Source organism: Gossypium arboreum, chromosome 11 (genome assembly GCF_025698485.1).
Source record: "Gossypium arboreum isolate Shixiya-1 chromosome 11, ASM2569848v2, whole genome shotgun sequence".
NCBI classification, from domain to species: Eukaryota; Viridiplantae; Streptophyta; class Magnoliopsida; order Malvales; family Malvaceae; genus Gossypium; species Gossypium arboreum.
Window position 1 is genome coordinate 122,107,618 of NC_069080.1, and position 60,948 is coordinate 122,168,565.

Below are 60,948 nucleotides of genomic sequence, written 5' to 3' on the forward strand. Positions count from 1 at the left end.
AAACTCAACTTAGCCAAATAATCAACTATTAAATTGTTCTTTCTAGGAACGTAATTTGTCATTGTCTTTCAATCCTCATAACTCTTTGAATCCTTTTGAATATTGTGATTCCTAAGTCGATTATCGCCTCATCCTTCAAATTATCTGACTGATTGTTACCCTTCTGAATTCTTTATTGAGCAGGACTAAAAGACCATTTAAAATGTCTCAAGATCCAATTCTCATGATGCTCACGCAACATGCCACCAAAAGAGACATGCCTATTATCATTTGCAACTGCTTCATCATTGTAATAATATAATAATAATTAAAATTTATAATTATAATAATAATAATTATGAATCGTTGAAAATTTAAATTCAATAATTAATTCAATAATTTCTTCGCATTTTAAAATCCTAAAACTTCAAAATATTATTTGCATCTTTAAATAATTCCATATTTTGGGAATTTTTGTTTAATTTTTAATTTTATTTTAAATTAAAATGAAATAAAGGATGTTATGTCAAAATTTAATATGAACCACAACTATATTTGAATAAAAAAATTGTAATGAGAGAACGGTTGACATTTTTTTTTGTTTTTAGCTTGTTAATGTTGTCCCATAATTTGAGTGTGTTAGGTTGCCTTTTGCTAATATTAATGTTACTTTAGCATTATATTTTAAATAATGTTTTTTGGGTACAAAATTAATAATATTTTAGATGGAAATAATGTTGAATGACGCCACCTATGATGATGTTCCATTGTAATGCTCACTCTGCCCCTTTAATGTCTTCTACATTAAATTAAACCTTAATAAACGAGTTGACACTATTACCATTATTATTCTTTTATTGTCTGTAAGAAAAACATTAAAAACAAATATTCCATGCCTTTGAAATCTGGTTATTCCTGTTATTGTCTTACAATCGCTTTGAAATCTGGTTATTCCTGTTATTGTCCTACAATCGTATTTTTATTAATTAATTAATTCACGCTTCACCTTAAATTAATTATTTATTTATCTTCAATTTGTTGTAGGCTAATTTTGGGCCTGTGTATATCAAGATTACATGAGCCCATTTATAACTCAATCCCTAAACCCACAAACCCAATACAAAATTAAATCCATTCCAACCTAAACCTTAAAACCCAATACAAATTAAACCCAATTAACCCATCAGCTCACCACCCCAAATTACCCAGGCCCAAATACAAATAACCCAAAACTCCTACATAAAACCCAAGCCTGTTTACAACATTTTAAACCCAAAAATTCAGCCCAACTATCCTAAAGCCCAATACCAAACCCAAAAACAACCGAAACCCTAGCTCCCCACTTGCCTTCCTTTAACCACTCCATTTGGACACCAGCCACCTACCCTTCGGCCACTTACCTCGCCACCTTGAGTGGTTACCTCCACTGCCCTCTGCACCTGCAAGAAATCAAAGGAAGAGACAGAAACTAATAGAAAATAACAATACAATAGCTATAAAAGCCTATTGAAAAAGCTTTGTAAAAGGGGACAGTTCAAACAAAAAGAAATAAGAAAAACACTCAATTCCAGAGTAAAAATAGCAATCCAATCAGCATTTAAGTTCAATAATAACATCCAAAGCAAACCAAATATCAAAGATTGAGGAATCAAAAGGGCAAAAAAAAAAAAAAACCTAAGGTAATTTTTTCAATTTAATTACTGTTTTGGGCTCGTTTTTTTTAACACATAAATACTAACAAACATTACAAATATATAGAAAAATATAAAACAAATAAATAAATAAAAAGAGGAAAAATTACCTTTTTACGCCATCAGGCAGCACTGGCCGGCGGCCGGCAGCGACGGTCCGGCGATCGACCGTTAATCGCCCATGGCCGGTTCCTCCCCTCTCCCTTTTCTCTCCTTTTTTTTCTCCCCTTTCAAATGAAATTTTTAAAATTTTTTATCTTTTATAGGGACCAAAGCGGTGCGTTTGGTCCCCACCGCTTTAATGAAAACGACGTCGTTTTGGCCCCGGGTCGGGTCAACCCGACCCGCTCCAGCTAGGATCCGCATGTTTTTGCTCTTAGGGGATATTTGCGTAGTCGGTCATTCCGCATTTTTGGTATTTTAAATCAGGTTTATATTTATTTATAAATTGGCCCTGAAGTTTGTTATGATTCTCAAATTGATCCTCCGTGATGCGCATCGTTTTAAAGGTTTTGGAAAATTGCTCCTTTGGCCCCTCACAGTTTTATGCGCGTTCTAATAAGTCCCTTCCTCTTTACTTTCTTTTCGAATTCGCCCCAAAATTTTGTTTTATGTTCGATCTAGTCCTTTTTGTGTTAATTTACTGTTTTATTTTTCAAATTATTTGTTATTTTCTGTTAATTACTATTATTAATTTTAATCTATGTACTTATTTTATTTATTTATTACATGTAGTAGTGTATATTTACTATGTACGTATATGTATAGGCATATTTATTGATGGTATTACTTTATTATTTATTTTAATATTTCTATTACATTTGTTTTTTTATTTCAATATTATTATTATTATCATTATGTATTAGTGTATGATCTTTTATATATGTATGTGTAATTAGTGTATGATCTTTTATATATGTATGTGTATTTAATATACTTATGTATTATATTATATATATATATATATATATTTTCTTTATATACGTTATATATGCTTTTAATATTATATTTTATATATTATTACTTATATTTTAGTATATATATATTTGTGAAGTATTATCAATAGTTTTTTATTATTTTTAATATGTATATATTGTGTATATATTTTAATACTACATTATATATATATATATATTTATATTATGCATATATTTCAAATATTATATGTTAAGTATTTTAATATCCTTATTATTTATACCCATATACGTGCATTATCTGTGTAGCTTATTAATAAATTCATTTATATTGTTATCATTTCTAATGTATATGTATATATCATATATGTGTTATATATATCATGTATATATATTTTCAATATTATTAGTTATATTTTTTATATACTATTCTATGTACATATTTCCATATCATCTTATGTATATATTCTTAAATACTATTATATGTATATGTATATTTTTTATACCATATTGTGTATATATTATTATTACATTTATTTTATTCCTACTATATTTATTATTAATATTAGTACATATATTTTATTATTCTTGCATACATATTTTATATATAGTATTATTTTCGTACATCATTTTATTTATTATTATACCTATTATTTTCATTATTATCACTTATTGTTTTATTTTAATATTATGTATACATTTTTCATATATGTCACGTACATACATTTTTTAATATTTATTTTATATATATATGTATATATTGTATATATTTTAACATTACTAGTTATATTTTACTATCTTAGGCATATATTTCAAACACTGTATATAGTATATTTCTAACATTATTACTATTCACATACATATATATATATATATATATATATATTTTACGTACATACTCTTAATATCATTATTGTGTATATATATTTGTTGTTTCCATTTCATATTTAATTCTAGTATTACGTTTAATATCGCATATATCTTTATTGTTTTTAATATATTTGTCACACTTATATTTGCTTCAATATATTTCTAGCTCCGTCATTATTTATTTTTATCAATTTGTTTTGCTTTATTTTGAAAATCTTATTCTTGTTTTCTAATTAATTTCAATAAGTAAGGCAACGTACCAATTTAACATTAACACATCGATTTCATCGCTATGTTGGGTGAACATCAATCGACTCGTGTTAAAACGATATATCCTTCTCAAAAAATCGAAAACTAAAAATTCTTATTTTTCAATCGGATCACTATTAAACGTTAAATTGAACTCGTATTTTTGAGAATCAAGACAACGCGTGTTTTACAAGGTACCAATTTTGGGCGTCGCGAGGGTACTAATACCTTCCTCGCACGTAACCGACTCTCGAACTCTAATTTTTCTTTGGCTTTTGACGTAGACCTAAACTCGGCCTTCTTTTTGTTTTTAAAAAAAAAAGAAATCTAATAGGTGTCCGATCACACCTAGGAAAAAGGATCGGTGGCGACTCCCTCTTTATTTCAAAATCAAACTTCAGTTTTCAAATTTTCAATCAAACACCCCAATTAGCGACCAAGCTAAAATTTATACGTCGCTACAGCTGGCGACTCCGCTGGGGATCCATTTTTGAGAGTCGAGTCAAATTAAACACGTGTTATCAAAATTTTCAAAATTCCTTGTTCAAATTAATATTTAGTCGTGGTCCTAAAATTATGTATTTGAAAAGTCATGCATTTGCATCGTGTCGTATATATTCTTCTAACTTGTTTTATCTGGTTGTTTTTCAGCTTTAATTTTTTATGGTTTTAGTTTTGGTTTAGTTTTTAAATAAAACGTAAAGGTTTGTGAGTTTCTCCCCACACACCGTGCACTTGCATTTTGCATAACATGAGCTCTCTACCCGAGCTCCGTCTGTTTAAGTGAAAGTAAACGCTATGCCTTCGTGAGTTAACTCGTCCCTCCGCACAGGCTAGTGAATACTTTCGGGTTACATATGACTTATGCTTTCGTGAGTTAACTTGTCCCTCCACATAGGCATAAGTAAATGTGACCCCTCGAATTGAACTCGTGAGCCTGTGATGGGCTACGACCGAGGCTTCGTACTAGTCTTAGTAGATGATAGTACGAACAATTCGAGTACCTGTCTAGAACCAAAACTGTATATAGTAAACCATACGAACCACCTAACTAGAGTCATGCCGAACCTCTGTCCGTTAATAGTCACCAAAATAAGTACATGGGAGACGCGCTTCTTACCTTTTATTTCTTTGACATTTGTACTTTTTATCTGGGTTTTTCGTAATTTATATTTGTTGTGATTACTAACTAAGGTTGTTTGTCTTTATTTTTATTTTTCATCATGCATTATAGGCATCATATTAGGAAGGTGTTGACTAGAGATCGGTTGCCAAAAAATGGGTTTCTAATGGAAGAGTCAATTATACAAACAACCGAGAAGAATGCCGTGGTTCGAGACTGGTCTCTAAAAACTCAGAAAGAAAAAGGGAATAGTCTAGTCGAGGGATGTATTGCCAATCTGCCCAAGCACGTAACTGTGAATGTTTACCAGAATAACCTTGAAGATTTGGTTCGGGTTTGGAATTAGTGGGACTCGGACACTAGGGGTATCTTCACTAAGAGGTACGGAGATATAGCCCACCTGATCACTATCAACATAGGCAAGCGTTTGATTCAAGCCATGATTAGATTTTGGGATCCGGCTTACCAATGTTTTACTTTCAATCAGGAAGCATGACCTCGACTATAGAAGAGTACGCTACCTTGCTTCGTATTGATAATGTGTAATTCTACAAGATTTATGTGAAGGAGCCCAAGCCGATGACTTTCAAGAAAAAGCTGGTAAAGTTGACTGGCTTGACCGACACGTGGGACGAGAAACAAATAAAGAAAAAGAATGAAATCAACTGTATTCCGTGGTTTTCCCTGCGGGATTTACTCCTAAATCATCCTGATATTTTGAAAAGAGTGAATCTATTCGCTTTGGCCATTTACAGATTGGTCGTCTTCCCAAAAGTTCTGGGACATATAGAGGTTGCAGTAGTGGACTTCTTTGAAAAGTTAAAACAAGGAATTAACCCTATCCCAACTATTTTGGCCGAGACCTTCAGATCTCTAAACAGTTGTAGAAAAATGGGGAAAGGACGCTTTATCGGATGTGCACAGTTATTCAATGTCTGGATTTTGAGCCATTTTTGGAAAGTAGAGCGCACACTGTACCACATGTTTTCAAAAACCTTCGCTCCGTTGGAAGCCTATCTTGAGAGAGAATGGCCAAAGGATGTCACCGAAGAGCATTGGGTTTCAGTTTTTCAGAACCTTCAATCTGAAGATGTAACCTGGAGAGCACCGTGGATCCGCCCTTCGGTTCTGTTATACAAGGTTGGAAATCAAGATTAGGTGCCACTACTCGGGTTATGGGGAGGAATTAGATACTCTCTGTTAATGGTCCAAAGGCAATTTTCTTCACGACAATTCATACCCGCCACCGGAGGATTAGCACAGTCTGAGTTTGTTTTTGCGGGTGAGGGATATATGAAGAGGGTCCTAGATACTGCGAAGTCTTGGAAGAGTATTCATATCATGGAGTTAGCTCTATACGCTGACACTCTCACCCAAGATTATGTCATGTGGAGAAAGCAACGGGTGAATAATCAGCACGTCTCGTCGACAAATTACACTGTCCAGAATCATTTCTCGGAAAAAGTGACATCTGAGCTAGAAATAGCAAGATAAGAATTTGAACGAGAAAAGGCCAAAATGTCTCGGGACCTTAGTACTCTTCAAGAGGAAAATTACAAATTGAAGATTGACGTTCAGATTGAAAGATCCAGAACCGAGAAAGTGCACAAAGAAGCTGAAGTTATAAAAAATGACTTAAAGGACCTCTATCTGGAAAATAAAAAGTTAAGAGGCACAATAAAAAACAGTGGGTTGGGCAAATCGTCAGCAGAATGGAAGGAGGAAATTAGTAACATCAAAGGAGGGATGGAATTCTGGAAAGGGAAAGCGAAGAAAGAGGAGGAAAAGGCTGCGCGGGCTATGATAGAGCTAAGGAGGAAGAACACTGAATATGAAACTGTGTCTGCCGAACTTACGACTAGTCGGTCCGAACGTCAAGAACTAAAAGAAAGGATACAGGATTTAGAAGACATGCTGCAAGATCGTTAACAACAGGTAGATACTCTCTTGGAGGCTTTGGAAGAGAAGAATAGTCAATATGATAGAGACATTCGTGCCTACGAAGAGGGTCTTCAAGAAAAAGAAATGCAACTTAGCTATTTGATCAATAAAATTCGGGGGGTAGCCATGCACGTGGTACAACTATCGGAAGAAGCTGAAATTCTCATGTGCTAATTCCCTCCAAGTTGAAGATCAAACATATCAGAATTCTTAGCACGAGTAAAAAAATATGGCGATATAGCTAGGAAGTTTGTGTAATGGCTGAATCGAAAATGGCAAAATGTTTTGTAATGGACTCTTTTGATAAATAAAATGCCTAAATAGGGGCTATCTTGAAATCAACACCAAATTTTCGCATACACATTCATGACTAACATTCCTTTGACATTTATGCATTCATTCATTAATTACATACCCCATAATCATTCGTTGAGGTTAAAACATACAATTCGCAGTTGTAATACCACAAGACTGGAACCACGTCATTTGTATAGGACACGCTGACAAGCTAGAGTAATGAAGGCTGAATTCAATGAAAGGATTGAAAGGATGGAAAGAATTCAAAGGGAATTACAAGAGCAGTTGGCCAAGTCGCAGCAAGAGACAAGAGACTTAATGGTGAGATCTCGAGAAGAATCGCTTGAACAGAAGGATCAAATGGCCAGGATGATGGAAATGATGTCGCCTCTGGTAAAAGAAAAATGACCTATGAATCGTGACATTGTGGAACCACAGTCAAGGGTTAACCTCGACCAAGATCCGCCCCATCCTCCACGATTTACTCCACCACATGCCCCTGCAACACAAAGAGGGTACGCTCAATGGGAACCTACAGGCTTGGAGCAACGACCTGCGCTACCTGCTAATCTGGGGCAAAGACTATTCGTATCAAACCCGGGGGCTAGTCCTGCTGATCCACTCGTTCCAGATTTGGACGATCCAGCAGAAATAGCCAAGTTGAAAACCGGTGATCACGAGGCTCAAGAGAAGTATAGGAGCTTAGAGGAAAGACTCAAAGCAATAGAAGGCATTGAAGTCTTCTCCGCACTAGGTGCTAAAGAACTCAGTTTGGTACCCGATCTAATTCTGTCTCCAAAGTTCAAGGTGCCTGATTTTGAAAAGTACGATGGGACAAGATGCCCAAAAGCGCATCTCATCATGTTTTGCCAGAAGATGACCGGTTATGTGAATAAATATAAGCTACTCATACATTGTTTTCAGGATAGTCTAGTAGGATTGGCTCTTCGGTGGTACAACCAGCTTAGTAGGGAAAAGATTTGATCCTGGAAGGACTTAGCATCAGCTTTCTGTGAGCAGTACAAGCATGTATCGGATATGGTGCCTGATCGAATGACTCTACAAATGATGGAAAAGAAACCAGCAGAAACCTTTAGACAATATGCGTAAAGGTGGAGAGATATCTCGGCCCAAGTGGAGCCTCCACTGACTAAGACTGAGATAACGGTCCTTTTCATCAACACGTTGAAAGCGCCATTCTATGACAAGTTGGTAAGAAGTGCCACAAAGGACTTTGCAAATATTGTGATATCCGGGGAACTTATTGAAAATGCCATAAAGAGTGGAAGGATGAAAGGTTCTAACAGTTCAAGAAGGGCAGCACCCATAAAGAAAAGAGAGCCAGAAACCCATATGGTGGGAGCTGGAAGCCATTACCCTCTAAACTCATATCCAAACCAACCCCGACCTTGAATTATCCACCTCCAAATTTCTATTATCCTCCTTAAAACCCTTACTACTAAGCACCACCTCCTTCCTACCCCGTATATGCTACGAACAACCAAATACCCATCGCCACATTTCCACAAAGCAATGTACCCACTCAAAGCCAACCCAGAAACGAACAAAGGCCAGCAAGACCCAATCTTGAGAAACCGCAATTTACTCCTATTCCTGTGTCGTATAGGGAACTGTACCCAAAACTCTTGGAGAATCAATTAATATCTCCCCATTACATGGCACCCCTTAAGCCTCCATACCCGAAATGGTACGATCCAAACGCTAGTTGTGCATACCATGCTGAGAACCAGGGGCACTCTACGGAAAACTGCCTTGCTTTCAAAAGGAAAGTTCAAGGACTCATTGATGCGGGCATTCTGCGATTTGATGGTACTAGCGGTACGGGCGGGAACTCATTCCCAAACCACACCGAAGGGAATGTGAGCGCAGTGGGAGAAGAGGACAAACGGAAAAGTAGAAGATGGGTTTCTGAAATAAGAACACCTCTGCAGAAAATCTGGGAGGTACTAGTTGAAAAGGGGTTACTCTGTCATCTTAACAGAGTATTCGAAAGAAAAAATGCAAAAGGTCAAAGTTTTTTCGAATTCCATGGTATTGAAGGGCACGACATTCAGTCCTGCGAGGAGTTCAGGAGATTACTACAAAATATGATGGATAATAAGGAGATTGAGATTTTTTATAAAGGCGCAGAGGCCGATAAAGGAGAAATATGCGCCTCTGACAATCAATCGTCAGGTTTCCCATATAGCGCCGACCGACTGTTAATAATTTATTACGATGCAAAGAAGGAGCCAGTAAAACCAAAGATGATCATTGAAATATTATCTACTTTCCCTTACAAGGATGACAAGGCGGTACCGTAGAAATACGATATCAACATCGTCACACTTGAAGGTGAAAAATCTGAAACCATAACTGAAGATGTTGGGGAGGTAGGCCATTTTACCCGTAATGGGCGGTGTTATTCTAAAGAGATTGAGCCTATAAAGAAGAACAGTGGCTGTAAGCAAAAAGGAAAGGCAGTGATGTATGAGGCCGAAGTCGAGCAGGAAATTCCACCCTTGTAAGAAACTAAAAAGCCTGTGGATGAGGAGGAAGCACAGGAGTTCTTGAAATTTATCAAGCACAGTGAATATAATATGGTGGAACAATTGAATAAGCAACCAGCACGAATCTCGGTTTTATCTCTACTATTAAATTCAGAGCCACACCAGAATGCTTTGTTGAAGGTGTTAAATCAAGCTTACGTAGCAAACAACATATCTGTTGAGAAGCTTGATAGGTGGGTGAATAATCTGAATGCGGACAATTTCATCTCTTTTAGTGATGATGAAGTACCACCAAACGGTAAAGGTTCAGTGAAAGTACTGCATATTACGACTCAGTGCAAGGGCTACATAATACCGAACGTGCTCATCAACAATGGGTCGGCACTCAACGTCATGCCTTTGGCCACGCTTTCCAGAATTCCGATGGATCTGTCCTATTTAAGGCCCTGTCATTCCACGGTAAGGGCATTCGATGGAACAAGGCGTAAAGTCATAGAAAAGATTGAGATCCCTCTAGAAGTGAGCCCTTATATATACGATGTTGAATTTTAAGTCATAGACATTACACCATCATACAATTGCCTTTTGGGAAGACCTTGGATCCATTCTGCTGGAGCGGTCCCATCATCTCTCTATCAAAAGGTGAAATTTATCATGAATAGCTGTTTGGTCACTGTCGAGGGAGAAGAAGACATTGTAGCATCTATTTCTACCGACGCACCATACATTGAAGTGAGTAAAGATGCTATAGAGTGTTCCTTCCGATCCCTTAAATTTGTCAATGCCACATTCGTCGCTGAGGGAAACAGAATTCCCGTGCCAAAACTATCGAGAAATACCAGGATGGGTATCAAGCTGACTGTGGGGAGAGGATCCTGAGAGAGGAAAGGTTTGGGAAAATTTCAGCAAGGAATAGTCAGGGCTCTAAAGCCAGTGCACGACAAGGCCCGATACTGTTTGGGGTTCCAGCCGGACATGCGTCAAAGAAGAAAATAATGGAAGAAAGATCAAGAAAGAAGGATCGCAAGAACCTTAGGCCGAGAATTAGAATGGGAGCCCATAACATACCCTCATTTGTCAAAAACATTTACATCTGCAGGAATGATATACCCCGAGCAAGATAATCTACAAAACACGATGTTATTAATTGAAAGGGGTCTTCAGAATGTCAGTATAAATGTTATTGACAAATAAAGTGATGCAATTAAAGATGTTTCAACGATACGCCCTTGTCCTCCTGGATTTGTTTTGAATAATTGGACTGCTGTGGAGCTCCTTGTAGTTTCTAAGTCTTCTCCAGAGTAATGCTCAATGTTAACACTCTTCTTTTTGTGTGCCCCTAAGTAATAGTAGGGATTCTTTTGTAAGAGCTTATGATTTGCTCTTTATCATTTAAATGAACATTAATGGAGATGCATTTTGTCATGGTCTTTTCATTCTCATTAACTTCATAATTTTTCCCTCTTTTCACAGCCTATCATTACATATATCTCACATCATGCCTGTTGGTCCCAATACTTTGATGCTCTTTTATAGTTTCCTTTTCCAATCAACTTTCAGGTGCTCAGATATCAACGGCATGAACAAACCCGTTACGAGTCTTGAAATTGATTTTGAGAAGGCTGTTTGTTTAGGAGAATTCAAAGCCGAAGAAAATGCTGAAGACTATGTCTCGTCTCCTGACTTGCTAAGAATGGTGGAACAAGAGGATAAACAGATTTTGCCTCATCAAAAATCTATTGAAACAATAAATTTGGGAACTGAAGAAAGGAAACAAGAGGTGAAGATTGGGACTTCTATTTCAAGGGGCACCAGGCACAATTTGATTGCTTTGCTCCGCGAGTAAAAAGATGTATTCGCATGGTAATATTAGGATATGCCAGGATTGGATGAAGATGTAGTGGTCCATAAGCTCCCATTAAAGCTAGAATACAAACCCATTCAACAAAAGCTAAGACGAATGAGACCTGTAATGCTGTTAAAGATAAAAGAGGAAGTCAAGAAGCAATTTGATGCTAGCTTCCTACAAGCCTCCAAATATCCAGAATGGGTGGCTAACATAGTTCCCGTGCCAAAGAAAGACGGCAAAGAATGAATGTGCGTAGATTATCGTGACCTAAATCGAGCAAGTCCTAAAGATAATTTTTCCTTACCACACATTGATACGTTGGTGGATAACACAGCAAAACATTCATTGTTTTCCTTCATGGATTGATTCTCGGGGTATAATCAGATCAAGATGGCCCCTGAGGATATGGAGAAAACTACCTTCGTAACAATGTGGGGAACATTCTGTTATAAGGTGATGCCATTTGGGTTAAAGAATGATGGGGCAACATATCAGAGGGCTATGGTGACGTTATTTCATGACATGATGCATAAAGAAATAGAGGTCTACATCGACGATATGATTGCTAAATCTCGAGGGGAAGAAGAGCATGTAGTGAACCTCAAGAAGTTGTTCGGAAGGCTGAGAAAGTTTCAGCTAAAGCTTAATCCAGCCAAATGTACGTTTAGGGTTACCTCGGGAAAGTTGCTAGGCTTCATTGTTAGTGAAAGAGGTAACGAGGTTGATCCAGATAAAATAAAAGCCATTCAAGAGTTACCACCTCCGCACACGTAAAAGGAAGTCAGAGGACTTTTAGGGAGGTTAAACTACATCGCTCGGCTCATTGCTCAACTGACCAACCAGTGCAACCCAATTTTTCGACTCCTTCGAAAACATAATCTGGGAGAATGGAACGAGGAGTGCCAAGAGAATTTTGACAAGATAAAACAGTATTTGTCTAGTCCCCCAGTGCTAGTATCGCCAACTCCAGGAAGGCCATTAATATTGTATCTAACTGTGTTCGAAAATTCAATGGGTTGCGTACTGGAGCAACATGATGAGTCAGGGAAAAAAGAAAAGGCGATTTACTATCTCAGCAAAAAGTTCACAGAGTATGAGGCAAAGTATTCGTCAATAGAAAAATACTGTTGCGCTTTGGTTTGGGTAGTTCGGAGGCTCAAGGAGTACATGTTGTATCATACAACATGGTTAATTTCAAAGCTGGACCCAATAAAGTACATGATTGAATCACCTGCACTCTCAGGAAGAATGGCACGATGGCAAATCTTATTATCAGAATACGACATTGTCTATGTGAGCCAAAAGTCGATAAAAGGAAGCGCAATAGCTGACTTCTTAGCGACTCGAACAATGGATGAATACGAGCCATTAAGATTTATTTTTTGGATGAAAACTTGATGTGTATTATAGAAAAAGAGTGCGAGTTACCAAAAGAGAAGTCATGGAGATGAGATTTGATGGTGCATCGAACGCATTGGGGCATGAGATTGGAGCAGTCTTGGTATTACCAGAAGGGAACCATTATCCGTTCACTGCCAGGCTGAATTTCTTCTGTACCAACAACATAGAGGAATATGAGGCCTGTATCATGGGACTTCGTGCAGCTATTGAACAAAACATCAAAATCTTAGAGGTGTATGGGGACTCAGCGTTGGTGATATACCAAATCCGTGAAGATTGAGAAATGAGAGATTCGAAATTAGTCAAATACAGCGATCTAGTGGCAGGGCTGATTAAAGAATTCAAAGAAATAACTTTTAATTACTTCCCACAAGAAGAAAACTAATTGGCTGATGCCTTGGCCACCTTGGCCTCAATGTTCAAAGCGAACAGAGAAACAGAAATAATGCCTCTTCAAATGAGTATATATGAAGTCCCTGCACATTGCTTCAGCATTGAGAAAGAGCCAGATGGACGACCATAGTTCCATGATATCCTAGAATATTTCAAGAATCAAAGGTATCCTGAACAAGCAAATGAGAACGACAAAAGAACAATCAGAAGAATGGCTTCATGATTTTTTCTTAATGGGGACATTCTGTACAAAAAAGGAAAAAATCAAGTGCTCTTGAGATACGTGGATGATGTTGAAGCTAGAAAAATACTTGAAGATGTCCATGAAGGAATTTGTGGGACACACGCCAATGGTTTCACTATGGCCGGGAAAATTATAAGACTCGGTTATTACTGGCTGACGATGGAAAGCGACTGCATTAGTTTTACACGAAAATGCCACAAATGTCAAATTTATGGTGATAAAATTCATGTAGCCCCTTCGCCCTTTCATGTCATGACTTCTCCGTGGCCTTTTTCTATGTGGGGCATGGATGTTATAGGGCCAATTTCCCCAAAAGCTTCTAATGGACACCGATTCATTTTTGTGGTTATTGATTACTTCACAAAATGGATAGAGGCCACTTCGTTTGCCAACGTGACGAAGACTGCAGTTTGCAAGTTTTTGAAAAGGAAAATCATTTTTCGATATGGTTTGCCTGAAAGAATCATTTCAGATAACGCCTTAAATCTGAACAACAAGATGATGAAAGAAGTATGTGAGCAATTTCAAATAAAATATCATAACTCATCGCCCTATCGCCCGAAAATGAACGGAGCTGTTGAAGCGGCCAACAAGAATATTAAGAAGATTATTGGGAAAATGACCGAGACATATAAAGACTGGCACGAGAAGTTACCATTTGCTTTGTACGCATATCACACATCGATACGGACATCTACGGGGGCAACTCCTTTCTCTCTGGTCTATAGAATGGAAGCTGTGCTACCTATCGAAGTTGAGATCCTTTCTCTACGAGCCTTAATGGAGTCAAAATTAGAGGAAGCAGAATGGGTTCGAGCTCGATATGGCCAGTTAAACCTCATCGGAGAAAAACGTCTAAAGGTAATTTGTCACGGACAGATGTACCAGAAGAGAATGATCGCAGCCCATGACAAGAAAGTACGGCTAAGAGAATTCCATGAAGGTGAACTCGTGCTAAGAAAGATTCTCCCAATACAAAAAGACCTGCGAGGAAAATGGGTACCAAATTGGGAAGGACCATACGTCGTAAAGAAGGCATTCTCGGGTGGAGCTTTGATTCTCACTGAGATGGGTGGGAAGGAGTTACCTAATCTAGTGAATTCAGATGCTGTGAAGAAATATTATGCCTGAAAAAAAAAAGGGATCAAGGTGAAAACCCGAAAATGGTATCTTGATTAACACAAAAGATTAGGATGAAAACCTGAGAGGGCATTCTAATGAAGCAAACCCGGACTTAAAGAGCAAGACGGTTGAATAGCGGGTCAAACAACAAGACTACAGTATTTGAAGCATTTTCAGCAGCTCGAAATCTTCTACGCAAGAAGTCATGCTCGAAAAGATTCTTGATTGAAGAACGGGGAAGAGTTCATGCTTTGAATATCTAAAGCATTTGTTCCCATTGAATGCGATCCCTTTTTCTATTTATGACATTTTTTACTATCATTGGTTAACCTTCTTTGTTTGCTACCTTTGAAATAAATAAATATAAGGTACCCCTTTTGTCCCTACTTGACCATTTTCATGCATCTCATTATGTGGTTTATTTACATGATAAATAGTGAAATGACATACTCTAAACAAAAGAAATGTTAAGCATTACCCGGATAAGAATATGATTAGTACAAGAGTCTCAAAGTAAGGACAAAGTTCAACCAGGGGCAAAAAGGTGATATTTGAGAAACGTTGATTCCTCGTGAAGCTTGAAGACGGGTACAGGGCCTAAAGAGAAAGTCAAGAGCCGAAGTAATGAATGCAGATCATCACGGAAATCATGACGAAAAAGAACATATGACAAACAAGCCCAAGGCGCATAGCATAATCATGTAGGCATAAAGGCATTTAAGACAAACATGTGCATATCATGATAACATCATGCATGACATATACAGGTATTTCAGTAGAGCAAGAAGATGTGATGATAGTTGTACTGAATCAAAAGAAAAGACATCTGAGTTCAACCAGGTGACAGGTTTTGGTATTTTGATGTTTTTATTTCTGTTTTCAAGAAAATCAACTCATATTGCGAGAGGTGAGTTGAGCCTCAGGAAACGCTGAGGTAATTTCATTTTTTGTTTGTCAAAAATCAACTCATATTACGAGAAGTGAGTTGAGCCTCAGGGCACGCTAAGGTATAATTTCAATTTCTGTTTTTCAATTTCTGCTTTTCAAAAAAATCAACTCATATTGCGAGAGGTCAGTTGAGCCTTAGGACACGCTGAGGTATTTTCAATTTCTATTTTTTAATTTATATTTTTCAAAAAAATCAACTCATATTACGAGAGGTGAGTTGAGCCTCAAGACACGCTGAGATATTTTCAATTTTTGTTTTTTTTTAATTTATATTTTTCAAAAAAAATCAACTCATATTGCGAGAAGTGAGTTGAGCCTCAGGGCACGCTGAGGAATTTTCAATTTCTGTTTTTCAAATTTCTGTTTTCAAAAAAAATCAATTCATACTGCGAGAGGTGAGTTGAGCCTCAAGACACACTGAGGAAATTCCAAATTTTGTTTGTCAAAAATCAACTCATATTGCGATAAGTGAGTTGAGCCTCAGGGCACGCTAAGGAATTTTCAATTTTTGTTTTTCAATTTCTACTTTTTAAAAGAAAAAATCAACTCATATTGCGAGAGGTGAGTTGAGCATCGGCTCACATGCTGAGGTATTTTCAGTTTCTGTTTTTTTCAATTTATATTTTTCAAAAATCAACTCATATTGCGAGAGGTGAGTTGAGCTTTGGCTCACATGCTGAGCTATTTTCAATTTATGTTTTAACGTCTGTTTTTAAAAAGTCAATTCATCTTATGAGAAATGAAGTGAGCTCAAGATTACATGCCGAGTAAAGAATAAAGATTGGAGTTGCTTGAAGACACCAGATTTTGTCCCCTTGAAGTTGCGATGGAGCTGATCGAGGATATTAGATCTTGTCTTTCCAAAGTTACAGAAGAGAAGACTACAAACCTTATCTCACTGAAGTGGTAGAAGAGCAGATTGGGGTTGTAGATCTTATCTTTTTGAAGTTACAGTGAAGCAGATCGAAGCCACAAATCTCATATGCTTAAAGTTACATGGGAGTAGATCAAAGTTACAAGGCGCACATCAGAAGATGCAATGGATTGAACCAAATCTACAAGATGCGATGGACTGGAAAGAGACTACCTAGATGAGAAGAGCACCAAAGAAGTCAAGACTCAACAAGACTGGGCAAAATTGGCCTTCCTTTGTATTTTTACTCTATTCCCGTTACACGAAAATGAGCAAAGAGGGGCAGCTGTTGTAGGCCAATTTTGGGCCTGTATATATCAAGATTACATGGGCCCATTTATAACCCAATCCCTAAACCCACAAACCCAATACAAAATTAAACCCATTCCAACCTAAACCCCAAAAACCAATACAAATTAAACCCAACTAACCCATCGGCTCACCACCCCAAATTACCCAGGCCCGAATACAAATAACCCAAAACCCCTACATAAAACCCAAGCCCGTTTACAACATTTTAAACCCAAAAATTTAGCCCAACTATCCTAAAGCCCAATACCAAACCCAAAAACAACCGAAACTCTAACTCCCCACTTGCCTTCTGCCCCCAACCACTCCACTGGACACCAGCCACCTACCCTTCGGCCACTTGCCTCTGCCACCTGCCCCAGGGTCACCTCCACAGCCCTCTGCACCTGCAAGAAATCAAAGGAAGAGACAGAAACTAATAGAAAATAACAATACAATAGCTATAAAAGCCGATTGAAAAAGCTTTGTAAAAGGGGACAGTTCAAACAAAAAGAAATAAGAAAAACACTCAATTCCAGAGTAAAAATAGCAATCCAATCAGCATTTAAGTTCAATAATAACATCCAAAGCAAACCAAATATCAAAGATTGAGGAATCAAAAGGGCAAAAAAAAAAAAACCTAAGGTAATTTTTTCATTTTAATTACTGTTTTGGGCTCGTTTTTTTTAACACATAAATACTAACAAACATTACAAATATATAGAAAAATATAAAACAAATAAATAAATAAAAAGAGGAAAATTACCTTTTTCGGCCACCGTGCACGGCGACGGCGCCGGCGACGGTCCGGCGATCGACCGGTGACCGGCCCATGGCCGGGTTCCCTCCCCCTCTCCCTTTTCTCTCCTTTTTTTTTCCCCTTTCAAATGAAATTTTTTAAAATTTTTTTATCTTTTATAGGGACCAAAACGGTGTGTTTTGGTCCCCCACCAATTTTAATGAAAAACGACGTCGTTTTGGCCCCGGGTCGGGTCAACCCGACCCTCTCCAGCTAGGATCCGCGTGTTTTTGCTCTTAGGGGATATTTGCGCAGTCGGTCATTACGCATTTTTGGTATTTTAAATCAGGTTTATATTTATTTATAAATTGGCCCTGAAGTTTGTTATGATTCTCAAATTGATCCTCCGTGATGCGCATCGTTTTAAAGGTTTTGAAAAATTGCTCCTTTGCCCCCCCACAGTTTTATGCGCATTCTAATAAGTCCCTTCCTTTTTACTTTCTTTTCAAATTCACCCCAAAATTTTGTTTTATGTTCGATTTAGTCCTTTTTGTGTTAGTTTACTGTTTTATTTTTCAAATTATTTTTATTTTCTGTTAATTACTATTATTAATTGTAATCTATGTACTTATTTTATTTATTTATTACATGTAGTAGTGTATAATTACTATGTACGTAGGCATATTTATTGATGGTATTACTTTATTATTTATTTTAATATTTCTATTACATTTGTTTTTTTATTTCAATATTATTATTATCATTATGTATTAGATTATTAAGATCTTTTATATATGTATGTGTATTTAATATACTTATGTATTATATTATATATATATTTTCTTTATATACGTTATATATGCTTTTAATATTATATTTTATATATTATTACGTGTATTTTTAGTATATATATATTTGTGAAGTATTATCAATAGTTTGTTTATTATTTTTAATAAGTATATATTGTGTATATATTTTAATACTACATTATATATATATATATATTTTATATTATGCATATATTTCAAATATTATATATTAATTATTTCTAATATCCTTATTATTTATACCCATATATATACGTATCTATGTAGCTTATTAATAAATTCATTTATATTGTTATCATTTCTAATGTATATGTATATATCATATATGTGTTATGTCGAAACCATTTTCAAATCGAGTTTTGGAAAATGGGAATCAATTTTAAAAACGCAAACGGGAGTCGCCACCAATCTTTTTAGGTGTGATTGGATCACCTTTAAAATATTTGGTTTTAAAATCATTAGTTTTGGTCCACGAAATAAAAGAACGGGTTCGGGAGTCTGTTACGTACGAGGAAGGATTAGCACCCTTGTAACGCCCAAAAATTGGTACCTAATTGATTATCAAATGTCTTTAATGTCGAAAGGAAAAAAAATTTAAGATGTAGTCCTCTTTAAAATATTTTAACTTTGAAAATTGGGATTCACTAGCGTCAAAGTATTGACATTAAGTTATCCCTTTTTTGAAATTCCTATCTCGAAACAGCAAAACGCTATATCCAATAAGTTAGGACATATTGCTTTGAAATTCCAAGATAGTGGCTTGCATTTAGAAAACCTCTAAAAAAAACTTAGAAGGGTACTTAATTATTTGAATTCAACGAGAAAAGTGGCAACCCAATAAGTTAGGGCACTGCTTTCTCGAAATTTCCAGACACCAAACATTGCCTTATTTGCAAAAAAACTTATTTCGAGGTAACAAATAAATGAATAAAACGAATAAAAAGATAATAACGAATAAGCTAGGAAATATTCGAGATTAAAAAAAACTAGTAATTAATAAACAATCATTATGTAAGACTAAAGAATGATAGTATAGTGAAGATAATAATAATATTAATAGTAATAATACAAGTAAAAATTTTGGAATGATGTGTGAAATTATATATATGTATGTGAATATATAGATAAGTAAACAATCTATATAGTGAGTGAAGAGTAAAAGGTAAAATAAGTGTATTTAAAGAGTAATGGGTAAAAATATAATAATAATATAATAGTAGTAATAACGTAATAGTATTAGAAATATACGATATATAATATTGAAGGTAAATACATAATATATACATATTAGAAATAATCATAATATTAGAAACAACTATTAATAATACTGCATGAATAGATATATAGTAGTAGCATATACATGATATAGTTAAAAAAATATAAAGTAAGATAATATGGGAAATAAAAAATATATAAACGATATAATATTAGGGCATATGCAAAACAATAAAAATACAATATTAAAAGATATATATATATAATGTATACATAATATAATATTAAAATATTTACGTGGTATATACATAATAATGTAAAAATAAACTATTAGTAATATTATAAATATATACATATAGTAGTAATAATAATATAAATGTATTTCATATAAACAGTATGCACGTGAAAAAAGAAAAGAGAAAAATAATAATTATAAAAGTATGAAATCAAAATAATATGTAGAAACATGTTTATTCTAAAAGAATAACTGAAACTTAATTGAGAGAAGAAACAAAATCCAAGAGATAACTTACAAGTAAAACAAATTATTGAAACAGAATTTTGGGCTAAAATTAATTGCGTATAAATGTCCGAGATCTAAAATTAAAAATGCCCCAAATTTTAAAATACCGCGCAAAGGGGGCAAATTGAAATAGCACACAGACTGCAGGGCCAATTTAAAATAATATAAAAAACTTAAATATGGCCTGATTGAAGGCTAGCACAAAGGAGGGGACCAATTGCGTAAATTACCCAATTAAAGGTAACATGCATGGTCCCAAGCAAAAAAGCTGATTCCACTCCCCCCATGCTACTTTGTTTTATTATTAATCAAAACCACTCCCCATGCTATTTTGTTTTATTGTTAATTAAAACTACTTCCCATACTATTTTGTTTTATTGTTAATTAAAACTACTTCCTCATACCATTTTGTTTTATTATTAATTAAAATCATACTTTATTTTCTTTTCTTTTTCTTTATCATAAAAAAAACTTTTTTTTAAAAAAAACAACAAAAAAAAGTTAAAACATCACCCTACCACCCTACATTCATTTTTCAAAATAGAGAAGGCTCTCAACTCTCTCAACCCTTCCCTCCTCCGGTCATCGGACCGGCCATCAACAAATCACGCCGTCATCGCCATTGACGGCATACACCGCCGTCCACGGTGGCCGAAAAATCTTCCGAGGCCTTTTTTCGCTTCTCTTCTCGAGTAGAGCCCGGATTTGGGGTTAAAACGACCCAAAAACCTTCAAAAATTAATGAGAAGCACCCTAGAACTCAAGAATCCATTCGGTTTCCGGCCACCGATCTTCGGCGGTGGCTTCCTCGGTCGTCCACGATGTTGGAAAACTGAACACCGGTAAGTTCCTTCCCTTTTTCCCTTTTTTATATTTTTTGCAAGTTTTTTTTTTTTGTTAAAAATATTTGTAAAATAGATAAAACGAACGAATAGAAAGAAGATAAAAAAAAACAAATAAATAAAAATAAGGACAAACACATTTTGAACTTGTTTTCTCCTTTTGATTTCTCCCAAAAATCTCTGTAATACAACCCCCTCTAATACAATCTCTTCTCTCCAAAATACAATCGATTCCCCCTCTGGCACAAGGAACATAGGGCTTTTATATAGCCCAAAATCCAAAGAAAAAATACAAAGAATTTTATTTTTTGGTGTTTTTCTTTGCTGTCCTTTTTTTTGTCTTCTTTTGCAGGTATAGAGTGGTGGAGGCAAGTGGGTGTGCTGGTGGTAGACAACTGGTAGTGGCGTAGGTGGCCAAGGTGGGGTGACGGCTAGGGTTCATCACCACTTTTCTTTGCTGAAAATTGCTTAGGTTTGGATAGTTCTAATTTAGGCTGGTTTTGGGTATTGGGTTTGGGTAGGTTTAGTTATTGTAATTGGGTAGTTTTGATTTTTGGGCTATTTAACATTGTAAATGGACTTGGAATTTGGTTATGTGGATTTTATTTTTTGCTTGTTTGCTTGGGCCAAAAATTGACCATTACATGTTATATATATCATGTATATATATTTTCAATATTATTAGTTATATTTTTTATATACTATTCTATGTACATATTTCCATATCATCTTATGTATATATTCTTAAATACTATTATATGTATATGTATATTTTTTATACCATATTGTGTATATATTATTATTACATTTATTTTATTCCTACTATATTTATTATTAATATTAGTACATATATTTTATTATTCTTGCATACATATTTTATATATAGTATTATTTTCAATACGTCATTTTATTTATTATTATACCTATTATTTTCATTATTATCACTTATTGTTTTATTTAAATATTATGTATAAATTTTTCATATATGTCACGTACATACATTTTTTAATATTTATTTTATATATATATGTATATATTGTATATATATTTTAACATTACTAGTTATATTTTACTATCTTAGGCATATATTTCAAACACTGTATATAGTATATTTCTAACATTATTACTATTCATATACATATATATATATATATATATTTTACGTACATACTCTTAATATCATTATTGTGTATATATATTCGTTGTTTCCATTTTATATTTAATTCTAGTATTACGTTTAATATCGCATATATCTTTATTGTTTTTAATATATTTGTCACACTTATATTTGCTTCAAAGATATTTCTAGCTCCGTCATTTATTTATTTTTATCAATTTGCTTTGCTTTATTTTGAAAATTTTATTCTTGTTTTCTAATTAATTTCAATAAGTAAGGCAACGTCTTGATTTAACATTAAGTCATCGATTTCATCGCTATGTTGGGTGAACATCAATCGACTCGTGTTAAAACGGTATATCCTTCTCAAAAAACCGAAAACTAAAAATTCTCATTTTTCAATCGGATCACGATTAAACGTTAAATTGAACTCGTATTTTTGAGAATCAAGACAACGCGTGTTTTACAAGATACCAATTTTGGGCGTTGTGAGGGTGCTAATACCTTCCTCGCGCGTAACCGACTCCCGAACTCTAATTTTTCTCTGGCTTTTGACTTAGACCTAAACTCGGCCTTCTTTTTGTTTTAAAAAAAAAGAAATCTAATAGGTGTCCGATCACACCTAGGAAAAAGGATCGGTGGCGACTCCCTCTTTATTTCAAAATCAAACTTCAGTTTTCAAATTTTCAATCAAACACCCCAATTAGCAACCAAGCTAAAATTTATACGTCGCTACACAATTATATAATAATTTCTTTAAAAATTAGATGTGCTCTAAATCTTTATACATTTTGTATATTTGGAATTTAGTCACTTATTTTATTTTCAAGAATTTAATTTCTTTTATTTTTCAATTTAAAAATTTAACTTCAGATGTTATCTTTATTTAAATTATTCTATTAAATTTATTGGAGTAGAAATTGAAAATTAAAAAATTTGCTTGGTATTCACGTAACAATAAAAATATTGTTGAACATTAAATATCAAATTATATAGAATATTAACGTATAAAATTAAATATCAAATTTCAATGTAATCTGAAAGCCAAAATTAAGATTTGAACATTGTCTTATAATATATATATATATATATATATATATATATATATATATATATATATAAGTAAGATAAACTTATAAGAAATGAAAAATCACGTGTTAGTATCTAAGACTCTTAAAGTATTCAAATTATATATAACAACGTAATATTTTAATAAAAATTTAACAATATTAATTATTTAGACTAATTAATTACGTTAAAAATTAAGGATAAAGATAAAATTATAAATTTAGACATAAATTTAACCATTTATATATAAAAAAATAGAAAAACCATAGCATAAGTTACCATGCTAAACAGAAGGAAGGTTGGAAGATGTTTTCCTTTTATACATAGTTTATAGACAGTTCATGTCAAAGTAATTAGGCTAGTAGGAATTAAACCACCTACAATTGTTGGAGTTTAAGTTGAGTATTCGAAATTTAGAGTTTGATATTCAAATTAAGTTCGTTCAAACTTCTATTTTAAGTTCGAGTTTGATTTGAGAAATAATCAAGTTACATGAGCTTGAGCTCAATTAAGTTCGTTTATCAATTTTTAAACTCGAGCTCAATTAAACTCTTACTTATTCAATCTCAAGCTTGACTCGATGATTAAACTTAGAGTCAATAATATATATTAAGGGAAGTAACATAATTTAATAATATAAAATATTTAAGATACATTAAAATGAAAAGTTTGGTAAAATTCGTAAGCCGAATATTATTAAGTTTGAATTCAACTCGATAGCTAAATTAAACTCAACTCAAATAAATTATGAGTTTAAATTTAAATATTTTTAATGGAAGTTGAATAATTTACGAGTATCGTTATCTCATGTATATGTAAATATATCTCTAATTAAATGTATTTTGGTTGAATTTAAAAACATTTCATACGGCTGGAGGATATAGTTTCATTATTTATATGAAAGAGTTTTGTTCAAAACTCTGACCGATGAGTTGGTGTAGTCCTCACTCAATTAATGTTGGGTCCTAACTTTTATTCATGTCATGCAATGCGATATCAGCCATAAGCTATAATTAAGTTAAACTAAGATTTGTATTATTAAAATGGGAAAGAAATACCCACTACTCACGGAAAGGGCAAATGGTCCCCTATCAAATCCTAAACATGGAAAGTGGGATCTTTGTGTTAGTGTGCCAATTTATTTATTTATTTATTCCTCAATGGACACTTGTGGATTTAAGGTTCAATCTTTTACCCACATATCAGAATCCACGTTTCAAGTATTATTTTTGGAATAATTTTATTTTTCGAATAAAATATTTGTTCAACTATTCTATTCCAATTTCACTTTGACTAATGGATTTTTCATCTACATGGATCTATATTTGTTATAAATTATTTATTTGAATTAGTGTCACAAGTTAATTTGGCATCAATTTAGTTATGTAGTTATTAAAATCTTTTACAGTTATAAAGTGGCAAATATTAATATATATGAGAGTATATTTGTCTTTTCATATATATATTTAATGAGAGGTATCAACAAGGGAAGAGACTAAGAGAAGATGGTGGTGGAGTAAAAGAGGCTAGTTCACCTAAACAAGTGGAGAGCCAAAGGAACACAAGAGGAGTAAGATAATTGTTGTGAAGGTAAAGGAGATTGAGTGTAGAGAGTAAGTGCTTAAGGTTGCTAATGGGGAGAAAATCTCTTTCTCTTCGTTATGGAAGGTATTTATAGGAGAAGTTCTCTTGTCTAGTAGTAGTGATGTGGCAAGGTTATTATGAAATGGGTTGTTATAATGGAATATGTGGGGGATATACATGGTGGGGTCCATTCTTTTATTTCTTTTGAGGCGGTACAAGGTTGTTATGCTTAGGTAGAGCTTAGTAGTCCTTAAAACGTTTATTAATTTGCAAACTATATTCTTTGGGTCTCCCGAATCAAAGTTTTCTAGTTGTACCGTATAAATTGTTTCTTCAATGTTGCCATTGAAAATCGCAGTCTTAACATCCATCTAATGCAATTCAAGATCAAGATGAGCAATAAGCACCATTATTGTCCTGAAAGAGTCTTTTAATGAAACTGGAGAGAGAGCCTTTGTAAAATCAATGTCTTCTTTTTGAGTATATACTTTAGCTACAAGATGCGTCTTATACCTTTCCACATTACCATTTGCAGCCCTCTTGGTTTTAAATATCCATTTACGACTAATTGGTTTTGCACCTTTAAGTAATAAGACAAGTTCCCAAACTTTATTGTCTTGCTTAGACTTATACTCTTCTTGCATAACATCAATCCACTATTGAGAATTAGAACTTTTCATACCTGATAAAAGTTGATTGGATCATCTTCTATCATTTCATTGTCATCCTCATATTCTTGGAGAAATACAACATAATCATCTGAAATAGTATTTCTCCTCTCTCTCATGGACCTCGTTAATGACATTTGTTCTTAAAGTTGTTGAGTTCGTACTTCTGGAACAATTACCTCATCTTGAATAGGGAGTTATTCAACAATGTCTTGTTGAGGTTCTAGATTCACTTCTTGATCAGTAATAGGTATGAGAACCTGAACATCATCAAAAGTGATAGCAAGAACTGAGTTAGAATCCAATTCATCTGCAAAAGTAATGTCTATAACCTTATTTCTCTCTCTAAAATCAACATCCTTAAAATGTTACAGCGTCTAAAAAATATTCCTAATTGTGAGATCATAAAACTTATAGCCCCTAAATTGCTCAGAATAACCAATAAAGTAGCTGCTCACTGTTTTGGAGTCCAATTTCTTTTCATGTGGCCTATAATTCATTGCCTCAACTGGACATCCCCAAATGCTATAGTGCTTTAGATTAAACTTTCAACTTGCCCAAAACTCATAAGGTGTTTTTGCAACTATTTTAGTGGATATTCTATTCAGAATGTAAGTTGCTATCTTTAGAGGCATTGGCCAAATGAGCACTTTAAGATTTATCATGTTTCAACATTTTTTCGTCTTAGACATAATGATGCTTATTTAGAGTCCATTTCTCCTTTCGACAGTTGTAACTAATTTTAAATTGGTAAAACTGTGTACAAAGCGATACCAAAATCATAAGAACAAGCAATTCCTTAGAAAACTCGATCTTGAATTCCTTAAATCTGAAGGCTCGATCTTAAGTTCCTTAAATCTTGAAGCAATATGAAACACCTTTATAATGTACTCCCTCACGTTTCCTTGACCCTTGTGCATCATAGACATCGAAGAAGTCAGAAGTGATGTCATCTCAACCTTATCATTTTTGGAAAAATGTTTCTCAATTTCGTCAAAGAAACCCTTGGCCTAAGTAATATCTTCAGATTATATGCCCCTTAAGGCTTTTGGAATGTTGTGCTCATGATCATTAGACTTATGTGGTTTGAAGGATCCCACCTCTCAAAATCCCTTTTAGCATCAGGGGTGTTTGCCGCAGTGAGAAGTCCAAGTTGTTCTTCCATTAGTGCAAGGTCTATATCCATACAACCAGGCACTATAAGTTAGCGCATTTCTCATTCTTTGAAATTAGTCCCATTAAGCATAGGTATAGAATTTATATTAGCATATATTTATTAGAAAATGTACTCATATTGTAATAAACATGTAACAACTCATTTTCCAGTGGTGTCGGAAATAGTGATTTCAAGAACACAAATTTGAGAAATGAGTCTGTAAATATTATTATTTAATATTTATGAGTTAAATATAGTATTATATAGAATTTTGATCTAACGTTTATTGCTATTTGAATATATAGTTAAGTACAACTGGTTTGTCCCTAAAGTCAAATGGGTTTAGAAATTGAGGTATCAGGACCTCGTTTCTATAAACTAGGCCTTAAATATTTATAAATATTTATGGAGTGATTATATAGGTGTACTGAAATTTGGTCCAGAAATTTTAATGCTTGGCTAATTAATTAAAGAAAAATGATTAAATCGTAAAAATTGTAAAAGTCAATTGTTAATAGGAATTTTTTGAGAATTGGGTATAAAGCTTTAAGTAGATGGTTTTAAATGGCAATTAAGCCATTTAAAATTGTAGTGGACGGCTTTAAGCTTAATAACTTAAGATTTAGAAATAAATTTTATAATAAAATAATGTTAATGTATTAAAAATAATAAAAGATAAAAAAAAACACTAAGTCAATTTTATTTCTTCTTCATCTTTGTAATTGTCGAAACTCCATGGTTGAGCTATCTTTATTCCATTGCACGTAAGGCTCTCAATTAATCATTTTCAATATTTTTTATGTTTTTGAGATCGTTTTAGTTTAATCTAGCTAACCCGGGGTTAATTTGTAAAACTGTTAAATATTTTGGAAAATGTCATTGATGAGTTTAGTATGTTTCTAAAGTTTAATGGTATGAATATTAATCATGATCGTTGATTAAAACTATTTTTTAAAGTGATTTTAGTTAGTTTTTAGTGAAAGGACCGAATTGATAAAATATTAAATTTGAGATGAAGTTATTGTGAATTTGAATAATTATGGGTTGTACTGATATGAATAGAAATTTAGCTAGCATAATTTATGAGTTTTTGATAAATTTGAATGTTTTGGGTTTAGGGACTAAATTGTATAAAATATAAAAGTTTAGGGCAAATGTGAAAAAATATAAATAAGAAGTCATTTGCACTAAATTGAATATTATATGAAATTGAGGCTAATAAATTGAAATAAATTACTTTATAGATCAAGAGTTAGTTGACAATTAAGGAAAAACGAAAGTTGTTGATTAGTCCCTAAACTTTTGTTATCCCTGCAGTTTAGCCCTAAGAAGTTCATATGGTATTATTTTGTGTATTTTAATAATGTTATTATTAAAATTTTGTAATTTTTTGACATTGATTTTAAATTGAAATGTTATGATTGAAATTTTAAGAAAATGGATTGAAATGTAAACTGTTATACGGTTACGTGTATTGAGCCCAAATGAACATATGATAGGACATAATTGGCATGCCAATAGGTAATATTGTGCGCAGTACGGGTTTGACTTGTAATGAGAAAGTGATTATTGATTTGATACTGTCCACTGAATATACCGACTATTGTGTTATATTTTATTGCGGACTATCGTGTTATATTTACAGTGATTCTGGTATGTTATCAGGGGCGGATGTAAGGCCTTCAAGCTTGGCATTTGATGCCCAGGTGTGTTCCAGAGGGATCTTAGCCTACGAGGTAGGCACTCGGTGCCCAAGTGTGTTCTCGGTTGGCTTAGCTCGTTTGAGCATTCTGGTGTGTTCTGGATGGTTAATTGCGTTCCAAATCTGTTTATATCATTCATCAGTAGATTATCAATGGTTAGATGATTCATAATTATTTTTTTTTATAAATGGTTACATAATTTTCTGATTGATTAACATGAGTTGGTATTGAATGTCCAAGTATAATTGAATAAATTATATAGTATGTGTATTAACATAAAGATTCACCAGTTGAATGGTTGTGATTGGTAGGATTTTTGTTTAGTAATTGTTACTATGATATTAATATATTTTTACGGTAAGTTCTATCGTTTCAGCTGTTGATCTTACTAAGCTTTACTAAAGCTTACTCGTTTCATTTCTTTTGTTTCTTTGTAGATTACGTTTTGTGGAATCAGGCGGTCGGATCAACTTGAAGGTCACACTATCCAGATATCTTTTGGTAGTTTTTGAATGTTTAATTTTTGGGTTATATGGTATGTAATAGGTGTGTTTATTTATGGTTGGATACTTACTTAATATTTTACATCTTAGCTTGGTGTAAATTAAGTTGTTTGAGCTTGCTTGTATATTTGCCTTTGGTTTTGGTCTGTATGTTCATATAACTATGTTTTTTGCTAGTTGGTACAAACCTCTTGAAATTGTTTGAAATATGGTAAGAATGAATGTGAATGGATAGAATGAAATGGTAAGTTTGGTATGTGTTTTAAGTATGGACTTGTGAACTTGAATGCAAACTAGTTTGGTAAGAAATGTGAATTTGATTTGGCAATAGAATTGTGGTGTTAATGAGGGCACATTGGTTATACACTTAAATTGTTTGTTTTTGTATGTTTTAAGCTTTTTTTAATGTGTTTTTAAGGTTTTGGAAATGATTGATTTTGGTTGAACTTGGAACCTAAGTTTTGGATGAAAATTTGTCTTATTTTGTAAGCTTTTTAAAGTGCACACGGCTTGGGACACAGGCTTGTCATACGACCATGTGCGACACAAGGCCTCCTCACACAGTCGTGTGTCTTCTTAAATTTTAGGTGTAGGTTTAACTCACACGGCCACAAAGAGTTTATGGTCTGGCGACACGGCCGTGTGACTTTATTTCAAATGCTCACATGGTCTGGGACACAGCTTGCGACACAGTCGGTATGACCCTTGTTTCCAAAATTTTCAAATTTTTTTCTAAAATTTTCTGTTTTGATTCAAATTAGTCCCTGATTGATCACAAACTATTTTTAAGGCTCCGTAAACTCAAGTTAAGGTCAGTAAATCTATTTATGCTATAAATGAAATATATATATATATATTAATATTGTCATTTAAATTAATAAATGAATGAATTAATGATGTTTATTGTTTTGATTGAATATTGATATTTAAATTAATACTCCATAACTCTAATCTAGTGAAGGAGACGGGTTAGGGTGTTAAAAACATGTAATTATTTTTTTATGTATTTGAACGATGAATAAATAAATAAAGTTAATTTCACATTTCACTGTTATATCTTTTGTTTTTATCTTTCATATTTTACATATATAGCGAAATTGTAACAATCAAATATTAGCTCATTGTTTGTCTAAGTTCAAACTAATGATAAGTGGCATTGTAAGAATGTTTACACTATGAAAAAGATAACTTATTTCAGTAGATAATCTAAACTAGTTTATAATCCTGTAAAAAAAAATCAAAGTGAGTGTTGATTCAAATACTTAGAAGAATTATTATGTCATCTACAATTCCAATTGGGGAGATGGCTAGTCTTGGCTATCAGAGCAGTTAACTCCACAAATAAAGACATAGATGTATTCATTGGAAGAATAATACATTAGGCTGGACCCAAGTCGAATTAATTCTAAATATGTTTGTGAATTAATTCACTTGTGACATTCACGGTCTGATTTACTTAAATCTTGAGTTAGCCACTGACCATTCGTATGTAACTCATGTGCTTTGATATAAGTGGAGGCTTATACTCTAAAGATGATCGATCCCATAGCCAATATATTGGGTACACGACTTGTGTATGGCATGGTTTTACTAGCAACAATGAAATTCATAGCTCGATTAAAGAGTTAATAATATTCTCTCATTGGCATTGTGTGAATTGATAAATATGGAATGTGGTCATGAGTTGCTTGTTCTTGAACAAGCAATTTATCACAGTTATTTGTTGGCAGTGATTATATTAATCATTAAGAAGACACAATGGTGACAATAAGATAAATAGGATTGCATTGAGTGAATGGATTTAACTCAAAGGAATCAATGATATCATATGAGGGTAACACACACATGACGAGGCCATTGGACAAAGCAGTTGAATAGATTGCTTTCGTAAAGAGTATACAATAAGGAGTTTTCAATCATGATACTTCTTGTAAACTAACTCTATGATTAAGTAAATTGTGAATTATCAGAACAATACTTCTAGACATAATTGTAATTACTAGAGCCTAAGTGCATATGTTCGATTGGTCCCTCCGCTAGTTCAATAAAAGCTTGATCAGGCTGCATTTGAATCGGAAGAAAATTCTACGACTTTGGAAATAATTTAATTAAGTTGATTTATTGGATGTGAAATTAAATTGGGCGGTCGTGAGAATTGTTCAACTAGAGAATTTGATTAAAGAATTTTTTTGAAAAATTAATTTTGAAAAATCTTAGTGATTTGAGAAAATTAATTTTGATCAAGCAAAATTAAAATAAATATGATATTTTTGGAAATTAATTTTCAAGTTAGACAATTGGCTCAAGGGGTAATTCAACTTGAAAATTGAACTTGAGATCAAAAAATAGAATTGAGAAATCGAGACCAAGACCCAAAATTGGTCGAACTGGGCCCGATATGTGAAATCGGGCTGACGGTCCAATCGATGGCTGGACCAGACCGATCGGGCCATCATTGGCCCAGACTGAACCGGCATTAGTCGAATCGGCTCGGGGTACCTTGCAATGACACCATTGAGCACGACGATGCTAATGACTACAGCGACGACATTCTGGTGGCCGGCGGATGGTCGGTGACAGTGGTTTTTTGGCAGTTGAGCATGGAAGAATCACACTCCTACGGGGACTTACCGGATAATTTGATTTCAGATTAACTATTCCAAAAAATAATATTATTTTAATAAATTTAATATTTAGTTTAATTTAATCTAACACTTAGATTTTTCACATTAATTTTTCAAGAAAGAAAAAATTTTAATCAAATTTTCTAGTTTTTCCCTTTTAACTTATTTTTCACTGCATTTTCCAAACCTATTTTTCCAACAATATTGTGGCAGCAAAAAATGAATTTGCTAAATATAGAACAAAATAGATAAAAACATGCTCACATCAATATGCATAAGTAAACAATAAATTCAAAATAGTGACTAATCCTATCTCAATGTACCAAACACAACATTAATATCATGTCTTTGGGTAGTAATATTAACGGTAAGCGATACTCAAGGGCGAAACCAGATATTTCTTTAGGTGGTCGAAATTAAATTGTAATTTCTAATAGTCTATATCTTTATAATTTTTAAAGGATTAAATTAAATTTTTATCATTTTTTAAGAAGGCAAAATGCAATTTTACCTTTACTAATTTAAAATTTTAAAATTTCTTAAGGACCTAAATGGACAATTTTTCATTTTAAAGGGGGTCGGGCCCCCTGCCAGCGCCCTAGCTATGCCCTTGGCAATACTCTTGTTGTAGCAATCAAATATTGACAATAAATTATATTAAACAAATGAATCAATATTTGGATTAACTTATTGCTCACATAAAATACTTTATAATTGTCATACATTTATCACCACAGGTGACGTTGAAATTGTGCCAAATATTAGCTTATCTTTAGTTAATTAATAAACGCATGAATCACAAAGACATATAATAATCTTGATATTTTAAATAAACTAATCTACGCAAAAGAAGTCACTTAGTTTGGTGGCATTTTGTTTGAGCTAATCTATTTAAAATATTAGATATCCTTAATTAAATCCCAAAGCCAAAATCTTAATTTATTTGTGGTTTAAATAATTTGAATAAAGGTAAATCTCATCTCAAAATATCGGGCACTCCATTAATATTTCATCTTTCGACAAAAATATTAAATTATAAGTTATATTATTATAGTAATCAGAGATTGCCAATAAAAACATGTCAAACAATAAATTCTTTCTTTGGGCCGATTTATTTCTCACATGTAAAACGAATAATCGTTACATGTTTATTACCACAGTTGCACATGTAATTTTGTTAAATATTAACTTCCTTTTGTAGCTTAAGTTACATGCACACTACCTGTTATATTTTAAAACAAAATAATTCCAACAGAAGTCACTTTGGCAATTTATTGTTTCAACTAAGTTATTTTAAAATATATATAATACCAATATTCAAATTTAAAATTTTCATAACGGTCAAACATTAAAATTGAAATTTCTAATCACGCTAAAGTTTCCGAAATAACCCAAAGTAAAATTATCTCAACGTAGCAATCAAAATTTGAAAACCTTAATCTTTAATTGATTTTAATAACTTAAACAACCGTACATCAAAATTTTTATAATAAAAATTAAAACCGAATTTTATAAAACCAAACTTAAATTAAATTCTTTAAACACATATCATGATCAATGTCAATTTGCATCAAAATAATGTTCATCAAACCAATTCGACCAAAGTTTATACCCGTACCGCTAAAATCAATCTTAATCCATGTAAAATAAAATCATACTTTATTCTCTAAAATTCATTGATATGTATATGCATATAATAAAAATATTATCAACTTACTTTGCATATACATAGAACTCCAAAATTGCATTTATAATTAAGGGATTAGCGTAAAAACCTTTATATGCATGAATACTTATAAAAATTTTGTAACGACCCAAAAAAAAATATATATATATATATATATATATATGTATATATTAAAGCAGCAACATGCTAAAAGATTCATAAATTCATAGCTTATTTTGGCAAGACCAGTATCAAAAGCATCACGCATTAAACAAATGGTAAGGTATAATGTATGGATTCATACAAGTAAACTAAGAGTAAAATCAAGAACCTCCAAAAGAAGTAAAAAGTTGATCAGATGCAATAGGGGTTTCTCAAATCAATATCCAACAAAAGCACCCCCAAAATACATCAACACTTCAAAGCCAGTGTATTTGTTCTTTTTACAGATCAGCCGAAAATTCTTTAGACAATGTTTGACTAAAAAACATCAAAACTTTGTTACCAACACGACTAAAGATAATAAACCCACAAAATATCTAACTTAAACCGATGATTTAGTAACTTAAACACGAAATTTTGCATCAGTACTTGGGAAAAGTTGGAACTTTCTATGAAACAAATTCAACTTAAACTAATAACACAAACAAGATTATTCACCAGAGAACTGATTAGAAGTAAATTCATAACAAACCCAACCTACACATACTTTCCAAAAAGAAAGAAACTTAATCAATTCCCTATGATTCAACATGTCTAGGCTTGGATGCCACTTGTTAGAACCGTAAAAACAAAATTTGATATAAAACTTTATTAACCATGATCTATCATGTCAAATCATCAGAAACAAAACTAAATGCGAAAGCGTATTTGAATCTATTAATTTCTTAAAATCTTTGATATTGTGGTTTTGATCTTTCAAATTAACACATAAGTAATTCAGGGAATGTGGCTCTCTCTTTTCTAAATATAGAATATCAAAAAAGTTAGTATTTGTAATTTGAGGGCTATAACCCTAATATATAACTTTTGCACATTAACCTAATTTCTAATAAGTTCATCATTAATTAGAAATTAGTTACTAGAGTATCTACACATATTTGACCAATACTTTTAATTTGAGCTAACCTTTTATATTAGTAAATAATAACATGTAATTACTTTTATTATATATATGATGCCAATATTTTTTAACACGTCTATCTTCTCATGTCTCATTCTCACCCTGATACTAAGAGAGGATATTTATAGAGGAAGGCCAGCTTGTCGTGTGTCTCAACCATTGCACACTTTACCTCCCAAATATAGAATATGTAAAGTGGCGAATGTTAGCTTAAAGATATTATTGGAGTTGACTTGAAGGGATTAGACGAAATCATCAGATCATGGAGGTAATGAATTGATAGGTGCTATCAAAAGCTCTTCTCTGTATATATCTTCTAAAGATGGTTTAGGCTCGCCTTACATGATAGGGTCTTTTGACGAGACTACTCTCCTCACTAGTCTGCAAGGTGGCTCATTGGATTTTCTTTATCTACAAGATTTATACTTCAACAAGATGTACACAAGGGTATGATAGTATTTAAAACTTTTAATCAACGTATATTATATAATTCACCGTCACCGTATATTGTATATATAATATAATATTATATTGTATATATAATATATTATCAGTGTATGAAATGTAAATGTTTTTTTAATCCATATGTAATTATTAGTAGTCATAACAATAAAATATCCTTGGCGGTACTTAACAGTAATCCATGTAGGCACATTAATATTCTGGTTTCCCTTTCGGTATATGGAATTAGAAGTTAGAACTAGAAGCCTATTATATTCTTATAAATGCTAATCACCGATTGGTTGCAGAGACACCAATCCTCAAATGTACATTAAAATCCATTCATGTTATTCGACCTTTAGCAAAAATTTAGCAAATCATCTTCAAAGTTCATGCAGGTCACACTTAGCTTTATATATTTTATATATTCAATCCCTCCATAATACTCTTCTAAATATAGCAGATACATGTACACGTTTCGAGCTCATGTTGGACCATAATGCGCTCAAAAGTGGATGCACTTTTTATTTATTTATTTTTAAGTTCAGCTTTGGGTGCCACTTTTTGTATATAAATAAGCATCCAGTTTTCAGGCTTTTCATTGCTCAATTATATTCCTTGTTTCTAAGTTTGTCAAACCCCGAACTGATAACAATGGTGCATGTCGTAGTTTTTTTGTTTATTTTAGTAACCCAAGTGTCAGCTTACCGTCCTTGTCCCAAATGTGGGAAGATAAAAGTTCCATATCCACTTAGCACTGGTGAAAACTGTGGAGATCCCAGGTATAGAATCTACTGCAACAATGGTGCCTTGGAGTTCATGTCAGCTTCAGGGTTTTACTATAAGATTCTCAGCATTAACCCTAAGGCTAATAAGCTTATTATAAAGCCACCTTTGATCCAGGAAAACACTTGTTACTCATCTGATCTCGATCAGGGAGGGCTGATGCTGGATGAGAACTTGCCTTTCAACATATCCACTCGTAACACTGTCATGTTATTCAACTGCTCCGATAACATTCTATTATCCCCATTGAATTGTTCTTCCAGCAGTTTCTGTAGGGAGTTTGAGGAAGTGGGGGAAGGGTGTGGGTGCAAAGGAACACTTTGCTGCCATTTCTTGAAAGATTCATCGATGACATCGCATAGGATCAGGGCCAGGCTGGGAGGCTGCACTGCTTATACTTGTGTGGTTGATAAACAGCCTGATGAACCCCTTGAATCCTGGAACTTTGGCATTGAGCTGCAATGGTTGCCTCCTTTCTGATTAGCTTCTTTGACAAAGCTATACTATTCCTGGTTCTTGGAATAGAGTGATCTTTGGTTTTAATGTCATGTGTATCTGTTGGAGTATGATGGTTATGTTGTGGCTTTGGTTGCTTAGTTTCATTGTCATGTCAATTAATAAAGTTTCATGTTAGATTAGTGTCCATTGTTCAGTGAAAACAATTTAGCTGAAGTTGCCTGTTCTTCGTGACCCAATGAGATCATTTGAGATGATTTTCTCTTGCTTTATACTTTCTTTTTGACTCACCTTTTTAGCTTTTATAGTAAGGGCTATTAAACTGTGATTAGCCTTTCTTTATAATATCCCCAATTTACTTGGCACTTAAACCTTCTTGTCAATTTTTGGGTTAAAAGTTCCTGAAGCGACCAACAAAGGAAAATCACACCATGAATGCTAATATATTTACTAAAAAATCCCTAATTAGTTGAATTTCAATTTGGGGATGGAGTGAGATGATTCCTTTAAAGTCTTCATCACAATTCAAGTTTAGGTAAAATTCACCCGCCTTTAACGCTCTATTAATTTTATAATAATCCATAACTATTTTTACTTTAAAAAAACAATAATTTGTAACTACTTTAATTTTTTAAATATATTTTGATGTCAAATTCTTAAATTTATAAGATTTTATAACATATTTAATTTATTTGGATGCGCCGAAGGAAGATGTCAAAGTTGAGTGCCAGAGTATTAAATAAAGTTCAAGGCAGACAAATTCTATATAATTAAAAATCAAGTCTGAGTCAGAGAAGGAGAAGGCAAAAAATTGCAGTGCAATGCGGTAATATGTAACAGCAGAGAGTGCAATTCACAAGCATCAATCAAGTTTAATGATTGGCTGAATCACAATAAATTAGGAAATTGAGAAGAAGATGATGTCCTTACTGATGCAGAAAGGAAAGCTGAAATGCATATATTACTTGCAATCTTCACTTCTAATTACAAATTCAAGCTGTTAGCAATCAAACTATGACATCAAATATCTATCACATACCATTCTTTGTTCCAAGTTGGTCAGTAAAACAGCGGAGCGCAAACATAAACAGTAACCGCAAAAACACCTAACTCGTTATCTCTACCTTGATTCTTACACGCAACTATGGCACTCATCAGGTAATGGGAAACAAAGCATATTCGCACTGCCACGGAAAAAAAACAATTGATATTTACTTTGTTACATAACATGATATTATGCGAGCACTGTGGGTCTGCCTGACCTTTTTCCTTCCATGGCGTCTTTCTTTTTCCGACAGTTGGTGCAGAGGAAAGGTCCTTCCCATGGCTTTGAAGCAGGTGAGAAAAATGGCCCGGAGTTCACTGTTAAACCCTCAGCTGGAGGTTGATCGACTTGACAGACCGCGCATTTGAAGAGTCCTGAGTTTGTATTCATGGGAAAATCCTTACCCAACCTGCAAAGTTTTATTACGAAAATCAGTGGGACTAGAGACTCATATACTTCATTTTGTTGGTCAAGTAACAACCTCATAATTGTTGCCACATGATATGAAATCTATTCAAACACTAAAGGGCCATCTTGCAAAGAATCACTGCTTCTTTTGCCTAATAAACAGGCATTTAGGTGCAAATTTGATATGAAATTATGGAAAGAAAAGATTAATTGGTTGCGAGTACCATGTCAAACATGATATCTACTTATGGATACACGCTACTAGCACATTTATAAAAAACGATTGGGGAAATTGATTAGTAACTTCAGCCAGTTTATTCGAAGACAACCCATATTCTTTCCCTACATGTATGTTATAAAGCAAAAGACAGTAAAAATAAATAAATTAGAAGGAAAAGTTCCGATGAATGAACCTTTCAGCAAGCATGGCAGAACCCTCCTCAAATAGCTCTTCAACAACTCCAACAGCAGAGAGTTTATTCGTAGTTTTATTTGTAGAAGTTTGAGATCGCTTCCCAAAAAGAAAAGAACTAAGCGCATTCTGCTTCTTCATAGGTGTTGAAGGTAGGACAGGCTGGTCAGAAGGAATAATATCAACAACCAGGCACGTTGTATCATCCTTCAGGCCCCTTGACCTCAAAGCTTCCTAAAAGAGTGTAAAAAACAGGAATTAATATCAAGGTAAATTGAGTGGATACTCTAGTGAGAAGGCACCAATCCGGATATCACCTTAACAACCAGCTTTGCTGCAAGCTCTGCCGGTAACCCCCGACAAGACTTAGCAGCCATGTCTGAAGACAAAGCATCCCAAATACCATCTGAAGCAATAATAAGTCGCCCTCCAGAATTTGACAACTAAGACAAAATAGAAAAGAAGTTTTAGGATTTCAATGATCAGAAGAAAATTAATAAATCATCAGCTAAGATACAAAGATGTAACCTTCACTTGCTTAACGTGAGGTATGGGGACAATAAACTCTCCAACATCTGTGTCACCAATTGACCTAGAGAGGCATAATCCACCAGGCCAGCAACGGAGGGGACCAACCTACAGATATTCAATTCATAAAGATAAGGAGTTATAAACATCCATAACTTTCACAACCAACCCATCCTCCCACCCAAAAAAGGATGAAAACTCCTTTTGTTGTAAGAGTAAAAATACCTCATTGCCCCCAAAAACATTAAGTCTTCCAACTTCACCACCACTAGCAGTGACCCGCTCCCTTTCTTCTGCATTCTCTTCTAGCCTGTGATCTACAGTCAGGAGAGAAACTACACCCCCTTGGGTGTCCAATATACATCGAGAATCACCAACGGAAGCAACAGTGACAGTCCATCCATCAATCACAACAAACGTAACAGTTGTCCCAGAAGTTTCCCCTGTCACCAATACAAATGACTACAAAGATAAGCATGCAACAGAATTTGACTGAGAGAAAACAGGTGTGATGAAACAGAAATGAATACATGCCTTTCTGCTGAAACTCAATGTCTGTTTTCACAAAACCTGCAACCAGAGCCCGAGGAAGGGCTTGAAGCCACTCCTCCCTATTGATGCCCTGTGGAATTGCACTCAAGACATTACCCAATAAGTTCTCCTTTGCAAAAATGGCAGCTGATATACCATTATGCCCATCAAAAATCTGTGAATAAAACCAATATTAGGAATCTCAACAATCACCAAAAGTAACGTCACATTTTTACATGCTCAACTTGAAGACAAACCATAAGACTTCAGTACTAATCTCTATCCATACAAATTAAACAAGAACATAAATTGCCGTACTAAGCTTCGTTCCAACTCAAATTAGCCCCTTTTTTTTTTTTTTGTTACTTCATAACCAAACAAGAGGAATCCATCATGTGTGAGAGAGAGAAGGAAAGGGGTTCGCAGGAGGAAGAAATTACCGCAAATACCGAAAAAGATGTTTCCGGATTCCCAGGAACCCTCTCACAATCAGGTTTAATCAGAAAATAATCTTCTCCTTTTTTGGCCAAAGCAGCCTGTCCAAACTTCACAAAAGGCTTCTCAACTTTTACATTCCTCAATTCACGACCAAGTAAGGTCGCAAGTGGAACAAGAGGTGGTTTCATCCTTTATACTTCAGCCTGGCTCAAATTGGTTAAGGTATCAACATTCCCCAAACTCCACTGCTGCAGCCTCAGCAATCCAAATGAAACAATTTAGCATTACCACATTCAAAGGTCACAAAAACCTGCAAGGCAGATACATAAATTCTTAAAATAACAGTTTAGTTTGACATGGTATGATCCAAATCCTTAACCTTTAGATCACATTTTTACCACACAATCAGCTAAAAGAAACTAATTATGAATCAAACAATTCTAGAGCTTCCCAAACTATTTCAACATTATAGAGATGACACAACAAAGCCAAAGGAATCAAACATAAATAAATATATACACAAAATAATCTCAAGCATTAACAAAAATTAAAGCTTCCATGCAAAAACCACAGTCTAACCAGACCAATTAACAAAAATCCCCTTATACATTTCACCCCTTCAATTCATAACATGGAAAAGAGAAAAAAAAAAAAAAAGAATCCCAGAAACTGATCTGAAAATTTTCCACATATAACCTCAATTTAGTTAAATTTACATCAATACCCACAAGCAATGAAGCTGATAAAGAAATAATGAATCAAACAAAGACAATGTACAAATTTAATATTCAAAGCTAACTTATTTATCCATTAAAAATTTAACCACCAAAACTGTCATTTTTAACCCATCATTCTATCAGAAAAGAAACAACCCATTTTCAACCGTTGGCTTACAAACACAAAGTTCAGTTCAAGATCCACAAAGGAAGAAATTAAGCTGAAAATTGAACACTCGAAACTCCAAAAAAGTGAAAATTGAAGGAGGAAAAACTCACAATTGAAGACGAAGAGGGAGAAAACCTCAGATCGAGCACATATAACTATACATTGGGTATTTCTTCATTTCTGTGCATGTAAAAAAAAAACATTCTCCTTCCAGTGCTTTTCTGGGTTCCAAAAATCAAAGCCCTAAAACAGTGATTTGATTGGAAGAGAAATCTAGAGCGAGAGAAACGCGGGTTTCAATTCAGGTGCTCAATTTTGGACAAAAAATCTTTTAATGACACTTATGTCCTAAATCTTACTTAATATTTTTTTCCTTCTAATAATTTAGGGAAAATAATTAATTATTATTTAAATAGGAATACCTATGAAATGACAAAACAGCCATTGGTAATAGAATATTTAAAATGCTTTTTTTAAGAAAATAAAATTTAAATATTGCCCCCTTTTTTTCTTAATTAGTAAGAATTGTTTAGTGTGATAACATAAATTTTTTTTCTAATACCAAATAAAAATTAAATATGCATTTCAAAGACATTCAAATTCACATTTTTTTATACTAATACTAATATTCATATCAATCAAGTTAAAATTTAATCTACGTGATTATAGTATATTTAACTATTTATGTTAACTACCAATTCATCCAACCCTTTTGACAACTAATAATTATAATGTAAAAAGGTAAGATAGTAGGTATAATAAAAGGAGCAAGTGGTATTTGACTTTTGATTTTATTTTATTTTTCATATCTTCTTACAAGGAATAATCTATCTGGCTATATGATGAAAGAAAATTACCTGTCAAAATTTCAGGGTCTAAAAGGAATTTTAGGTTTGACTTATGTGCTCATTCATCCACAAAAGAAATTGTTTTTGATAGAAGGAAAATTGAAAAAGAAAATCAATAGAAATTTGCTGTTTTTTGGCTGGCAGAAACAATGGTGGGGGTAAATTTTCAGGTCATGGGAAAAAGAATATCAAGGAATTTGCTGACGTGGCCATGTGTTTATGGGACCTACTTTGGTTTAGCCACTCATTTGAAAGGTAATGTTGACATGCATGGATGATTATTGTGCTTCAATTGTGGCTAAAATCACTCCCCTTATGTTCATCAATTCAATATATATGATAAAGAGTTTTATACGATTTTTGAAAGATAATAAAGTTTGAACCTTTGTCTAACGAGTTAAATAGGGCATCTGACAAAAGTTATATACATCATTTTAAATAGTTATTTTTTGATTAATGGATTTCGAGAGATAAAAATATGAATGTTAATGTAATCATAAAAGAAGTATAATGAAGCATTAATACTTAAAAATCTTCATATGGCAAAAAGTAAACCAAAGATGCCAAAGTAAGTACTCCATATAATACAATTTCCTCCTTCAAGTCCTTGATGCTACAAGAAGAACAATTGAGGGAGAAAGGGAGAAAAATAAAAGAAAAAAAAAACCAAAGAATTTCCAAATCACATCAAGAAGGTAGATGATCATCATAGGGATTATGATTACCTGCACTAAACACAAGGCAACCCAAAATTGTTGCCACTTTTTATATATGTCAGTATCTCCTTTTCAGTGCAACTAAGTGATAGTACAAGTAAGAAGGGCAAGAAAAGGGATACAAATTTCACAAAGAAAGAAAAAGAAATGAAATGAGGAAGCCAGTTCTCTTAACACTGTAGTTTAATCACTTTGAATATCCAGTTTTCCTCTTTGGCTTGTTTGTATTTGGATTGGCTCCATTAGACGGCTTCCGGGTTGATGGTGAAGGAATTAGTGATGGAATTGCACTCCTGGTTGCATACAAAGAAAAAATGGAAAACGTGAAGGACTCAGGAAGTAAAGAATGAAAAATGAATGTGTATATGTGAACATTGATGAGTGGTAAAGGCAGCTTACTTGAAATCTGTGTTCTTAGGCTTTGCTACATGATTGTATTGCTGTTTCTTTGGTTTAGATGCCAACCCATTTGGACTATTATTGTTGGTGACTTTGGGAATGCTGGATTGCCAAACTGAGTCGATCTCCAAACACTCATCAAGATCAGAAGAATCATCGGTAGAGCCAAATCGTTGCTGATGATGGTCTTGGTTGCCCTTTGTGTTTTTGTTTGCAGTGAGTTTATTCAAGTTTTGTTCCGGGTATACCTTGGTGGGATTCCATCGAGCATTGCCTGCAGCTGGAATTGGATCCTTCTTGTCATTCTTGTTCACCATGAGTGTTTCATTCCACCTGCCAGAAGCTGAATCTTTATTGTCCTCCTTAGCACTTGAAGCTGGCTTTCCAAGAGGTGGCCAAAGTGATGGATTTGCCAACATCTCTTGGATTTCCAAACTATCTCTCCTAGATGTGGTTGAAGACTCATTCTGAATCATCAGGCGAAGTAGATCCAAGTTAGGCAAATCTTTTCATTGGTGTATACATATATTAATCAATAAAATCAGTTTTAAGTTCTTCACAGTTGAGGTAGGTGATCATTTCCTACCAACTTTGGCAGTTAAAGCATACCTCCGCATTAGTGACACTGCTAGAGTGGTCGCTGGAACTTTGCGATTTTGGAAGAGAAGGGGATGTTCCAAGACTTGGTATGATTTTTTCTGGGCTACTGGATATGGATATGGTTTGGCTAAGTTGCAGTTGCTCAGGTTCTTCTTCCTTTTTCGCTGTGGTTAAGGCAGCTTTAAGACTAGATATCTGCAAACAGTTGAAAAGAGAAAAATAAGGGAAACTATGGTTATGCAAAATAAATGAGTAACTATGAACACAGGTTTGACAACAGCAGGCAGCCCCAACAGTTTCAAGTTAAAAATGTAGGCTCAAATGAAAGAAAAAAAAACCTGTCCTTTAAGCTCTTTCACTTCTCCACTATCTTTGTTTACTTTAGCAGCACCGAGCTCAACTGTGGCTACCCTTTCTGCAAATTTAAGCGTGCTAATTGTTTCTCCAGAAGCTTCGTACTCGGGAGCAATGTGAACAAACATAAGTGTTTTGGCTTGTCCTCCTGACAGATTGGGCAATAACATGATCAGCAAAGAATACTGCATTGGATAACGAAAAGAAACAGTACTTATGTAGGAGGAGTTCCCCATAATCTTACCAAGTGAATCTTGGAGCAACTGAGTGAGTTTACTGTTTCTATAGGGAACATGTGAACCTTTTGAAGCAAGAGCCGCAATTACATCACCTAAAGCAGAAAGGGATTTGTTGATGTGCTGTGCCTCTTTTAACCGATCTCCCATCACCTCAGATTTATCGACCCTTTCACTTCCTGCCAGGTCAACCAGATGCATACAGCCATGAATAATGTTTCCTGATGTGAGGTCTTTTCCTTGAACGTGAACTGTCAAGCAGCTGCATTGAAGGACACCACATTATAAACTTAGCATGTTCTAGAACAAAACTACAAATGAATCCAGTCTGGTGAAATTAAAACCAGCACATTTAAATGGACCTGTGAGATCGACTACTCCTGTCATTCATGGCTGTGGAGAAAACTGTACGATTTTTTTGCCCAAGGTTCATCAAGTTTATGACATCAGACGTTGATGATACACGCACAAGGTGAGCTTCAGGTACATTAATCCCATTTTGAGAGCTGTTACGGATTTCTAGTGTATGTAGGAGTTAAAGAACACAAAAGGTTGTGTGAGGCAGAATAAACAAGATATTACATTCTAGATAAACATATGGCTGATATAAAGGATATCTTTTATTTAGACCATCAGCTGCGAGGAGATCCCTAACTTGCTCATTGTAAATTTCAAGCATTTGCACCGAAATTTCGTAGGAAATAGTTTCTTTCCTCTGGTTTGAGAGTTCAAATAGATCACCCAATGCCCTGTAGTTTACACCTAAGCCTTCCTCTGTGAGCTCTGTAGGCCCAGACTGGATTCACAAATCAGATGAATTAGTGTAACTTATTTGACTGACTACAGTGCATCAGTGAAGAACAAGCTTTTGTTAATGAACTTATTAGCAAATTTCACTGCAGTGACAAAATGCCGATCTTACCATAGTATAAGTTTTCCCTGACCCCGTTTGACCATAAGCAAATATACAAACATTATAACCATCAAGAACAGATCGAATCAAAGGTTGGGTATCAGAGAAAACCTCCGCTGCACGGAATGAGAATTCATGCTCAGGAAAGACTGACAAACTAAAAAGAAAATAACATGTATAGAAACATAGATGGAACAAGTTTTCTTTCAGAATTGCTAACCTTGGGTTACAGAAGGACCGAATATCTTGTTAAAAGTAAATGATTTTCGTCCCTCTTTTCCGGTTTTTGAAGGGGTGAGGACTGTGATAGTTGTGTCATCTATGTGCTCTACACAACTCAAATTGTTCGATTGCCCACTCAAAGATGGCCTTACTCGGCAGTATACTCTTATAGACCCTAAAACATAGTTATCAACGAACACAATTGAGATTTTGATTTGAATGTGATACATGATATATTCACTAAGCCAAACTTTTGAACTGTTAAGACTACTACCTTTCAGGTCCTGCACTTGATTGTATAACTTGCGGTTTTCTTCAAGAACTCTTTGATATCCCGTAGCCGCATAAGCTATACTGTGCAAGTGTTTACCTATTAAGAGAAGCTACGATGAGAAATAATGCATCTTCAATTTAAGAACAAAATAAAAGGAATCATGGATTTATTCAAGTTTGTACCTAGATTGTTAAACTCTTCGCGGTAAGTCACCTGCAAAAGTTCCATACCTACTTTTGTGGCATGAAGACTGTGCTTCAATTCCTACAGGCACAAAGACATGCACTACTTCTTATCTACATCCCTATGGTAGATAATACGAAATTTATAACTAGAACCAGTGATAGCTGCAAATTACCAGAAGATGTTGTCGTTGTTGTTCAACCAATGTCTTCTGCTTCAAAAGATGTCTTGTTGCTTCCTCATCAGTATTGCACTCCTCATTTGGAAGTTCCTTTTTCTCTGACTCAATTGATGATTCATCATCAATCGTTTCCTCCGCTGGGGACTCTACTTCTACTTCTACCTCAACCTTCATCGTTATATTATTTAGAGGATATGAAAGTATTTAATAGATAATTACATGAAGCAATAACTGAAAACTACTTGGAAATATTTGACCTACCTTATCACATGAAGCAGTTCGAGAAAGAGAATTATCAGGGACCGATTCTTCCGTATCCTTTGGACTACTTTTAATCTGTCAGATAACCCAATCTAAGTTTACCTTTTCTTTTAAAGCATAAAGCTGAAAGCTACTTGGAAATATTTGACCTACCTTGTCATCACATGAAGCAGTTCGAGAAAGAGAATTGTCAGGGACCGATTCTTCTGTATCCTTTGGACTACTTTTAATCTGTCAGATAACCCAAACTAAGTTTACCTTTTCTTTTAAAGCAGAAAGCTGAAAGCTACTTGGAAATATTTGACCTACCTTGTCATCAGATGAAGCAGTTCGAGAAAGAGAATTATCAGGGACCGATTCTTCCGTATCATTTGGAGTACTTTTAATCTGTCAGATAACCCAAACTAAGTTTATCTTTTCTTTTAAAGCAGAAAGCTACTAAGAGAATTAAGGACCCAAGTATATGAACATTTGCTGAGATGATAAGACAGATTACACCATAAAACATGTTGCATACAGCCCTTAGCACTAACTATACTTACAAAAGAGAAAAAAATTCTAAGTATAAAGAATCTGACAGTTGTGAAAAATTAAAGCTGCTCACCAGTTCAGTATGGCTTGCCAAGCGACGCTCGTACTCCTCCGATACTTTCTTTATCATAGATTCCACAATCTGTGGAAGAACCAAAAGAGTTGTTTTTAAAGTTTTCCGTCATTAAACTATTGAAATGATAGATTGAAGCAACTTAACTTGGAAAGTAAAAGGTTACTGCAACACATCTTCCCTTAAAAGATTGACATTTTCTAGATTCACTATCCCATTCTAATACTATATAGGAAGAGGATTTTCATATTTAACACCAAATAATTTCTCCAAAGACTAGGTACCTCTCGGAATCTCATATTCCATCTTAACTAAAGTAGTTAATCGAGATATTTTTCTAGAGGAGGAGTAAGGACCATACCATTGGAATCTCGTCTTGCTTCTTATTTAAAAGAGCTGCACGAACTAGCAGGTGCAGAGAAGGCATGGAACCCTGAATGAGCTTTGGTGTTTGTCATTTGAATCCTAATAGCATGAACATGAAAAAAGAAAACAGCAAGAAGAAGGTCACTAACTGCGTCGCTGATTTCCGACTGCTCACTGTAGAAGCTATCTGCTGATTTGTCACCCAATGACATTGTCCTTGAAAAGGTATGCATGAATGGTTCGCTATTTCTTCGCGTGAATGGTTTCGGTTTCGGGAAACATGGTGGTTTGGAATTTTCTAAATATTTCCATCTACCAATTCCACCACTTCTTTTCCATTCACTGTAAGACTTTAATGCTAGAACAGACTGCACAATCCTTGAAGAGTTCCCACCCTGCAAAAAGAAAAATGAAAATCAAGAAACATTATTGTTTAAATGGTTTCATTCTTACAAAATCTAAAACTTCAATGCTAACCTGTTCCAAATCTGAGGTTTCAAAAGTTGGAATTCCCATTTCTTCAATAGCTGCGATGAAGTTCCTCAGATTCTCTAATTGGTATGGTGATAAAGGAGCCCCATCAGGAATAACAATTGAATCACTAGGCCCTTCCAACACCTAGAATTGACATTAAAAAAAATAGACCTTAATCAAACATTTAATCAAACAAATGGAATACTATCAGAAAAAGGTTTGGTGAAATCATCATACTTACTTTTGGTACAGATCCAGGTTTAATCTTATTTAGAACAGTGCAAAGGATCTTTCCACTTCGCAACCCAAGCCTGAATTCTTCTTCAGAAGGCTCAGCTGGCAAATCTTTACCAAGAACAACACCAACTGTTTTTCTCAGCCACCCAGCAGCATCATTTCTTTGCAAAGCTACAAAATATAAAATGTGATGAGATCAAAGCTTTTTTTTCATTCTTTTTTGCAAAAAGAAAGCTCAGATAATCATGGAAATCTATTGCATTTCCAATTTGTTTGGAGATTATTTATAATCTTGAAGAAGTAAAATTTCTGCAAAAATACCACCACAAACGTTCAGCATTGTCATAAAATCATGAAAACTGGTAATAAATAGATCAATTTCAAGCTCTTAGCATGATAATAATCTGGCACAAAGACTAAATATGATTAAAACCCAAGATTGTATTGCAGAAAATCTTAAGATTGATCAATATAAAGACATATGAAAAAAATGATCGTTCACTAAAATCATAAAACAAATTAAAAACAGGGCAGAACAAAAAATAAAAATAAAAACAGGGCAGAATAAAAAAAATTAAATCATTACAAGCTTCGTCGGTATTTCTTGAAACCAAATTAGCAACATCTTCAATTCGATTTCCATGCTGTTGAATAACTTCTTCCAAAACTGATATTACGGAAACTTGTGAAATCAATTCCAATCCCATTCTTTTTTACTCAAAAATTACAAAATATATAACAATTTCTTTTTCAAACTCAATTCAGAATTTCAATTCATTTAAATTAATTTTCAAAACCAAAATCATAAAAATATTTTATATGCCGAATGGTTTTTTCCTTCTCTTATAATGAAAAAGCTTTGTCAAAGGAAGAGGTTAAAAACAGAGAACTAATAAATTTGTTGTGTTTCTATTTTTTTTTTTCTATGATTTTTAAAGAATAAGTGTTGAATAATTGTATACAGATAATACAAGGAGAGAAAATTTGGAGGGTTTAAAAACAAATTTCCCTCATTTTCTCTCACTTTCTCTCAGTTTTGTTTTCCCCCTGTTTCCTGGCTCTGTCTCTGCCTCTCTGTTTTCTCCACGGTTTCTCTTCTAATATTAAAGAGAAAAACTATACACCAAACCTGACTCCGAACCTACCGGTTACGAGAGAGCTTCATGGTTTATATTTCTCTAAGTGAGAAAATGATGGACTAATTTTAAACCTTTCCTCTTTTTTATTTATTTTTTCTATTTTTTGCTTTTTTTACTTTTTTATGTATTTATTTTTAGGTTATTAGAAACTAAATTGAAGTAATTATCCTTTTAATCTCAATTTTCGTTGTAATCCTACACCTTTCTTCTTTTAAAAAATGTTTAATTCTATTTGTATCCCTTTACTATTTTGAAATTTAAAATTTAATCTTCCTACTGTAATATAGTATAATTTGGCCTCTCCACTTTATAATATTATCAGTAAGTCCAAACTAATAGCACCAATTGTTACCGTCGTTAAAGTGATGACGTGAATTTTTTTTATTATGATTTGATCATATAGTTAAAGCCACGTGAAAATTTAATTAACTATATTCAACCGATAACAAACCTATATATATAAAAAGAATTCACATCATCACTTTTGAAGACATGAGCCAATGGTGTTATCAATTCAGACCTATTAATAACATTACAAAAGCATATGATCAAATCATGTGAAATTAGAGAGATTAAATCTTAATTCAATGCTTAAACCTTTTGTTAAAAAGAAAATGAATGCTTAAGCTTTTCATCAAATAATCTAAATTTAATTTTTAATACTATAAACAATGAGTTCTTGGTATTGTTGATAATGAGACTTGAGATCTTGAAGGTTCGGATTTGAATCCCACCTTATGTAAAAATATGTGTAAGTGATGTCTAAATTTATCCTGACTCAAATCTCGTTACGGGTGGATTTTACTTAATTGTATTTGTACTCATCTCCTTTGAGATGATTTCTAAGAAATAATAATAATAGATGTACATAATGTACTTCATCTATTTAAACTTTTTTTCCTTTTGGAAAATAACATATAAAATATGAATATATGTGCTTATGATTGAATAATTCTCAAAGAATTTCAAATTTAATCCTTCACTAATTTATGATTAGATTATGTTATTAGTGTATGCACTATATATAAATTTTAGATATAGTTTTTATACTCTAATTTGGTAAATTTTAGTTCTTGTATTTTTTTATCCTAACTTAAAACGTAGTAATTAAATTCGTTAGATCGAATTATGCTATTAGTTTAATAAGTTGTGGATTTAATTTCTATTTTCTAATTTAATTATTTTTAGTCTATATAGTTTTTGAATTTCTAAATTTAGCACCGACTCAAATAATAGTCGTTAAATCCACTAACTCAAAGCAATGTGGCTTTTTTCATATTATATAAAATAGCAAGCTAATATGCCATTACACATGTTATAACATATTTGTTGCATAAGATTTTGGAAATAGTAGAATTTAACTTAACTAATTTAATGGTTGTCGTTTGAATAAGACCAAAATTTTAAATTTTAAAAATACAATAACTAAATATGATGAAATTATATTACAATGACTAAATCCATAACTTACGCGTAATACATAAACTAATAGCAAATTTTAATCTAAAATTTTATATTCAAAATTTATCTAATACATTGTTAGTATATTTTAAAATTTTATTGTTTGAATTTTAGAATCTAGATTTGGATTGCAAATCTAGTGTAAGATTGAATAATAAAATATTTAGAAATGCAGTCTTTGTAATTATTTTTCAAATCCATAAAATTTCATAAATATATTTAATTTTGACAAATTCATATTTTTGTACTTTTCAAGTAATAATTATAAGTCTTGGTTATATCTGCTCTTTTTAACATAATGCCTAGAACTGCCCATAACCCTCCTCTTCAACCCATAAATAGGAAGAAAATGCATTTCAATGCACTTGAATCCATGTGCTCTTGTATAGACAATAATGCTTATATCAATCGAGCTAAAACTCAATAAGCCATTAGATAAATTTTTAACTCATTTGCAAAATAGGGGTGAATTTAGGGGGCTGATACGAGCCTCGGCCCCTCTAAAATTGAAAATTTTTATTTTAGCTCTTTAAAATTTTTAAACGTTAAATTGTACTTTGACCCCCTAAAAATGATAAAATTTTGATTTAATCTTTTAAAACTTACATTTTTACTATAATAAAAATTATAATTTAATTTCGACCCTAAAATTTTTTTTAGCTTTACCCATATTTATAAAATTTAAATATATATATATACAAGTTTCTTAACCAAGCTTAATTTTTATTCAAAGGCATTTTTGTCGTAGAAATTCCACTTTGTTTCCATTATTAGTATGAAGACATTGAACTTGAAAAACTTTATTAATTGCGTGTTTGATATTATTAAAGCATTAAACTTCAACCTATTTTTAGGAAAAAAGGGACATCAGCCAAGAGTTTCCTTTAAAAAAACAAATCTTAGGTTATAATTTAAGAAACGAATTTTATGAAGATATACAGAAAATAGATTAATAAAGGACAATGTATTATGGCTTAGCATTTTGATTTTGAAATCACAACAGTAGTAATATCTATCAAACGAAAAGGGATTATATGAAATTGTGATTCCATGTTATCTCTATTCATTTCCATTACGAGAATGACAAATTAAATTTTTCCTCTTGATTTTCAGTTTTTTCCTCATGAAAAAATTCAAATTCAACTAAAAATACTTAAAATAAAAAATCTAATTTTTCATTTTCCTATTGAGAAATAATAGGAATGACGTGGAATTACAGTTTCATATAATCTTTTCTCTCTATTAAACCCCCATCAAAATCTTTTTTATTTTATGCAATAGCTAAAATATTGCTTTCATGTTCATATTATCTACTACATTGCATGAAACTATTTATGTATGATGTTGACTATCTCAGTTATCAATTGTTCACAAATTAATCTCTATTACATATATATACACCTATATAATTCCAAGCAATTTAAATAATCAATTAAATTTGTTATACCGTTGCCTCGACTTGGACATGTGACAATAGGAAAAGCGATTAGGAGATACATTTGTTGTATAGTGTTCGGATGGTCAATCAATAACTGACTATCTGCATGCCTTGTACCACCCATAGGAGGAACTGTCCATCTTTAGCCACCCGCTATTAATAGGTACGCCTTCCTCAAAAGGGAACCACCCGCGACCCATCACTCTCTTATAAATACCCTAAGGTATCAACATATTGAGGGGCTCTTGTCCTCTTTCAAAATCCAAATATGCTAAGTTCTCAATCACCTCCGCCTAGGCTCTCTACTTTTTCGACACTCGGCCCCAACAAGAGTGAATCGGTTTTCTTCGACACCACCCTCTCTCCACCCTCATTGATATCATGTATCAACAAAATCAATTTGATTATTTTCAATCATCAAATTAAACTCAATCAGTTTTAACTAACAAATGATAATAGTTAATTTAATCTGTTTTTTAATTTGTTTAAAATAAATCAAATTTCTAAATAGTAATAATAATTAAGTTGTAAATGTGGATAATAATGAAATCAAAGTGAACAGCAAGTTGCAATCAAATTCACCCACCAATCAAATCATGTAAAAAAGAAAAAAGGTTGAGATATTGATAGAAACTTAATACACATAATGAAGGAGAACCATCAATAGCTATCTTGTCTAAAAGCCAAAATACACATAGTCCAATTACTTAAATAAAGGATAGGCTGTCCCTTTGCTTATGTGTAAAGCCTAAAACATATGTGAGCATGATTAGATAAACTCAAACATCCAAACACACAAAATAAACCCTAAGATGATTATGACTCCCATATTACTACTCTCAACTTCATCTTCGGACAATACCAAGTTTTAAATTGTTATTCTTTTTCCTACATAGATTCTTTAAAACATGATAGGAGCTCATTAACAAGAACCCCACTTTATCGAGGTTATATTTAATGTAAAATTTGGGTGATTTTTGGACCCATCCTTTCATTAAACTAAACTATATTGTTGTTGGCTGTTTAGCTAGCAATTATACTCCTTTTAAATATTCTTTTATATTTAATATACTAATCATTGATAAATGAATTAGATGATGATACGTAATTTTAAAATGAATTTAACTTTAATTTTTTCATTAAAATTAATAAGATTATAAACAGTCCGAACTCATTTGATAAATAAACAAAATGTTTAAGTGAGGGAGGGAAATAGGAGAGACTATTATGTTCTTTTATTTAATATTTTTCCCTCCAACCAACGTTCAACTATATTTAAACACATGGTTCGGATCCGAAGCGGAAGGCTCGTAGCCTTAGCAAATGAAGCTTTGATTTGGTCTAAAAGGGGCCCCCACAAAGAGTAAAAGGGGACTATTTTAGAGCCCCCAAAGCACCATCTCGGCATGTTTCGGCTAAGGGCAGAAGGCTGCCGGCCCAATCCTAAGCCTTTCAAACATGTGGGCTCCATTGACCCACATAAAAAGAGGCATTCACACATTACTTAAATCAAAGCAAAAAGTTTGCCCCCATTTCCTTTTTAACAATATTTATTATAAATAAATAAATATCCAATGGGATGGATATACTTTTTGATCTGGGAAAAGCTTGAAATTCAAAGACTCTAATCTAGACTAGGGCTATACTTTGCACATGCAAAACTATATACAATGCTCTTCCCTTTCCCCTCCCCAAAAAATGTAAAATATATAAAATTTTAAAATCTTTTTCCAAAAAAAACTTTTTAATTGGTGGGTTCTATGTTCATTTATTTATAAAAGGAGTATCCCGAATTTTAAACATTTAAGTTTGAATTTTATTATGCGTAATTACGTGTGAGTTGTTTAATTTATTAGTTAGTTTTAGTTATATTAAGTTAGTTATTCAATTCAATATTTTTAATGATTGATTTTAAGTGAAATAGTTGTAACTTCAAATAATTATTAAAGTAATATTATTTCATATTAGTTAAATTTAGGTTAGATATTTTATATATACAAGATTATAAGACACCTAAAATGTGAGTGAAAGAAAATATATATATATACACATATATAAAAGAAATTAATATATATTTATTTTAAAATTAGAAATGTGAATTTTTTTGGTAGATAGAAATGTCAATCTTTTGAAGTAATAGCATTTTGTTTTTAAATATTTAGTTTTAGAGGTTCTATAAACATAAAGACATTTAAAAACAATAATTTTTTAGTAAAAATGATGTTTTGGACTTTTCTCTGATTAATCTTTGATTAATTTGTGACACAATTTTAGTCAATAAAATTTATATTAGCATAGATACAATTCATTTGTCACTTCACGAATTCAATCAATAATTAAATTAGTATATGGTAAAATTATTTTTGTCCCTATTTAAAATGATAAAATTTTGATTTAATCCTTTAAAAGTTATAAAGATATAGGTTATTGAAATAGTGAAATTTCATTTTAGCTATCATAAAAATATACAACTTAATTTTGCCCCCTAAAAAAAATTTGTAGCTTTATCCCCAGTAAATATACCTTATACATTTAAAATCAAGTGTATACATGTATGTATATCCTTGAAAAAGGAGTTTACTAATGCCTTTCTTTTGCACTTTGGGGTTGAATAAAACAGATGAGATGAAGCTAACAGCGACCGGTCACAATCTAAGAAGCTTGCAATCATTCTTAGGTACCAACAATATCGGCCAGATTCAAAGGCTTCAATATCTTGTTCCCTAATAAACTTTGTAAAAGCACTTAAAACTCGAATTTATTATCACCGCAATGCATGCAGCTGCTTATATCAACAGTAAATATCGAAAGCAACATCAGTGGTCCCTAATCCATGGAGCAACAAGCTATAGCTATTTTCCTTTCTTTCATTAAACAAAACTTGGGACATGAAATCACATATTCATAGGCATGTTCTTGCACCATTGTAAGAGAAACGCATAATTCATAAACTATATATTATGTAATCCATGGTCTTTGCCACAGCATGTGCCATAGTTCATGTAGAACTGACCACCATTAGTTCAGGTTTAAGATATTGGAAAATTAATGGGTTACGAGGATGAGCATCGTTGTCGTTTTCCATGAACTCATGGAAGGAACTCTCATTGTGCTATCATCATGATAAGCTTTGAACAATGACTGGTGACCACTCATTCAAATTATATATATATATATATATATATATATTTATAATTGATGATTATATTGTATCTTGGATTCGAAGAAGCAATTCACAATGATTGGAGATATTGGTTACAATTAAACTAGGAATTATTTATATATTTTAATAGTTATGTCCCGGTTTTTGAAAAAAAAAATTAGAAGGCTTTATTTTTAAGTGAAGTTTTAGTTGGTGGATGATGATGGGAACCTTATAAAAAGGCAGTCTTTTTTCTCCAACAAGAGTGGCTTTACCAATGACCTAATCAAGCTAAATTAAAAGCCTAACTTTGAACAAACTCCTCTCTTTTGCCTCATTTCTCTATATATATAAAAAAATGGAAACCCAAAGTAGTAGATTAAATTAATGGAAGAATGTATATTATATATGCTAAAAATCATGATGTTCAATGTTTTCCAAAGTCTCATCATCTTGGATCATCTTTTGTATACAACCCATGTGTCTTAAACAACCCAATTCTTGACATAGACTGTTTATTTTGTTTAATAGCCAAGAAAAATAGAAAAAAAAAAAGGATTTATTTAATTGAGTATTTATTAATTTCCCACATTAGAATCTAAGTGTATCTGCATTGCATGCAAATGGCTAATTTAGTCTTCCAAAGCCATGAGAGGAGACTGAGTATCTATAAAAAAGAAAACCTTTCTTTGTGTCACATTAGAATCTGCTGAAGGAAATATGAAGATAACTAGGGTTTAGTTTAGTTTGGTTTAGGTTAATTATTCTATTACATCCTGTAATTTATGTAAGTTGTGGATTTAATGCTTGTATATTAATTTGGTCTTTTTCAATTCTTGTACTTTGAGAATTTGAAAATTTTAGTCCTAGCCAAATGGTAATTATTAAATTCATTAAGTTTTGTTATTTTCAAAATTTGATGCGTAAAACGTATTATTGCATGTATAATGCTACATTAGCTTGTTATTTTCACGTATTACTCACAAAAAATCAGTTAATAGATTAAATGACTTCATTCACATTAAGACCAAAACTTTGAAATTAAAAAAACACAACAACTAAAAGTGATATAGTTGAAGAACATAGACTAATTAAATCTATAACTTTAAGCATAATACATAATTGATAGCATAATTTAACCAAACAGATTTAAATGCTACCATTTGGTCAGGACAAAAATTTCAAAATTTGAAAAGTACAAATACTAGAGTTGATCGAATTAAAATACAGATACAAAATCCACAATTTACACAAAGTACAAGGCCTAATAGTAGAATTTGACCTTTAGTTTAATGCTTCATATGGTCAAATATTCGAATGCGTTAAATCACTATTTGGGGCCTTAACTTGGTAACTATTTCTATATTGAGACTTGAACTTTTTTTCCCAAGTTAGCCCTTGAACCTGACAATTATTTTCATAGTCAGACTCGAACTAGATAATTGTTCTCACATTAGGGTTTGAACTTTAGGGTTTTTAAGAAAATTTTAGAGGCTAAATTAGAAAAAAAAATTAAGGCCCTAATATGGGAAAAATTGCCAAATTCATTGACTAACATGAGCAAAAAAAATTAAAACCCTGAGAACAATTTACCAAGTTAAAGTCCCAAAAAGTGTAACAACCCTATTGGAATCTTAATATCCGTAACCTGTTTCCAAGGAAAGAAAAGTTACGAGGACATGAATGTTATTATTATTAGGGCAAAAGGGTTTATAAACACTAGCGTTGTCCCTATCCTATCATGACCAGTTCCCTCACACTGTCATAAACTAGAATGGTCCCTAAATTTTTGGGGTATACAAGGAAGTGAGAGAGAGCTTGAAGACTAGGAAAATGGGTGTCATCAACACTCCAAGTGATGATGATGACTGAATTGGACAACTCAACTCTCTTCAAACCTTTGTGGATAGAAAAGAGGTGATGAAATGAGTTGCTTGTAGATGAAATTTAAAGATGCATGATTCCATCCAATTACTAAAAAAGATGCATATGAATTTTATAATCAGATCGCTTTCATTTTCAATGAGATTTGCAATCTATATATTCTAAACATGGGAAGATACCTTCAACTATAAAAATTGGATATAGAGGACCTTTCAGCTGGTTATAAAAACTTAGATTATTTACTTTAGTTTTTAGGTAATTATAGGCTATATATATATATATATATATATATATATATATATATATATATAAGCTGCCTAAAACTCAGGACCATGTTTTAGTTGGAAGGACAGGTTGTCTGAATTCTTATAAATAAATGAATGAATGAATTCATCTTATATATATACTAAGCTTTGCAGGAATATATCAGCTTTTCATTTCAGAAATGAATAGAAAAACTATATGAAAAGTAAACATGTTTTGAGCTTGTTTATTGTAGTTTCTACTCTTTATTACTTCGGTTATATATATATTGCAGCCAAAATATGGGGCAGAAGTCACTTCAGTCACTAATATTGAGAGACTTTTGAACAATACTAAAGAAGGCAGGTCGATTGTCTCTTGAGATAAGCTTTGGCTTGGCCAATGTTTCCTGAATTGTATCTCACTTCATTGAAACAGTCCAAACATCGCAATTAAAAGGCATAGTTATAAACTTAGTTCCTATTTTTTATTTTTTTTGTTATTTTGATTTTTTTTTTTGATAACTTTAGTATTTAACCTTTAAATTTTAATCAAATTGGTTATTTAAATGGGTAATTTGATTGAACTGTTAAAATTTTAATAATATTGATGTGACAGCTCACGTAACAATATACATGTATTTTTACTATTGAAGTGAATAATCTTTAGAAAACAAATGGAATTTTTTTTAGGTTTGGATTTTTTATGTACGCGCGAATGGTCAATAGGCTATCATGTCATGACCATTAAAATTTTAACAAATTACTTAATTTTTTGCCGAATAAAAGTAAATTAACTAAAAATTTAAGGTTAAAAGTTAAAATGATCAAAAAGTAATAATTAGAGTCAATGTAACAAAAGAGGTAAACAATGAAGTTTATCCTTATACCGATTAAAAGAGAATTTAACTTCTTTAAAAAGTAAGACCCTAATGAAATTACTTCATTCTTTTCTTAAGTCCCTAATAATATAATAAAGACTTGATCCGAGGTATAAGTATTACTTGTATATATTATGTTGTGTGCAAATTTTGAATTAATCTTGTTATTCAATTTTATACTTGTAATAATTGATTCATATTGTAATTATTAATTGAATTGTGATATATAACTTAAGAAAAATCCTAAACACCTTAACTTAAAAACTTTAAATATAAACTCTCTTATAAGTTAGGGCTGTAACACCCCTAACCCTTATCTGTCGCAGGAATAAGGTTACGGAGTATTGCCGGACTTTTTAAATCAAATACAAATATTTCATATCACTTAACATACATAAACAGAAACTATTATCATAATGTCCCTTGTATGAGCCTTTGAGGCCTAAAATACGCGTTAAAAGTAAATCAGGACTAAACCAAAAACTCAGAGAATTTTTCCCAAATTTTCAAAAATATTTCCTTAGGTCCAGCGGTCACACACCCGTGTGGCCAGGCCATGTGGCTCACACGACCAGGAGACACACCCATATCTTGGGTCATGTGGGCATTCGATGTGTGATGCACACAGCCGTGTCCCAGCCCGTGTAACTCTCTGACTTCGGTCACACGGTCAAGTCACACGCCCGTGTGCTAGGCCGTGTGTTATGAAATTAAAGTGCAGGGGTCACACGGCCAAGCCACACGACCGTGTGCTAGGTCGTGTAAAAATACCTAGACATTCTGGTTCTCAATTTTAAAGATGTAGAGGACACACGGTCAGACCACACACCCATGTGCTAAGCCGTGTGTCATAAATGGCTGAGACACACGCCCGTGCCTTTGCCCGTGTGGACGAAAATAGGTCATTTTAAGGCCACATTTCTCACCCATTTTAATATCAACCTATACACAACATTTTGATACATCAATACATCCCGAACAAGCAATCAAAACAAATCAAAATCATGTCTTACGCATAACATAACATTACATAGATACAAGCATATATCATTCACATCCATATTTTACTTCATTTCCAAACCATCATGTATATATATAAGTTGATTATTTAAATAAAACTTCACTCCTAACATTTATACAAACTAGGCTCTAATCAAATCCATACCAACCCTATACATGCCATATAAACCATAGTATATGTTTCAAAGACTACTAGGATGAGTTGGATAGTGTGGCTTGATGTGTTGATTCGATCTCTCAACCTCACGTTAATCTACAAGAACATTAAACAACACAAATAAACTTAATGAAGCTTAGTAAGTTCGATAGGTTAAACATAAATCTTACCAAACCTACTATAATCAATCAATTAAGTAAATTATTCAATGTACACTTTCTGTCAATCACAACTTCAGTTGATGAATACACTCATTTCAAGTCAATTCCAAGAATAAATAAACCAATCTTCCAATTTTAAATATATAGGTCTCTTACCAAACCTTACCAATTTGAAAAACGGCTTACGGATATGAGTACATTATTTTCAAAAGCCCGAAGGCTGAACAGAAGCACATAAATGCTAAACAGGAACCCATAAGGGTTGAACGAAAGCTCGTAAAAGCTGAACAAAAACCCATAAGGGTTAAACAAAAGCTCAATAAAGCTGAATGGAAACCTATTAGGGTTGAACTGAAACTCATATGAGTTAAACAGAAACTCGTGAGAGCTAAACGGAAAGTAAAAACGAAAGTTCGAAACAAATGCTGAACCTCGGTTTACTTGGGTAATTTTGCCATCAATTCTTCCTTTACCGTCTTTCCCCACAGAACGATTGTGCTCAATCCCGCATTTTATTTGTTTTGAACACTCTCAATTCAATTTCATAATTTCCACAATATTTTTCTTTCAACAATAGATATGAATACATACATAATATCATTCATCAATTTAATATATAAACATTAATTTAACCATACAAACTTACCTGGGTTAAATTGTAAGATTTGTAGTAGTTTAGGGACTATTCTGCTAATTTTCTTTTTCATGATTGTCTACGGGCTCTTGATCTAGAATACAAAATTATTTATTCATTAGCATATATTTTAGTTTCTATTCAATTCAAAATTAATACAGCTCAATTTTTAAATTACACAATTACCCCAATTTTTATAACTTTTGTAATTTAGTCCCTTACTAATTAGTATATCAAATGAACTAATTTTTCTCAATTGATAATTTATCTAAATATTCTAGGCTATCTTACAGCTCTTGATACATAGAAATTTAATACCAAACCTAATTTTTAATTTTTCACAATTTAGTCCTAAAATCAATATCTAAAAAATCACCTATTAAAATCATCATACAACAAAATTAAAGCTCTAAATCCATGTTATTTCATCAAAAATATCCAATATTCATTGATGGTAACTTTCAAAATTTCCAATAAAATAAAAAACTAATGAAATAACTAGTTGGACCTAATTGTAAAAGTCTTAAAAACATAAAAATTACAAGAAAATGGCAAGAATTAAACTCACTTGAAGTAAAAATATGAAAAACTAGCTTAAGGAGCTCTCCTATGGCTGTTTTGGCTGAAATTTTGGGGAAGAAAATGTCTAAAAATCCTTGAAATCAATTTTTGGCTATTTAATTTTATTTTATTTCCAATTTTGCCCTTAAATCACATGATTTTATTATTTTTTTCACCCTTATGCCGCCTCAGCCATTCCATTTGGCATATTTCTCCTTTTATTCCTCCATTATTTACCATTTATGCTATTTAATCCCTTTATTAAGTTTTGCACCTTTTTCAATTTAGTTCTTTTTAATTAATTAGCTATCAAAACATTAAAATTTTCTAACGAAACTTTAATACTACCTTAATGACACTCAATAAATATTTATAAAAATATTTACGGCTCAATTTATAGAATCGAGGTCTCGATACCTCGTTTTCTAAACCATTTAACTTAATAAATCCTTATAAAACACAAGTTACTAATTCAAAAATCTTCCTAAAACCACATTTGACTCGTAAATACTATAAAATTTACGAGCTTACTCATCGGAATTGGTGACCTTGAACCACCGTTTCTGTTACCACTGAAAATCAGGCTGTTACAAGGACAATAATATTACATAGAGTGTTGAGATAAGCAATGATAATGGTTTACACAATAAATGGCTCGGAAGGCTACTAAGAATGGTGATAAAAATTATACCAAATAACTAAAAAATTTAACCATACCAGTTAAAATAATGTTGTGTATTTTTTTCTTAAAATCACCCATTCTAACTAAATCATAGCTTAACCACTTTCTAACTAATCATACTACCATTTTTTCGTTGGAACGAGTAAGTTTAAGAAAATATCCACCTTAGCATTTTAACTGAAATTATTAACCTATTTGAATTAATTAAATCATTGCTTAATCACCTTCTAACTAATCATACTAACATATATACTTTTTGTTTGAAATTATTAACCATGTTAATTATTTGTACTAATTAATTATATCATAAAAGTAGATGACAATTTATTTCAAATTAAATATAATGATTAAATCTGAAATTGAGTGTAATAAAATGACCAAAACCACAATTTGACATTAAAAAGTTGATGGAAAAATCATATCAAATTAAATTATAGGGATTAGGTCTCAAATTTAAATATCATAAAAGGGCCAAAACGAAAAATTGACATTATTTTTTCTTAGTTTTCTCTTTCCCATCCACTTTTCGCTCCCCGCAAGGCCCCAGTCCCTTCCTATCAGCCTAATTCAGCCATTAGTAGGCTAGTTTGCCAGAATCTTGAAAAGCAGTGGTGGACTCAAATGAGTGACTTGATGTTGGAACCTTGTACTTTGGGCC

General features: G+C 32.9%; 3 protein-coding genes across 4 annotated transcripts; 1 reads left to right on the forward strand and 2 right to left on the reverse strand.

Annotated features, from left to right (window-relative positions):
• The first annotated feature begins 35,185 nt into the window (after positions 1-35,185).
• Positions 35,186-36,033, forward strand: LOC108473278 (wall-associated receptor kinase-like 20). Its single transcript, XM_017774790.2, has one exon. It carries the CDS (start codon positions 35,186-35,188, stop codon positions 35,795-35,797), a length of 612 nt encoding a protein of 203 aa, XP_017630279.1. The 3' UTR covers positions 35,798-36,033.
• Positions 36,034-36,703: 670 nt separating this feature from the next.
• On the reverse strand, positions 36,704-40,387 carry LOC108474255 (probable protein phosphatase 2C 5). Of its 2 annotated transcripts, none has more exons than XM_017776205.2 (9): positions 40,131-40,387; positions 39,138-39,445; positions 38,701-38,872; positions 38,392-38,609; positions 38,167-38,274; positions 37,956-38,081; positions 37,640-37,872; positions 37,036-37,227; positions 36,704-36,957 (listed from the first exon to the last, which is right to left on the reverse strand). In XM_017776205.2, the coding sequence occupies exons 2-9, from the start codon at positions 39,321-39,323 to the stop codon at positions 36,906-36,908; spliced, it is 1,287 nt and encodes a 428-aa protein (XP_017631694.1). In that variant the 5' UTR covers positions 39,324-39,445; positions 40,131-40,387; the 3' UTR covers positions 36,704-36,905. The 2 variants fall into 2 exon arrangements, with proteins under 2 accessions (XP_017631694.1, XP_052878006.1); XM_053022046.1 differs by lacking the exon at positions 40,131-40,387 and adding an exon at positions 40,030-40,114.
• A 1,031-nt stretch (positions 40,388-41,418) lies between these two features.
• On the reverse strand, positions 41,419-48,071 carry LOC108472780 (kinesin-like protein KIN-14F). Its single transcript, XM_053022194.1, has 21 exons — positions 47,475-48,071; positions 46,893-47,059; positions 46,655-46,795; positions 46,327-46,572; positions 46,173-46,244; positions 45,812-45,880; positions 45,517-45,594; positions 45,361-45,438; positions 45,208-45,282; positions 44,941-45,114; positions 44,765-44,846; positions 44,583-44,678; positions 44,307-44,483; positions 44,096-44,202; positions 43,791-43,969; positions 43,536-43,697; positions 43,182-43,435; positions 42,922-43,085; positions 42,593-42,778; positions 41,984-42,450; positions 41,419-41,877 (listed from the first exon to the last, which is right to left on the reverse strand). Exons 1-21 carry the CDS (start codon positions 47,593-47,595, stop codon positions 41,772-41,774), a joined length of 3,201 nt encoding a protein of 1,066 aa, XP_052878154.1. The 5' UTR covers positions 47,596-48,071; the 3' UTR covers positions 41,419-41,771.
• Between the last annotated feature and the right edge of the window lie 12,877 nt (positions 48,072-60,948).

Excerpts from the sequence above, each read along its gene's own strand:
- LOC108473278 (XM_017774790.2), top strand. The coding sequence starts at position 35,186 with ATGGTGCATGTCGTAGTTTTTTTGTTTATTTTAGTAACCCAAGTGTCA.
- LOC108474255 (XM_017776205.2), bottom strand. The coding sequence starts at position 39,323 with ATGAAACCACCTCTTGTTCCACTTGCGACCTTACTTGGTCGTGAATTG. Across the intron at positions 37,873-37,955 it reads CAGCAAAGCTGGTTGTTAAG|GAAGCTTTGAGGTCAAGGGG; the intron begins GTGATATCCGGA and ends ACACTCTTTTAG. Across the intron at positions 37,228-37,639 it reads TCTGCCATGCTTGCTGAAAG|GTTGGGTAAGGATTTTCCCA; the intron begins GTTCATTCATCG and ends AAAACTTTGCAG.
- LOC108472780 (XM_053022194.1), bottom strand. The coding sequence starts at position 47,595 with ATGGGATTGGAATTGATTTCACAAGTTTCCGTAATATCAGTTTTGGAA. Across the intron at positions 46,245-46,326 it reads AGTCGGAAATCAGCGACGCA|GGTTCCATGCCTTCTCTGCA; the intron begins GTTAGTGACCTT and ends AAGCTCATTCAG. Across the intron at positions 45,283-45,360 it reads CTGCTTCATGTGATGACAAG|ATTAAAAGTAGTCCAAAGGA; the intron begins GTAGGTCAAATA and ends GTTATCTGACAG.